This window comes from Protomyctophum bolini (genome assembly GCF_963924005.1).
Source record: "Protomyctophum bolini genome assembly, chromosome: 18".
NCBI lineage: Eukaryota > Metazoa > Chordata > Actinopteri > Myctophiformes > Myctophidae > Protomyctophum > Protomyctophum bolini.
The window spans coordinates 18,732,401-18,804,489 of NC_137879.1; the positions used below are offsets into that span (position 1 = coordinate 18,732,401).

The following is a 72,089-nucleotide window of genomic DNA, read 5'->3' on the forward strand; positions in this document are numbered from 1 at the left end:
CACTACAGGATTTGATGAGGTCAGATAAACATATGGAATGTCAGAACAGGTCGGCTCCATACTGTATATGAAGATCTAAGGGTTTTATGAGGTCAGATCAACATATGGAAAGAATTCTGTACTGGCCATATATGGAGCATGACTTGAGTGTACAGGGTTTGAGTGTGATGGACGTGTGACGGATGTATCTTGAGTGTGACAGACGCCTGGTGCAGGTTTTCATAGTAAACTGCGACCTACGCTCGCAAAAACTCCTTGAACCTTGATCACATGGGTATATAATCTGTCTCTGATTCTCTCCTGCACATTTCAACATGACTCTACAGTAGAAAGTGTAAGACGTGTAAAGAGTTTTGTGGGTCTTGACAGACACCAAAAACTACCGTAAATGCTTTCTACACGGTTTTAAATCCTTGGCTAACAAACACCCTTCACTATGTATTATCGCGGTGTGTCTTGCATGCACACTCTCATCGTTATGTAATGACGTGAATGTGTGACTCTGTGACAATGTGTGACATCGTGGCCCATAGTCTTTGCTCTCCTATCAGATTAGGGTCATAGTAACTGTGAGACGGGAGTTTCCTAATGCCCTGTAACTATCAGTTTCCAAACCCTCAGCATACCAATTAATGATAATCACTCAGCAGCACTAGCACAAAAGTACAGTAGCCTACAACAGCGGAGTGTCTCCATGTCTCTTTGTGTACCTCTCACTTTATCTCTAGCTCCCATTTATAAATAATATAATTGCGACTGCAGGTCTCATTTACAGTACTATGAAAACGTGCATTTCCCGTCAGTTGGTCCATCCGTCCGTGCTCGTGACATTACGTGACATCATCATGTATGGAGATCCCTGATGTCATCAATATGAAGCCCATATATGGGAATGCTCATATATGGAGATCCCTGATGTCATCAATATTGGCCACCTCAAACCCTTAGATCTCTATATATGGAGCTGACCTGTTCTGATATTCCATATGTTGAACCTTCCCCATCCGTCCTTCTTCAATGTCTCCCTTTTGACTGATACCAGACCATTCAAACTCTAGACGGGCCTGCCCCAAAGTTATTAATGCAGCCTGGCAGCCGGCGAAAACTAGAATTCTTAGCAGGCCCAAAAATGAAGGCCCGGCCTTACCTGGGCCCTCATCAAACCCTGTACACTCAAGACACTGCCCCCGCTGCCACCCTTAGATCTCCATATAATGAACTGACCTGTTCTGACATTCCATATGTTGATCTGACGGTTCTGACCTCATCAAACCCTGTACAGTCTTCAAGACACACTCCGGCCCGGACGGTTAGCTCAACCGTCATGGCACCTATAGGCTACTGAGCCAGCCTGACGGCGTGCCGCGGGTACGACTCCCGATCCCGACGACCTTTGCCATGTGTCTTCCCCCCATCTCTCTCCCCATTTTCCTCTACTTTCATCCTATCAATCGGCAGAAAAAGCCCCCCCCCCCCCCCCCCCCCAAAAAAAGAAAAAAACACACACACAGTACAGAATTAATTCCATATGTTGATCTGACCCACCCCCATGCCAAAGCGCCAACGCTCGCCCAGCAGTCTTCCGTCACCCAGGCGGATGCACGCTCTATGCTATAGGTGTCTGTTGTATTCCCCCCCTATATGGACTTGACATGTCCGATATCAGCAGGTCTGTGTACAGTATATGCCTATATGTCACACACACACACACACACACACACACACACACACACACACACACACACACACACACACACACACACACACACACACACACACACACACACACACACATCCCTTGAGTTAGTGGGCATCCTGAACAGATTTGGCTCTTTTTCAGGATATAAGTTAAACTTTAATAAAAGTGAGTGCTTCCCAGTGAATTGCCTGGCTCGTCAAATACCCAACGATTCCCTACCCTTTCGAGTAACAGAAATAGGTTTCCGCTATCTTGGAATTCACATCCGTAAGACTACAAACTCCCTGTTTACGGATAATTTACTACCTCTTGTTGACAAACTTAAACAGGACCTAGAGAGATGGAAGACCATGAATATATCCTTGGCGGGAAGAGTGAATAGTATAAAGATGAATGTTCTACCCCGTTTTGTGTACTTGTTTCAAGCATTGCCAATATTTATACCTGTGTATTTTTTCCGTAATCTGGACAAACTCATGTTATCATTTATATGGGGAGATAAATCTCAGAGAATTAAGAAAGAAACCCTACAAAGATCCAGACCTGACGGGGGACTCGCCCTTCCCAACTTTAAGTACTATTACTGGGCTGCTAATATATCCAAGTTGGTCAGTTGGGTTCACAATCCTGATTTGGACTGGTGCCAAAACGAAGCCAGTTCATGCTTGGGCACATCTTTATTGGCTCTTATCACATCCAACCTACCCATTTCCCAGAACCGCTATACCTCCAACCCTATTGTTAGGAACACCTTGAAAATATGGTCCCAATTCAGATCCTCTTTCAACCTCAGAGAACTTTCTCCCTATAGCCCGATACGTAATAACCACCTGTTCACCCCCGCACTGTCAGACCCAACTTACTCTCTATGGTCTAGATCAGGACTCGTTAGACTGGAGGATCTCTACGTCAACGACATTTTTGCTAACTTCAGGCAACTATCATCTAAATTCAATCTACCTAACTCTCATTTGTTTAGATATTTCCAGATCCGCCACTTCGCCCAGTCACATAATCCTTCTTTTCCTAACATCTCTCCCAAATCTGGAACTGAATCCATCTTAGATGCCCCGTTGCAAAAAAAAGGCCTTCTGTCTTATATTTATAACATTATCTCTAATTTAAGGACCACTTCTCTTAATACAACCAAATCAGGCTGGGAAGGGGAACTAGGTGAAACCATAACAGATGAGACGTGGAGTAACGCCCTCACTCAGGTAAATAGTAGTACCTCATGTGCCAGGCTAAACCTAATCCAACTTAAAGTTCTGCACCGCTCTCACTACTGCAAAGCTAAACTAGCTAGAATGTATACCAGTGTTGACGACAAGTGTGATAGATGCCACATATCCCCAGCTAACTTAACACACATGTTCTGGTCATGCTCCCAATTAACACAATATTGGACTGTTATATTTCGATCCTTATCAGAAATGTTTAGTATATCCTTACTCCCCTGTCCTGAAGTGGCAATCTTTGGTGTACTTCCAAAAAATATTAAGTGTAACAAAAAGGTTCATAACTGTATAGCCTTTCTATCACTACTCGCTCGAAGGAGAATCCTCCTAGAATGGAAATCCCCACTCCCCCCTAAACCAGACCATTGGCTGAAAGATACCATGCTATTCCTGAATCTCGAAAAAATTAAATTCGATCTACGTTGCTCTCCAGGAGGATTCACCTCCTCCTGGGGTCCGACAATAACCTATCTGGAGAATCTCTCAAGTCTGCTGATCGTCCCATAGACCAATGGTTATAAACCATGTTGTTCCCCTCCTACTCCGCACACCAACCCCACTCCTTATACTTCCGTCTATTTTTCTCTCTTTTCTACTTCTCATATATCCCTGCTGGCTATTACTACTAATTACCCTATTGAAATAAATGTATAGAAAAAGGCGTCAAAGTTCCAAGTGGGAGGGTGGGGGGTCGTTACTCGTCCTGTCTCTTGTTCCGTTTCGTTTAGTCTAATTTTTGTTTTGTCTCAGTGTCAGTTTTGTGACCAAACCAACTTAAAAACAACTCTGTCCATGTACTACCAGAACTGTCCTGTTCCCTGTCTGTTCTCTGTATTTGTATGTAAAAATAGAAAAAGAAGCATGACATATGTACTACATTACTTCCTGTCTATAACCCTATTCTATGCTCAATAAAAAACTCTAAAATTGAAAAAAATTGAGTTAGTGGGCATTTGCAGGAATGAATGAGGAAGCGAAAATGTAAGAGAGGTTGGGAAAGGTAACAGGGCTTGGGGGTGAGAGTTGGTACATCCTGCATAGACTTTGTGCTTTCACTCTGATGAAACAGTGATGCAGATCAAACACGTGCATTTACACAAACTTCAGTGCAAACTCACACACTTAAACACACATGTGCAAATGTGTGTGTGGATACATACCGTTAGAAAGAAAAGCAAACATGAATATAAAATGCCCTCTACCACCATCACACATGCATGCACACACTCAGACAGAAACAATCACAAACATACATCCAGTAAAAACACACAAACGCACGCACGCACGCATGCAAACACACACATTGGTAAAAGGTGAGAGGAGATGGCGTGTGACAGCCAAACCCTGGAGAGAATCAGTAAGGGTGTGAGACGGATGAAGAGACAGGGAGGAACAGTGGCAGAGAGAAAGAGAGAGTGGCGGAATGGAAAAGCAATCCCATTTGTGGTGTGTGGCAGTAATCCATATGTCCATGTTGGTATTGGGTATTTATCTGGCTGCACAATAGGCCACAACCACATAAGTAAGGTCAAGACCGATAAGTGGCCATGTCCCCATTACATGACTTTACAGCCAAAAGTCCTATCAACAAACAAACAGACTGATGCATATACACATGCTACAATGTGTGTCGTAGCCTACACATGCCGTGAGTAACACATTAATTTATGGTGCCGTGTTATTTGTCCAATGGCTCATTGTTCCAATGGTGCGTTGGTCCTTCGACTTGCACATTACTAACCCTATCCCTAACCCTAGACCTAACCTTAACCCTAGACCTACAGTAGCCACGGGTAAGTCTTAACCGGCCAGGGGTTAGTCTTAACCGGCCAGGGGTTAGTCTTAACCGGCCAGGGGTTAGTCTTAACGGGCCACGTATGTCGGACAAACAGGATGTGGGAGTTATGAGCGGTCCCCTTCATTTACTGCATGTGCATTGTGCACGTGCATGCACACATTTTTGATCATGTGACTGCTATTAATTTCTCCATGTTGGTTCTCTGCACATGACCCCTTTAATTGTCCGTGTGTTTTCTGCTAACCCTAGGCTGACCTTTCACTGTATGGCCAAGAGAGTTCTGAGCTCTACCATATACAGGCTGCCTACAGTGATATCTTAATGACATTGTGTGTAAATGGCAGATCAACAAGCTCACGTGTCTTGATGTGTATTGAGAACTTGAGGATTGCTTATTTTGGCATACAACAAAGTATAATAGTGGTTAATTGAGGTTAATTGAACTATACTGTCCTAGTACCTTTATACCTTTTATTTATAGCCGTTGGGAACACATTTACCACAAGAACGGTTATAGTGTGATATATATCACTGATGCCGATAACCCATTTGACTGGCCAATTGAAACACTTTTAAACCTTTTTTCAGTTACATTTTTACTGCACTTTGGCTTTGTATGGCAGACTAAATCACATGTTTTGTGTGTGTGCCTGTATGTGTCTGTCTGTAAACATGTTAGTGTACAGCATGTTCTACTGTGTAGTGAGTCAAGGTACATACGGCACCTTTGCATACATGTACAGTTCATTGTACTGTACGGTTTGTCTGTGTAAATGGGTGTGTGTATGTTTCTTAAGGGTCTTAAGTACATTCCACTTGGAGTGGCTGTTGGATATATTTGAGCTGCACACGCAGGACACACGGTCTTAGTCACACAGACATTTTCGGACGAAGGATTTGTGTCAGTGATCTCATTGAAGTTTGTTTAATCTTTGGAAGGGTAATCTGTGTGTTTATGCTTCTGGATGGTTTCTGTTTCAATGAGGTGCTGCCCTTCAGGAAATGTTTAATCCTGGTAATAGTTATCTGCCAATGGTGTGTGATATGATATTTTATTTATTACTTGCGCTAGCAGAACGCGCAAGTATACTAGTTTCGCCCAGGACGATATTCGATGCGTATGCACTGTCCCAGCACTTTTGATGCGTATGCACCGTCCCAGCAAATGACGTAATGACTACTTGTGCCTGATACTGCAGTGGTGCCAGATTACATACATGTATACATAGGAGCATTACCTTTAATCCTCCCGACACTAAAACATATATCGTCATTACGTCACCATCGAAAACCAATTACACTCTGGCATTGGGTCTTTTAATCCACATCTTTATTACGTCATCATTGAGAGCTAGTTATACCAGTTACCCTGACGTCATATGCTGGGACGGTGCATACGCATCAAAAGTGGCGCAAAGTAACCACAGTATACCGCTAATCAACTTACAAATTACACATATACACAGAGGCATTTAGTATTAATATCACTATAGTCCAATATTAAGTAAATTTAAAGCAATTGACAATTTAAAATAAATAATTTAATAATTATACTGTATACGTGATAACATATTTAATTTCAGTTTATATACCGGTATGATATCGGATATCGATGATTTATTTTTCTTTGAGAAACTAAAAAGGGATCCAGAATAATTCTAAATCGATAAAACTGTGTTTCTTTTATAGATAGAAACTTGTGCCATACTTCATAATACTACTTTTTTACATGCATAAAGTAGGTAGGTAGCAAATAGCTAAACCTAATAATTCAACATTTAAAACGTTCACAGAGAAGCTGAGATTTGACAGTTTGTAGCGGTCGACAGTACTTGCACGCTCTGCTTGCAAGTATTGCTTGCAAGCCATTTATGGAGGTATGGCCTACTAGTGTGCAACAAGCAAGTATGCACTCGACAGAGTGCAGTTCTAGTTTATTATATTTTTGATCATGAACATAGACCATTTTTCTGCTAGTGGATTTATTTTGATTTTGTTTGTCATTATTACCAAACTTACCTGAATAACTGAGTCATATTGGTTAAACAGCACTGAGTCATCAATCTTTTGTCAGGGACTATTTTGTGTGTCAAGTGTGTGTCAAAAGTCATAATACGGTAAATAAGCTACAACATGCAAGAACTCTGGAATAAACCTTTAAGAAGAGCCGGGTTGAGAGGAAGATGGGGGAAGGCAGAGAGAGCGACGGAGGGATAATGAACGATTAAAAGAGGTTTGACTACAGTTCATGCTGCATGTACATTTGTGGTAATGATTTCCTAAGGGAAGCAGATTTAACCCTGGACCTCATATTTAACCTGATAGCTATTTAACCTGCAGCACGATAATGTTGCAGCTTGCAGGGGCATGTGGATGCGTTTGTGTCAGTATGTGCATGTGAAGTGAATAGTGTGTTCATACTGTATGTACATGGGTGCGTGCACTGTGTGTGCGTGCATGCGTGCGTGCGTGCATGCGTGCGTGCGCCTGTGAGTGTGTGTGTGTGTGTGTAGAAGCTATATGCCTGCTTACAGTATGTGCGTGTGGACGTGCTTGCATGCATGCACACATACATGCATGCGTACGTATGCCTGTGTGATAGCAAGGCGAGAGGGACACGGGGATTGAATATTACATTTGTCAATGTATAAGTAATGACGGCTCATTACTTTTCTTTTCTGTAGAGGATTGTTTTCATTTCCAATGCCTGTCTATCTGCTTTTTGTAGCTACAGGAAGCAAGACGAAACTAATGCTGGCCCAGAACAAGTTTGTGTTTTCATTGAGGTACTTCGTATTGGCTTTTTACTTGTCTTCATCATATCACACACCCTTGACTTAGTTTTAATAAGTCAATATCTCAGGAGAGAATAATCTTTTAAAATGGAATTATTTCAGACTAGCACAGTCCTTCCCTTTCAAGTTAAAACAAATCCTAGTAGAGAGATGTTTGGTCGAGGTTTCATTCTTTTTGTTGTTTTATTTCAAATATAACTGATGCTTACAAACAAAGCAAATGGTACATGAGGGATTAAATAAAATACAAAATAACACAAATACATTGAAAAAAGAAAACATGGAGAAAAGAAAGACGAAAATTAGAAACATGAGTAAGTGATTTATGAACATGAATTGGGTTTGGGAGAGATGAATGCATGAATGCAGTCCATACACACGAACATGTAACAGGTAATAGCCATTCTTTTTCTTATTTCTGTCAACATACTTTAATTTCAGACAATAATTACAGCATGTCATTGTCCTGCTTTTACCCTCACTGAGCATTGTGAAGGTCAAGGTGCTGGTCATCATCCAATAGAAATATTATCAGAACTTATGCAGGATCATCTTTAGGATGATCTTTACTGTACCTCATACCCCCACACACATGGACACATACTTACATGCGCACACTGTGTGTCATGCAAGGGCACGTAATATGTTATGTACACATGCACATACAGCCATAAATGCATGCAGGTATACTGTACTCACATGCACCCACACAAACGCATGCGCACACACACGCACGACACGCACACACACTCAGCCGACCCCCACCCCCATGGCCCCTACTACTCACCTGGCATTGCTGAGGTCCGTCCCGACTCCGCCCCCAACTCCACCCCCTCCCCTGCTCTTTTCGAGGCCCAGCTTGGCGAAGATGCCAGCCAGCACCATGACGGCCACCACGCCGCAGATAATATAGACCACCAGGTGCGTGCGGTCTCGGTCCTGGTCAGCCTGGCCCTCAGTGATGGTGGCCACAGGCTTGCCGGTGTTGGCCCAGATGGGTGAGTCGTAGTTGGAGCAGATGTTCTGGTCCAGGCGCTGCGTGCGGAACTGGCAGCAGAAGCGGTAGAAGCACGTGCCACAGCAGTATAGGAAGAGTCCGGCGTTGCAGTTGAACGACGGGTCCCACTGGCCCATCACGTCGTAGTAGCCCATGCAACGTGTCCCGGTCGACGGGGGGCTGTCCTCATCGTCGCCGTCCCCCCCGCTGTTGGCCGTCGACAGACCCGTCTCCGCGAGCGTGGGAGTGTTCCGGGCAGCAGTCTCTGCCACGGCGTCGGGCTCCGACGTCGTGGCAGAGACTGCTGCGGTCTGGTTGGCCGGCTGGTCGAACTCGGCCGTCACAGAGTAGGGCGGCCATGAAGACTGAGTGTAGCTGTCTTGGACCGGCGTCTCGGTGGCTGAGAGGTCCTGGGCGAGGGCAGGCCGCATGGAGGGGACGATGGAGGAGAAGAGGACGAAGAGAAAGAGGTTGGAGGAGGAGAGGGGGCTGGTGACCACCGGGATGCTTCGAGACCCCATCAGCCCCAGGTTGTACCTGCAGGCTGAGAGTTGGGCGTTAGAGCGCAGGTTGAGGGCCATGGGAGATGGAAGGCTAAACACAGAACAGAAAATACAATAAAAATATATACACTATATTTGTATGACAATACTGTATACTGTATTCATTTTACATTTATGATGATTATATCGTTTTGTCAATATTTGGGCAAGTGGCAGCAGACATTGTACTGTAACCCATGTGCATCATCATAAAAGATAATTTATAAAATGTTCAAAAAACCTGGGCTAAAGCTCAACTACTACTAAGCTCAACGGCCACGGTTGAGGTGAGTTGTATTGTGTGGCGAATTATGGTAATATAATGCATGGTGAGCTTTAATTGGTCCCTTCCTGAAGAAATGTGGTAATATAGCTATCGTATTTTACTCTTTATTTTACTTTTTTTGTTCCTGCATAGTGAGAAATGACAACAGAACAGAACAGAACAGAACAGACACACACGAATAGAAATGCACCTTTTGATCTCTCTGAGATGTGCAATGAGTTCAAAACCTTCTCAGTTGTTGTTCCCCAGAATGTTCATGGGTTCAGCTCCCCTCTAGAAATATCCACAAACTTTACTCAGCAGCATTCTTCCTCCTGATTCCCCCATCCGTTTCATTCTGATCCTCATGTGTTTTCCATCCTCCGACCGGACACAAGCAATCGCAAAAACAGTTTGTAGCCCGTCCGTTATCCCTGTTACTTCTTCTCTGTGTTTGTATGCCTGTAAGGTGCGCGTTTTGTTACCTCGTGTCGGTCTGTCAAGTTTTGGCAGGTATGAGCGCAGAGGGGTCCAGGTTAGCTATAATCCCACAGGGGTGCTCGCTCGCATTGCCAAGTCGCCTCAGAGTGTATGAGTCTATGCTTGTATGTGTGTGTGTGTGTGTGTGTGTGTGTGTGTGTGTGTGTGTGTGTGTGTGAGAGAGAGAGAGAGAGAGAGAGAGAGAGAGAGAATGAGGTAGAATGGGTATGTGTGTGAGTGCTGTGGAGCTCCATAGAACAAATGAGATATACAGTACCCCCCCCCCCTCTCTTGTACTCCTCCTATCTGCTACTCTCCACCCCTGCCCTAGTATGTGTTGAGAGAGAGAGAGAGAGAGAGAGAGTGCGCTCTGTGTGTGTGTGTGTGTGTGTGTGTGTGTGTGTGTGTGTGTGTGTGTGTGTGTGTGTGTGTGTGTGTGTGTGTGTGTGTGTGTGTGTGTGTGTGTGTGTGTGTGTGTGTGTGTGTGTGTGTGTGTGTGTGTGTGTGTGTGTGTGTGTGTGTGTGTGTGTGTGTGTGTGTGTGTGTGTGTGTGTGTGTGTGTGTGTGTGTGTGTGTGTGTGTGTGTGTGTGTGTGTGTGTGTGTGTGTGTGTGTGTGTGTGTGTGTGTGTGTGTGTGTGTGTGTGCGTGCGTGCGTGCGTCCGCCTGTCTGAGGGGAGGGGGTTGTTCATATCCAGCTGCATCTCACATCATCCCCACAGGGAATGGAAGACTGGGATGGATGGAGGAAGGGGGAAATCAACAGAAACAGTGTCTTGCTTCTGTCAAATAGTTTTATTTTGTTTTTATTTTCTTCTCTTTTTTTACTACATTAGTCTCTGCAATACAGTATGTCACTCCATCTTCTTCCCCACATAATTCTCTCTTGCTCTGTCTGTTTCAACTCTGGAAGTGTAAAAACTCATAATTCTCTCTTACTGTTTCAACTGTGGAAGGACAGCTCTCTCTCTCTCTCTCTCTCTCTCTCTCTCTCAATTCAATTCAATTCAAATGAGCTTTATTAGCATGATCAAACATACGTTTACATTGCCAAAGTGGAGCAAAACAATCAAGATAAACAAATAAATGTACAAATAAATATTGAATATAAATAGGAATAAAATAAAGGTGTAGACTACTACTGTATCTATCTTGGGAAGCTATATAAAGATTTTTTCTGTCAGATAGTTATACATCCATATGCGAGACGTTATACTTTTGAAAGTTGACAGCAGTATATTTCAATGTTTTTGCATTCACTTAATAGTATAAAAACACTTGCGACAAGTAGCAGAGATGTATTCAAATGTAATTGAATTAAAGTTAGTTGCTCTGTTTATATAACAGTATTTCTATGTACCGAGGTCATTTGTTGTAAAACAGTGTAGGTATAAACGGTGTACACACAATGATTTGTAAATCGTTGATTTGTGGTTGTGTTCCATTTGACATCCTTCTCCTGTCACAGCAGCTAGCTCACACATCTTGCTGCTGTGTTTGCACATTGTTGTACTTCACCCAACAGAGTTTTTGTCATATACCGGTAGTCATGTTTTCAAACTCTCCTTGGGTGATTGTAATCCGTGGGAAGTACCTGTATATCTGATGTCTTGGTACAGTGGACAGTATATGTCTCTGATGTCTTGGTACAGTGGGCAGACGGTTAGGAAGTGTAGCTCAGTCTCTACGTCGTTTTGTGTACCGTGGGTGCATAGCCTGTCTTCTCTTGGGATCCAGGTCTGCCTATGTTGGCCTTTCTCAATCGCAAGACTGTGTTCACTGAGTCTATATCGAATTAACGTTTTCCTTAGTTTTGGATCAGTTACAGTGCTCACATATTCTGCTACTGTCTCTCTCTCTCTCTCTCTCTCTCTCTCTCTCTCTCTCTCTCTCTCATGTTTGCTCTACTGTCTCTCTCTCCTCAGTCTGTTGCTCATGCCACAGGCGTGGATAAACAAATCTGTGGTGCAAAACGCTGCATGTCTGTGTAAGGATGTCATGTGTGTGACGTGTGTGTGTGTGTGTGTGTGTGTGTGTGTGTGTGTGTGTGTGTGTGTGTGTGTGTGTGTGTGTGTGTGTGTGTGTGTGTGTGTGTGTGTGTGTGTGTGTACATTAATCAGAAAGACTTAGGTGTAGGGGTCCAACTGCAGTCCTCACTTTCTCCATTTGCTTTGTCCAAATCCCAGCCTGTTTGGAGACCCTCCGATACACTCAGCCAACAGCAGGACGAGAGCTGGCAAACATATACACATGCATTTGCGCACACACACACACACACACACACACACACACACACACATGCACACGCACACACATGACCACGCGTACATACACGCACAGACACAAACACAAACGGATTGCCATGGGCAATTATAACTGCTTTTCTCCAAGTATACTACAATAAGAAGATGTGAGATTTTTAATGGAATCATAAGCAAGATTGACAAGGGCTTTTATTTTCTATTTAGTTAATCGTCTCTCACTAAATCCCCCCTTTATGTTGCACTCAGTCTATAGCAACGCAGTCAGTGTTTCTTCATATTCAGTTGATTCTTGTGGCATCACACATATTGGACAGTAAGATACGTGTACGATGGCTTCGCTTTCCGATAATAACACCAGTAAGACGCGCAAACGCGGGAAGCGAACGCAGCTCGTACATATTTGGGTTTTGGACGTATAGCTGCTTTGGGGACTCCTTATATGGTTATGGCTGAGTCATGGTGACGTAATCACTCAGCTCCATATATGGGCACAAAAGCGGGACAGACAGACAGACAGACAGACAGACAGACAGACAGACAGACAGACAGACAGACAGACACACACACAGACATGATCTGCTAGGTCTCATAGTAAGTGCTCACTGCATTCGCAACAACTTTCAAACTCTGTTATTTCCAACTATTTTCACCAGGCGGAATGAACTGTGATTGGTCTACTTTTGAGGGGACATACAGACATAAGCCGGGGCCCCTTCCTCATTAAAACACTGGAAAATGTCCATGGAATCAGGTCGAGACATTGTCCAATATTGGCCTTTCACACATTGCATGCAAGAGGATAATGTCCGTTCCAGAGGGGAGCTCCACCCGTCGACAATAAGAGCGTCATCAACACTTCCACGTGCTGGATGTAAATTTACTGGACAAGCACCACGTCCATTCACACGTATAGCGGTTAGAGCCAAATCGGACAGTACCCTGACTTAACTCAAGGGTCCTGCCAGTCTGTGCCATGTCCGATCCTACTGAGCCGGAATGTTGCGTTCATACAGTGCGTACAGCCCCTCCGTTTAAAGTCTGGAAAGCATCCATAATACAGTTCATGTCTGCAAAACGTGTTCTAGACAGGTTGGCTTATGTGTGAGAGGGGGCAACTGGATAAAAGCACTATAAGCACAGTAGGGGAATGAGAAGAAAGGGGCAGATATAGGGCAGTGAGATGGGGACAAAAGGGAGAAGGGGGCTAAGAAAGGACAAGCAACAGCTGACTACTGACGTCAGATAGAAAGGGAGAGAGGGTCAGAGAAAGGATGTGAAGAAGGAGACATGCTGAACTGGGAAAGACCGATTATATTTATTAATTTATTCATTAATAAAACCAATCAGAACCAATCAGAATGCCGGCTGATATCACCTTTTAAGAAACGGCATGCGCCCGGCCGTAGGCGCATTCCTTCGTGGCGGAGATCAGAAGACTCACAGAACGCTTTTCTAGTGACACATACTCCTGCATTAAGTGTGTGAGCTTAAAATCTAGCAGCCTTATGTGATATAATTAACAAAAGTTCTCTGCTTACCAAAACATCACATGATGGAAACGAGAGGTGTCCATATGTTCACGTACTGCTGCCATCATAATCATCTTGGCAAAATGTCTCCTCATGCCCTGTGACATATCTTGACTGTTGATCATTTTAATGATGGTCATTAGGTTATTTGTTTAAAACTGCATATGAAAGCATGAGCCAATGGGAACATGCTTTCATATGCTGTTTTCTCTCTCTCTCTCCACTTTTGAAACAATTTATTTATAAAATATTTGGGGCAAATGTCCCCACGTCACTTGTGCCAACAATGCAGGAATACACAATTAGACACCATTGCCCTGTCACAACATCTCACAAATCCTGCAGCTGTGTTTGCACATTGTTGTACTTTACCCAGCAGATATGAAAGGTGTTTGTCATTTGTTTTGTCATGTGATTGTAATCTGTGGGAAGTACTCTATGTGTCTTTGATGTCTTTGTACAGTGGGCAAGTGGTTAGGAAGTGTAGCTCAGTTTCTACCTCAAATAATATTTAATTTACCAAATTTACAACTGCACTTTACAGTGGCACTTGGCACTGGCGCTAGGCGACAAAATCAGTTTGGGAGAGGCATACCGTATGACAGGGTAGGGATGGAGATGGATGGTGTGTTCAGATTAGAACGATAGATTAAAATCTGGAGCAGAGGGAAAGAAAGAAGCCCAACTAACTGAGAGACAGGGATCTCAATGTTAGTATTACAGTGTGTGGCTTTGACACATATGGGTATATTGTCCTTAGGCTATACATGCATGCGTTGCGCATGTGATCTGATTGAAGCAAAGAGTGCTCTACGTCTACGGCTCTACGTCCTCCCTGCGGGGAACAGCAGTGACAACACACAGAAATATGTGTGGTGAGGAATAATCCCACGGACCACGGTATTAATGTTGTGCCTGAACTAGATTCACTAAAACGCCTGCTGGTATTCCCCCCCAAATAATATTCAACACGTTGAATATTTAATCTTTTACTTTGTATCAGATGACGTTAGATTTTAGTCTTAGAATATTCATAATTTGGCTCCAAGTGTGACTATATACTGCTGCACTGTTGTTCTTCTGTGTTATTTTTTGCATTTTGCCATCTCTCCGCTTTCCTCTCCACTTCTCAGTCCTGTTCTTTCACTTTCACGTAGGAATGATTGATTCTTGAATGGCGGTTTGGTGCGTGTCTTGATGTGGATCAGTCTTATTTGAGGGTGTTAATTATTTATGATTGAATCATGTATGATTATATATTACTCACGTGACTGTCGTCATTTTACGACCACAGGGCTCTTGGAGGATGTTGGTGAGAGGTAATGAGAGGAGTGAAGGGGGTGTTGGAGGAGAGAATAGAAATAAGTGGAGGATAAGATGTGAGAACAAGGGATAATTAGAGAAGAACTCCCATCGGTAATATACAGAATGTGGCTCCTTTAACTACTATACTGCGAATTGACTACTAGTATAATTTGAATGCTACTTTTATGTGTGATTGTCTGTACATGCTCTACAGTATGCATACTTGAATGTATGCAAGCGTGGGCGTACAGCATGCATATGTGTATGGAATAGTGAGCTAGTTCTCCACTAAAAGCATTGGTGCACCAGCAGGGCATGATCAGAGACTATGCCCTAATGAGGGGATCCAGGCAAGGCTTTGATGCTGCTCCCCTCTGGGGGTCCTGGGAAATCAGTGTAGGGGAGGAGGGGGAGTGACCTTTGACCTCAATGTTGAGGAGAAAAACTCCTATGCTAAGATTTCTCATGACTAGCAACATTACAAATAAATAAAGGCATTACCTGTTCACCTTTAAAAGGGGGTCACTGAAGCACTGTACTTGTTGATGGCATACTTTACCACATAATTTGGATATTTCTCTTCTCTTCTCCTCTTTACTTTACACATTACTAGAGTCTACTCGACTCTTCTATTTCATTTCGCATTATTGTTTACTGGTATGCTAACCAGAAAATGAAAGTAAAATGGGGGAGCACATTATCCACCCCTTTTCGGGTGGGTAATGGTGTCAGGCAGGGGGGGATTTTATCCCCAGCCCTATTCAATTTATATATGGACGGCCTGTCAATGCAGCTGGAGGGTGCAGAACAGGATGTATGATTTGGTGATACCCTAATTAATCATTTTATGTACGCGGATGACCTTGCGAGTCATGGAAGAGCATGGTACTTATAGAACTAAAGAAGATCTGGAACTTAAGTTTTCTGCCTTTCATCTGTCTGGTCAAATTATGGGTGTGTCCAAGATTACAAAATATCTTTCTCTGTCATTGCCCACGTGTGCATTAAAGTCCCCCAGTAAGACTATGGAATCCCCCACATGTGCCCCATTCAGGACCCCATGTAGGGTATCCATGAAGGGAGGCCGGATACTCTGTACTCTTGTTCGGTGCGTACGCACAAACAACAGTCAGAGTATTCCCCCTCCAACCCTAAGGGAAGCGACCCTCTTGTCCACCAACTCCAGAAAAGAACAAGGTTTACCCCTTGTCCAAGAGTTTGGTTCCAGAATCCTTACTGTGTGTGGAGGTGAGCCCCACCAAGTCAGCCTCCCGCACCAGGTCCGGTTCCTTCCCCACCAGTGTAGTGACGTTACACGTCCCCAAAGCCAGCCTCTGCTGCCCGGGCCTGGTCCGTCCAAACACTCCAGTGTCACTGCCACCAGTCTGGCAGCGCACCCGACCCCACTGCTTCCTGGTGCATAGCAGGATAGTGTAATTAGTCCTGTCCATCTGTCTGTCTGTTGGCAAAATAACTCTGGAACAAATGGCTGGATTCTCATGAAACTTGATGGGATCGATCAGTATCCTGCCCCGAAGGGATGATTAACATTTGGCTTTCAAAAGGTCAAGGTCAGACACACGGTTAAGGTCACGGTTACGTCACCATATATCAGGAACTGAAAAACATTGAACAAGAGATGATGGTGTGGGCAGTGTTTGCACCTGCAGGTGCATTTCTGTTCTGACTGAAATTAAGATACCTCTGTGAGTAGTAAGTAGAGTTGTGTGTATGTGTGTGTGTGTGTGTGTGTGTGTGTGTGTGTGTGTGTGTGTGTGTGTGCGCGCGCGCGTGTGCGTGCGTGCACGGTGCGTGCGTGTGTGTGCGTGCGTGCGTGCCTGCCTGCCTGCCTGCCTTGCTTCCTGCCTGCCTGCCTTGCTTCCTGCCTGCCTGCCTGCCTGCCTGCGTGCGTGTGAGAGAGAGAGAGAGAGAGTGGGAACGTGTGCGTGTGAAGGGAAGTGGGGGGGGGTCACAGTATTAGGAGGAGGTCATATCCTGGGGGACAGCAGTCCTCTGTCTAGTCTGACCCACTCTACAAACAGGACGTTGATTGATTCCCATCGCCAGTCCATCAAACACTGGTTATAGGCTGTTTTGTCACCCAGACATAATGATGGGACGTCTATTTGTGTTTGTATAGGTCTGTGTTTTCATGTGCAGTATAGTTCCTATGATAATGTATAGGTCTGTGTTTTCATGTGCAGTATAGTTCCTATCATAATGTATAGGTCTGTGTTTTCATGTAGTATAGTTCCTATCATAATGTATAGGTCTGTGTTTTCATGTGTAGTATAGTTCCTATCATAATGTATAGGTCTGTGTTTTCATGTAGTATAGTTCCTATCATAATGTATAGGTCTGTGTTTTCATGTAGTATAGTTCCTATCATAATGTATAGGTCTGTGTTTTCATGTAGTATAGTTCCTATCATAATGTATAGGTCTGTGTTTTCATGTAGTATAGTTCCTATCATAATGTATAGGTCTGTGTTTTCATGTAGTATAGTTCCTATCATAATGTATAGGTCTGTGTTTTCATGTAGTATAGTTCCTATCATAATGTATAGGTCTGTGTTTTCATGTGCAGTATAGTTCCTATCATAATGTATAGGTCTGTGTTTTCATGTAGTATAGTTCCTATCATAATGTATAGGTCTGTGTTTTCATGTGCAGTATAGTTCCTATCATAATGTATAGGTCTGTGTTTTCATGTAGTATAGTTCCTATCATAATGTATAGGTCTGTGTTTTCATGTAGTATAGTTCCTATCATAATGTATAGGTCTGTGTTTTCATGTAGTATAGTTCCTATCATAATGTATAGGTCTGTGTTTTCATGCAGTATAGTTCCTATCATAATGTATAGGTCTGTGTTTTCATGTAGTATAGTTCCTATCATAATGTATAGGTCTGTGTTTTCATGTGCAGTATAGTTCCTATCATAATGTATAGGTCTGTGTTTTCATGTGCAGTATAGTTCCTATCATAATGTATAGGTCTGTGTTTTCATGTGTAGTATAGTTCCTATCATAATGTATAGGTCTGTGTTTTCATGTAGTATAGTTCCTATCATAATGTATAGGTCTGTGTTTTCATGTAGTATAGTTCCTATCATAATGTATAGGTCTGTGTTTTCATGTGCAGTATAGTTCCTATCATAATGTATAGGTCTGTGTTTTCATGTAGTATAGTTCCTATCATAATGTATAGGTCTGTGTTTTCATGTGCAGTATAGTTCCTATCATAATGTATAGGTCTGTGTTTTCATGTAGTATAGTTCCTATCGTAATGTATAGGTCTGTGTTTTCATGTGCAGTATAGTTCCTATCATAATGTATAGGTCTGTGTTTTCATGTAGTATAGTTCCTATCATAATGTATAGGTCTGTGTTTTCATGTGCAGTATAGTTCCTATCATAATGTATACTAGGTCTGTGTTTTCATGTAGTATAGTTCCTATCATAATGTATAGGTCTGTGTTTTCATGTAGTATAGTTCCTATCATAATGTATAGGTCTGTGTTTTCATGTAGTATAGTTCCTATCATAATGTATAGGTCTGTGTTTTCATGTGCAGTATAGTTCCTATCATAATGTATAGGTCTGTGTTTTCATGTAGTATAGTTCCTATCATAATGTATAGGTCTGTGTTTTCATGTGCAGTAGGTTCCTATCATAATTCATATCTTATTTCAAAACCAGCGTAGGAAGTAGGAAGTGTCATACATTACCGTGCAAAGGTTCAAGTCCTCTCAATAGGTGACAGGATTGTCTGGATTGATATTTACACAATACATATATTATTCCAGTATACCATATGCTATGATTTTGAAATCCAAAATGATGTTGTCAGCAGCTTTTAAAGAAAAATGTATATTCAATCCCTACACATTAGTTATTTGTACACTATAGGGAGTCATTTCTCTCCCCCGTTCTTGGCAGATTTGCAATCCAGGTTGTTCAGGTTGGTTGGACTTTTTCTGTCCAACAATTTCCAAACAGTTCGAGTTCAGATTATAATAACCTTTATGTTATTTAACCACTCCTTTGGCCTTATGCATGGGATTATTGTCCTGCTGAAGGTGAAGCTTCGGTTTTAGCAGACTGAGGCAGCATGCAGTATGATGTATCTCCCTGCATTTCTAACAAGATGCCCAGTCACTGGTGAGGGCACAGCATAATAATGCAATTGTGGCATTGGTTTATGGTTTGCAAAACAAAAAGGAATGCTCGCTCGCACACTGAGGTGCAATAAAAAAGTATAAATATTTTGCAACTGGAGCCCACATGGACAGAGTGGTATTCAATGGCGCTGCGTCACAATAGCGGACAGAATGCCAGGGTCTAACGGGAGCCCATAGTGTGCTAGTGTTCCTTTTATGTTTTTCCGCTCAGCACTGTCCAACTTTGCATTGAGCATGTCTTTCCTTCTTTGCAGTGTTTGGTAGGTGCCACACACAATGCTTTGAATTGTGGCCTAAACGCTCTGTATTGGTCTCATCTCACTACAAAACCTTGCCACTCTTATAATTTCTGGCTAACTCCAGATGTACTTTGATATGCTTTTTCATGAGTAATGACTTTTTTCAGGCACTGTCCCCTACACGCTAGTAACTGTTGATATGGTGCACCTTCACTCGACCCTCAGAAACTAGCTCATTCAAAGTGACTGTTGGCATCTCTGGGGCTTTTCTCACAAGTCCCCTCCTTGCCATAGGGACTTTAAGCAACGACGGTTTTCAGGACGGCTCCGCTAGGCGGAAGTACGGCGGCTATGACGCAATCGCCGTAGCTGTCAAAATCGTTAAGCAAACAGCCGTTAGCGACGGCGACATTGGTTCCCATGGTGACACGTCTATGCAGCATGTGTCAAACATAATTTTTTTTTTTTTTAAAGTCAGCTAACTTGCCGATATTGCTTAATTCTTACTTGCGCTGGACATGACCAGCAGTGGAAAGAGGAAGGTGCTGGAGCAATCTATGTTATTCTAAAACCGTTTTAATAAACATGGTTAATATGATATATGGTATTATTGTTATTACTTCATTCAGATCATGTCAACACATTACACAGCATAAGATAGGTGCTGGAGCAATCGGTGTAAATGTATGACAGCTAATTTCAATAAACATGGTTATGACATGGCGTTCAGGCGTTGTAGACACTACATGTAAGTTTAGCTTCTGCCGTAGTAGAAAGGGCAAGCCTGTTTATGTATGGAGCACTGATCCATTTCTGGTTGCCAGAGCGGACTGCTGTAGCCGTCGTTGCTTAAAGTCCCTAATGAGTTTGAAGGACAGGCATGTCCAGGCAGGACTTGGGTGGTCTGATACAGCTTTCATTTCCTCACTATAAATCCAACAGTGATCACATTTTGTAGCCTTTTAGCCTTTGTCTATTACTTCATCTGTAATGGCTTCATTATCACAGTCTGATCAAACATGCAGTGATACCTAACTTAGGTGGTGCATTATCCATAAAATGTGACCAGCTTTAATGACTTAAAGGGGAATTTGGTTTATCTTTTATGCTGGGACCTCTTCTCATTTAATTTAATTTGGACCTTTCTCTGCCCCACCCTTCTCCTATTGTTTATATTGTGTTTAGTTTCCATGATGGCCGCAGCACCAGGAGGGGGTGGGGCAGAGGTGAGCGGGTGGGGTCGACATATGCCCTACCCTATTACTAGGAATATCAATTACATTATGTTAATTAACTGAATCCTTCATCTACTGTGTGTGTGTGTGTGTGTGTGTGTGTGTGTGTGTGTGTGTGTGTGCGTGTGCGTGTGCGTGTGCGTGTGTGGTTGTTTGTAGTCATGGACCTGCACTTTTGAATGGAATATACTCCTGGGAGCTGGCAAGGTAATTACCGGTATACATTTCCTACCTTGATGTGAATCACCTTTTTATGTGAGTGGTGGTGGGGTGTATTAACCACATAACCCAAACAATTATATCATATGCACACACAGAGCAAATGACATTGGGGGAGAGTAAAATGCATTAAATGCTCCTGCTGTTGTGGTATACAGTATGTCTTTATGTTGTATAACTGTTTATGGTTTCATGTCACAGCTTTTCAGTGCTTTATAATTTTCTGCTTTGGAAAAGCCTTAAATACCTGTTCTGATGTGTCGGTCGGTATATCTGTCTGTCAAGCTTTTGTGTTCTATATATATGTGACTGTGGGCCCTGTCATGCCTTATCCTTCTCTTAAAGTGAACGTGTAAGGTGGCACTGAGAACTTCATGAATGCTAACAGCTAGCTGGCAGAGAATGAAATAAGGGTGTTTTATTATTTTTAAAACATTTTAAAATAGTGGAGCCGATCTACAAGCTCACAATGTGTAAAAAAAATCTTCAAAATAATAAGATAAGGCGTTGTACATGATAAGGTGCTGCGCACGGTAGGGCCCTGTATGTATGTGTGTGTCTACGTGTGTGTCTGCGCACACACACATGACACATGTGTGTGGTCTTGTGATTGCGGCTGTACAGTACAGTATGTATTCTCATACAGTATGTATTCAGCTGAAATACAGCTGGAGAAAATGAAAACAAGATGATATTTTTTTTAATCTCTTTTTCATCATTTTCTCTCATACAGTATGGTTACAATAATATACAGCATCAGTAGTTCATATACTGTAGCACACTTATCCAACTCAATGTGCCATGAGTGGAATTAAATCAAATAACACACAATGGCATGGCTGGTTTGTGTGTATCACATGGACAGTAAATGCATTGGTTCATACCAAGTTCAGCCAGTGAAAAATGACCTCACCCTGACACCAACTCTAGTATTGATTTTTTTCCCACTAATTGTGTTGACGAGCTCACTGCTGTTATGAAATAGTTCAGTTATCCCGTTTAAGTGGATGACATGGCAACAGAAAGTAACAGGCTCATGTCTGTGATGTAATAAACCAGATGTACTAGACAGTTGGAATTGTGCAGTGAAACAAGGGCTGAAATATTTGTATTAAACACTTTAATAGGAAGCATTCCTTAGATACCGTACCAAGTATCTGCTGTTTGGTCAACATAAGAGACGACTGATTAGAATGACTAGTGGACTGTACTGTACTCAGCTGGCCAATTAGACAAAAGGACAGACAGAGAGGGCAGACGAGTCCAGAGGGCCTGAATCAAGTACCACAACACACACACACACACACACACACACACACACACACACACACACACACACACACACACACACACACACACACACACACACACACTTTCGTATAGCTGGCCATTGATTTTTGATGCTGACGTTGCTCCACTTGAAATTGTGGGATGTTGTGTTTGTGCCGTTGAGTGCATGGTTACCACATAAGTAGCCTTGCCGAGCCATGAGGCCCATAGGGCAGGAGCCTATCTCCTGTTTCTGTAGCATGAGGCAGCTTGATGTACAAGTACACCCCCTGGACTTACCCCCAATCCAACCCTTGATGCTGAGTGTCAAGCAGGGAGGCACTGGGTCCCATTTTTAGAGTCTTTGGTATGACCCGGCCAGGGATTGAACCCCAACCTCCCAGTCTCAGGGCGGACACTCTAACCACAAGGCCATTGAGCTGGTTGCCACATGAGGGGCAGAAAATCTACCGATAATCACCAGTAGGTTACTGATCAAGACAATCATTTTTTTTAAATCATTTTTATCCTACGATTTTGTAACCCATTTTTCACCCCAGTGACAATTATCTAATGTGATCCTGGGCTCTACACACCCTCCGCACAACCTGGGGAGAGCAACGGACTTGAACTCATGCTTCCTTCATGCATGAGTGTCCAAGTCGCTCCTTTACACCTGACAGTGGGGAGTTTCCTTGGTTGGACGTAGTGCGTGGAAGGAACACGTTATTCCAACCAGTTCCTTTCCCCTCCATCAGGCCAGACCAGGAATACTGCATGTTTTCTGTGAGGGTACCTACCCTATATGACACGGGGAGAACATGCAAACTCCACACAGAAAGGCCCTTCCGCCAACCATACTCGGGTATGGGCACTGATACCATACCCGAGACACGCCGCCAGTGCCCACAGCGTCCTGAGCGGAAATCGAACCCAGGACCTTCTAGTTGTGGAGAAGACAATCTTATCGGCCTTCTGAACATGCTGGGAGGGAGCCTACTGAGAATGACAACCCACCTCATACCCTAACCTTAACCTAACCGCAGCGCAGTCACTTCCTTGTTTTCTAATCGCAGCCAGTAGTCTCCCAGACTACATGCAGTAGGTCGATAAGATCGTCTTGATAAGTAACCTACTGGTGATTATTGGTTGATCACACTTGAAGCGGGTGGATGTAGACTGCACTGCACATGAACATGCTGTTTTCTCTTCTCTATAGCCCGCTCCTGGAGGTGAGCAATGCCTCATGACTGACTGACTGACTGACTGACTGACTGACTGACTGACTGACTGACTGACAGATCAAGGAAGGCTATAGGTGGAAGATGGAGTGTAAAGCCTATAATTTATACCACTATAATTATACATTTCCTTGAAAGGAGTGGCAGAAAAGGGGGAATTGGATAAAATGCCTAAAAAAAAGAAGATTTAGAAAACAAGAGGATCCTTCTAAAGAGGGACAATACAGCTTGGATAATAAGGTGTCATTGACTCTGCCCGATACATACGCATGTATTCTTCTGTGCGTGTGTGCGTGCGCTTTATGCCTGCACATTGCATTTTGTGCCTTTGTGTGTCTTCCTGCACGTCTTCTGCAGACTGCCCTATCAGCTGTGACCTTTATCAAATGAAAGGAGATGCAAATACTCTGCTTCCTTTGGAGCCATTACACTCAACACACAGTGACGAGGGAACAGGGTCTGGTCTACCCTATTGAGAATAGCTGTCAGTCTTCTCTTTATTTTGATTGGCAATCAGAAGGCCGGTCTCACTCCCTATGGACTGATAAACATCAGTCTCAAGTCGGCCTCTTTTATTACAGTGCTTTTATTCTGTAAGAGAATACTAATGAATCATAATGAATCTCATCTCTCTAGTCTTCTTATAGTTACAAACCTCTTTCTTTCATCACATACAGTAGCTAGTGTCAAAATCAATGGGCTGTCCACTCTCCTTCACATTTATATTGTCTTTATTGAGATGGACGGCAGTCACAGCATAGGAAAGATGAAAGGAGGACAGTGTGGGGATGTGCAGAAAGAAAGATGTCTCCAGACCAATTCACCTTTATGTGATTCTGGAGCGTCTCAATCGCTGCACAATCAACCACATCTTGTTCACATACTGTAGGCTGCCTCTCACCCATTTCTGTTTCCAGGAATCTATAAATAAAGTGATTTATCACAATGACAACTAAGGCTGTATTTGTAGCTTGATTGCTGCAGCAGTCAGCAGGTGTCATGTAGCCATTGGTGTGCAAACATCTCCACTGTGCTTGACTCCAAAGGCACCAGAGTATAGTTGCACCGCTCAGTTCGCACGGCGAACTGAGCGTTAGCTAACAATAGTTTTGATCAGTGAACATGATATTGTGTCCCTCAACCTCTCACTGCCACTGCAGAACTTCCACGTCATGAGATCATTGTATGTTGTTCCATTAGATCCTAATTGACAGCATTGATCCGTGACACATACATTTCAGATTATTGTACTTCACTAACCGCCGAATATGGACTGATAGATGGACGAGTGCATGAATGGTTGAAAGGATTGATGGATGGAGATACAGTAGATAGGTGGATGCAAGAGGGAATGATGAGACCGACACAGACTGATGGATGGATGGATGAAGGGATTGACAGATGATAGATAGTGTGTGTGTGTGTGTGTGTGTGTGTGTGTGTGTGTGTGTGTGTGTGTGTGTGTGTGTGTGTGTGTGTGTGTGTGTGTGTGTGTGTGTGTGTGTGTGTGTGTGTGTGTGCGTGTGTGCGCGTGCGCGCGCGCGCATGGATGGATGGATGGGACGCAGTGGACATATTGACAGATTGAATCAAGGGATAGACAGACAGATGTGATGGTCTAATGGACAGATCTACAGTATTATGAATGGACAAGTAGATCAATGGACAGACAAACAAAAAACAGCACAACAAACATAACAGTAGTGCTGGACATGGCAGGTTTATATACATGCAAATGTTTTCACTTATAGTCAAGGCCTTGGCAAGAATTGCCGGCCACCTTGACAGAGACATCTCAGGCCATAAAGCGTAACTGCAATAGTAGTGGTCAGTGTTATTGAACACAGCAGCAATGCCCTCTAGGTCTAGGACTGTCAATTATATCAGAAATCATTTAAATTCCAATCTAATAAAAAGATAAATATTTGAATACATTTGAATCTTAATAAGTATTTGTTATCTGCTCCACAGATATTACACCACTCTACTACTACTACTACTACTACTCTATGACCTGTATCAGCTGAGGGAATAATTCATCCTTAAAAATTCAGACATAAAATCCATTGAGCCTCGCCATTGATTTCGGCTCAACTCAGGAGTTTGTCCAATCTGTTGCTTTTTGTTTGCTGTAAAGGGCAAGATGTCACATTTCCCCTTTTAAAGTGAGCGTGTCAAAGGCAGATACATCCTGTGCATGCACAGGATGTAGAGAAACGGTATAGATAAAAGAGACAGTTTGATGGAGAGAGATGCAGTGAAGTGGAGCGAGAAAGGGATCGGGAGATGAGAGGAATATCATACAGAAGGGAAACAAAACTTTCAAACATACCTATATGTATTGCCGACTGAAGGTGGATATTGGATCACATCGCACATCACATCACATTTTCTCTCATATTCTTCCAGAAATATTCATGAACACAATCTCAAAATGCTGCTTGGGTGTTTTGTAGTTGTGTAAGCGGGACTAAACCTCCACTTGGAGATACAATACAGTGGTGATATGTGGTTTCTCAGCCAGCAGGTGGGGAACCAAAAGTAAGTCACAAAATGTTCTCATGGGGTCATGGATGTTTTTAGCTTTTGTTTATTTTAGGCTTAGCACAATGAGTTTTCATAATGTATATGAAAAACAACAACTGGGTTTCAATGTAACTATGAAGCTCGGACCAACCCCCTGGGAAATGGGACCTAAACAGCCAGCGGGTTGCTCTGGGTAATGGAATTTTTTTCATTTGAAAATACAGTAGCTCTTTGCAAGCTGTTTTTTTGCAGGTGAGAAGCGGCACAATGATATTCAATTTACTTTTAAAATATTCTAGAATCGAGACATTTTGGACACAAAGAACTGGCCAAATGTGAAAAGTTTGCACTAAAATGAGTTGTCAATTAACACTAAAGTGGCACCAAATGGCTGCTCCGCTGCTGAATGTTGGACATTTGCAGGTCCTAATAATATCACCTGTATAACAAGAGAGTCTAAAAGCCCAGTTAAGGTCTGCTCCAGTCCAAACCCAAGTGGAAACTGGCCAAAGGATGGCACTACAGGAAAATGTACTTTAACGGCAATCTAAATAATAATAAGGTGTGTATATGCAGTGTGAATACAGAGTCATGATTTAAGGCAGGAGGCAGCACAGGGCTAACTGTGCAAACTATTGACCAGAAATTACATAAGCATGTCGTTGATTCTAACCTTGGGATGGATAAACTCTGCGTTTGTGTGTGTGTGTGTGTGTGTGTGGGGGGGGGGGGGGGGGGGGGGGGGGGGCTGTTATGCAATACACTAATGATGCTTTAGAGGATTTTATCCATTCTCCAGCGAATGATGAGAAAATATATCCATGTGTGTTATGGCAGAAAATGAGCATTATACCGTGAAAGAGCATTGGGATAACCGGCTTGGTTTACGCTTAGTTATACGGCGGTGTCATGCACCAGAAATTGCAGATCTACAAGCTCACAGTGCATTACAGCTTACAGATTTTCAAGTATAAAGGGGCCCTTGAACCTAACGTGTGTGTAGTAATGAGGGATCTAACACAGGTAAAGCCTGTCTTATTGGTCTATTGGATGCCATGTAGATAGCATCCAACAGACCAATAATCCAATGGACAGATTCAGTTAATTATGTTCAGGGCTACAGTACTGTACGTATTGGAGCTCACCGGCCATCAACAGGGTAAATTGTAATTGCACTTTGCTTTGCACTTGAGAAATCATCGGGTAGACACATTTTCACTCGCTCACTCACTCACTCACTCACTCACACTCTCTCCCTCACACGCACGCATGCACGTACGAACACCACACAGACACTGTACAATCCAATTTTGACACTCATTTCACTTGGTGATGTTATGGAATCAATGCATGTAATAGAACAGATATAATGATACCATAAAGTGAACGATGGTGTGTCATAACTTGCATGTGATCAGTTAACTGACTTGTGCTGGTATGGCACAAACTGCCCTTTGGGCAGCTTGTTTAATTGGAGCAAAGCAACGGTACAGAGGTTTGAGAATGGGATGTAATCAACCCAATTGTACTGGAAGTCAGTTATGTTGAATAACTGTGTTTTTCATAAGCCATAATTGAGTGAGACAGCAGAAAACGAGCTAGCAGTTCCAAGGCCAGCAGAAGTATGGCCCTGGGGGATGAGTATCTTAACCACTGATATCAAAAACTACCATGAACCATTTATAATTGGTTCAGATCATTGTTGAAGTACCAGTTGAGATACAGCTGTACTCATAACTTCTCTAATACGTGTTATTTTTCTTTACATTCACGGTGTCGGTATACTGTATGATTTAGTACAAAACATAAACATAAACATGGTCCTTAGCCTATCTCTCAACTATTGTTTTAGAACAAGAATAGCATTCAAATGTAACAAAATATTTGGAGTAATTTCTAACCAGACCCCTATTCCAGGACTATTACATGTGACACACAAGATTAAACAAATCCCCCCGACAGAAGGCATCTCAGTGACAATGGGAGAAGTAGACTGTTGTTGCGGTTACATTATTACAACACAGTTCAGATTATATATATACTGTATATATATATTACAACTTACTATATCCGCCCCTCTTTAAAATATAAAAAATGCTCGTCTACATACAGTATGACGTAAATTCTCCGGACGGAGAATACAAGGCATTTCGCCTGTGTTCTTAAGTTACCCCCATAGAATAGTTTTATTTGTTGGAGACCCGTGCTTTTCCCAGCACACATGAATAAAAATGCTATGTGACTGCTGCATGGGGACTTGGTGGCCAGACCCTGTCAGATGTATACAGACAAGGACTTTAGCCCTGCTGATGCTAAGACCCTTTGGAACATGCAGCAGTTAATTAGTGACATGGCCTCAGGGACATTTGTGCTCTTTCTGCTCTGAGAGAGATGGGAGCCAATGCTGTTAGAGAGAGGGAGAGAGAGAGAGAGAGAGAGAGAGAGAGAGAGAGAGAGAGAGAGAGAGAGAGAGAGAGAGAGAGAGAGCGAGAGAGAATAGAATTGTCCGTGTGTGGGATGGCTGTGTACAGTATTTTAACTTCCGACGGTCATTAGACAGACAGCCTACCTCAATCCCTAACGTAACCCTAACCGCAAACACAGGAGCAACGCATCTTCGACCGCATGTCCGACCATTGTTTCTGCATGTCGGTCCGTTGCTGTGTCTAATCCCTTTTAACCTATGTGATTTGTGAGTGCCATTACTGTAATGTTCATGGTGTAAGAGAGACTGCAGAACGTGTTCTTATGCAAAACTGATTATTTTGTGACACCATTGTGTGACGCATAAAAAAGTCTTAAGTGGTTATGGTCTCCACCAGGCCATAGGTTATCGTGGCCTCCTGCCCTGGTGGCAATTCGACATTCAAAGTCATGATTTGAGGCATTTTGTTCCAAAAATGCGTTTTGCAAAAGTCCACCTGCTGATGGGGCTATAACAGCCTCAGGCCAATATGAAAACGGTGGATTTATTCTTCGGCCTAGAAGGAATGTGCGTCAGTGCGTGCAAAATGTCCACTCTTTTTATTATTATTATTTTGTTTGTCAGTGTGTATTATCGGACTTCAAAGCATGAACAGCATACAGCACAGCCAAGTAGAAAAATACACAAAAGCAGCATGATTAAACAATTTTACTTTGTCTTGAAATTACTGTAAGGTATAACTGGGAGGCAGCATATGCTATACAATGATGTAATCACAATTCTCAGCGCTGCTAGTGCAGTGAGTGCACACACTGGGAAGTGGGAACAATTACAAACAAACAACACAGGTCAACGTGATGTGACAGTAATTATTAGCTGATACCAACTAGTGGTAAGTGGACATACAGGATGAGGCCGAATCCATTTTTGGGTTTTTTGGAGGCCCCTGGAGGCTAGAGGCCCATTTCAATTGAAACGATTGAAACATAAGGCCGCCACTTTACTCAAGTACTGTAGTTTTTGATGTATATATTTTTTACTTTCTTCAGTATTTACAATTTTTACTCCACTACATCTCAGAAAGTATTTCAATATTGCAGTTTTGATACTTTTACTTAAGTAAAGAATGTGACTATACTTTTTCCACCACTGACAATATGTGCTTTGTTGGTGAGTGGCTAGATGACCTGGCACATGGGTCATCGTTCAAAGCTCTGATAGCCTGAGGCCTGAGCATAAAAGCTTTGTGGAAGCACACTGCACAGGCATATCTGTCTGAACAGGGAGACGATGGACGAAGAGAGGGTTGGATGGAAGGATGCAGGGGAAAGTGTGTTGTGAGGATGTTGTGGTATTAGAGACATAATGTCTATAATTGTATAATGCATTATACAAAATATTTAAAAAATATATATATTGTAAATCTAACACCTGATTGGGTTTACTCTTTATTGAACTAATTTGACCTGGAACCACTTACCTCATTAAAGAATCAATGGGAGGGGCAATTTTAATGCAGTCACGCAATTGGTGCATGGGTTCCCAGCGTTACAGTAATTATAATGAATGAACTATGATCCTGGTCAAAAAGAAAAGTCTGTGAGTGACCAGTAATTATGAAGTATTATGATAGGGGATCTTATAAGTCATTATAATAGGCTGTATGTTGTGTTTTCATTATGAGTTAAGAGTGCTTAAAATTGTAATTATACAGTGTTATAAGCCAATTAAATTGCTTTTATGTATTATTATTTCTATTGTTATAAAATATATTTGAGTATTTATGAGATTCAATAGCTACAATAATAATATACAATATTATACATAGTTAGACATTGCATTTGACTTTATAAAGCATTAAAGACATGGGACGTACCAATATAGTCGTGTTAGTATAGTATGTGTTTGTCCCTAATGTGCATGCAGGACAATGCATAACAATTTTGAGAATCTGCATGTGTGTCTGATAACATATGTTTATATGCAAGCGTTGTGAAATGTGCTATATAAATAAAGTGGATTGTTTGAGTAAAAATATTATTTATTCATTGGTTTTACAGGTTCGATATGTATACAGACAATATTACATAGACGACAAAAAGGAGAAGCAAATATATCTCAGCAGACAAACAAATAATGTAGGCCTACTCTACTGGCCACTTTAGATGGTGCAGCTTAACGTGCTTGGTAAGGCTTGGACATGCATACATAACGGGGACAGACATACGGACACACATACAGTAGCTCCGTAATGGAGCGGAGGCACCTCTCAAAAACATTTCTAGAAACCTCTACATACTATGTTCCGTGATTATTGCATTCGTGACACTCACCGTTTCAGAACCATGGACAGCGTCAGCACCATGGATAGCTGTTGTCATAATGTAAACATACAGTGGGAGGTCATTTAGATCTGGCCGTTCTTATCTATAGTCTGGCTATGCGATGGGCTCAAACATAAAATACAGATCACTTTCATCTTTTAAAACAGGCACCTTTCAGAAGGCCCAAGGGATTCGGAGAGAGGAAATGATCACTTCTCCCTTAAACAGGTGATCACCCCCACCCCCCTACTTTCCCCCACACAGGACCTACATGTGTTGATGTTTTTTTGTGATTGTTGTTATTGTTATTGTTGTCATGTCTAATAAAGTATTCAATCAATCAAAAACATATCGTCCTTTTCTCTCATTTTTATGTTCTCCTCCAACCCTTTTTATGTTATGGAAGTGCGACCTCCAGTGGTCTTCATGACCTCTTGCACATGCCAGGCAGCTATACCTACCTACCAATCAAAGTTCCACAAACAGTAAACACACCACGTCATATATACGCGACAACAGTGGAATGGTGGTGTAGTCTCCTTCAAATAATTTGTCGGAAAGAAGAATCATTTAAACGCTAACATGTCTACTGCTATGAATTTCGGAACAAAGTCTTTTAAGCCTCGGGCACCCGATAAAGGTGCTTTCCCCCTGGATCATTTTGGTAAGCGCATTCTCTATGTTGTATTATAACATTACATTAGGGCCACGAGACTCGTCGTCGAGTCAACTTGTCTCACGGAGGTTCTACACCAGTGAAAGCACTGAGCAACAATCTAGATATCTATGAATACAGAAGATTATTATGTATTCTACATATTGTATGTCATATTTGTGTCATTGCATCGATGCACCTGGGACGTATCCTCACTGTGATGTATCCCAAGGTCCTCTGGGTTTTGGGTCTCACAACATCATACCCCTCACTCGGGTGACCCAGACGGGTTGATCAAGTCCCGACTTACGTCCCAGTAGCTACCCTCGATCAGTCCCATTAGGGAAACACCAGGGACACACAATCCGCTGCTCCAGAACTACTCTGCGCGTACTGGGGGGGCCATCCATTCGGTGAGTGGAGGGACTAGGCACTGTGGGTTGACTCCTGGCCAGGCACCTCCTACGCCTCACCAGGTCCACTCCTGCTCTCACCAGGTGCAGCCAGGACCTGTGCGTTGCACCAGATTCCCAGCACTAGACACTCGGGAGCGGTCGATTCTGCAGGCTCCACCGGCAGGGAAACGGTGGCTCCACTTGCGGCTTGAATGGCCCTCCTAAAGGCCTCACGTGGCCGTCACATTGTCATCTAACGATACTAATATTATCTCCCTGACTTGGCTTTGTGCCCTTTTTGTGGCCCAGTTTAGTTCTATCGTTATTAATGCATAATGTTTAATTGTTACAGGAGAATGTAAAGCCTTCAAAGAGAAGTTCATGAGATGCCTACAAGACAACAGATTTGACAACTCCGAGTGTCGACTACAATCAAAAGATTACTTAGAATGTCGTATGGAAAAGTGAGTGATGATGTCTTAAGACATATTATTTTTCTGAAGATTCTCATCTTCTTCACTCTGGGACCGGACAGGGATTTTACATTAAGTCAGGAGTCCCAGTGTGTCACTGTTTGAGCACAGCTGACCTACAGTCAGCACACCATGTAGCATGGATGATAGATGCTTGTCAACACTTGCACTGCTCTGGAATCTGGATAGCATTTATAATTCAGCCATTTACTTGTACAATGCACTACAGGGCTAGTCAAAGCGTAGTCAAACTTAAACCAACAATAACCATGCACAATTCATAAGGAGGTTGTCTCACTGGATGTTTTTGGATAAGCATGCTGTGTTCATAAAACTCACTGTTTTAGACATCCATATTATCGTTTATTTGTAGTTGTTATTGTGGTTTTATACCGTTGACCTCTGACTTTCTTAGTTCTGTTTTTATTCCTTAATAAAACACTGTAAGGGTTTGGAAAGTGCTATGCAGGCCTCTTCGACTTGTAAGACAAGCTTAGTTTTTTTTATGTTAATTTATTTCTATTGTTTTTTTTATTTTGTTTCTGATCTTACAGCCAACTGATGGCCCGGGAGCCCCTTGAGAAACTGGGCTTCAAAGACTTGATGGACCCACCTGCCAGCCAAGAAGGCAAGGATGCCAAATCATGAACAATTTTACTGTACTCTTACTCTCGTACATTACTCTCGTTGGAGTAATGCACTGGTGCATTACTCTTATATCATTAAGCCTATATCTTTCAAGATAGGGCCTCTCTGGGGGTTTGGCCAGTTGACTGTTCAGTAGAATGGAAGGATATTTTATAATGCTCAATTCAGTTGTAAACAAATGAATTTTTTGGGCTCTCTGGGAAATACTTAGGGCTGAAAATAAGCATTTTAAACTGTCCTTGGTGTTGAGTCTGGTACTGTTCTTTTGAATAGACTTTGACAGAAAAAAGAAACAACTGAAAGAAGTCCAGGGACCTGCCATACCTGCAGACACATTTTTGCTTGTACGCCACTAGAACCCTTTTCCACCGGTTGGGAACGGTTCAGTTCAGAACCAATTCTTAGTCCATGAGCTAGAGCTCCAAAATTGGAACGTTAATTATCACTATGAAACTTCCCCAGTTGATTACTTGCACGAAGACAAAATATGAAAGAAATATGAAAAAGCTACTAATGGGGATCATATCATATATTTATCATATATTCATTTACTTATAATTATCCTATAAACAATTTAATATAGGTATGGTTTTGCACACTTTTTTTTTGACGTTTCGATCCCTTATAGGATCTTCTTCAGGAATGAAGAAGGTCCTATAAGGGATCGAAACGTCTAATCTAATAAACCAGTGGAGCTGAGTTTCCTACCAGTGTTGCAGACTCTATTTTTCATCTTCTATTGCTGCCTTTGAGCCTTCATTTCACCTTGGTTGTGCAGCATGAAAGAGAACTCACATTCCTTCTTGAAAATAAGCCAGTAATTTTATTACACATTATACGTTTATACTGTATATCTTATGGAATATTAATAATGAGTTATCATATTAAATAAGTTTGTGTCTTTTGATACATATTGGATAAAAACTCAAGACAATACAGGAGACCAGTTAGCCCAGTGGTTCTCAAACGTGTTTTGTGTCAAGGACCCCTAAATTGATGTATTTGGCCGTGGTCTCCCATCTGAAAATGTGTTGTGTACTGCCAGTTGTTAACAGGTCCAGTTACAAACTTGCAATACATTCATACAGATTGTCAATAAAACCATGCATGATGAACATATAAAAAAAAGAATGCAGTAAAAACTGTAAAAAACAACTAAAACGGTTATAAGAAGTTTATATGATGTAATCTAATGTATTGTATACAGTATGTTTGAATCTGTATGAATATATTGGAACTGTTGAACAGAACAAATGTCCTTCCCGATTAATAGTCTGTCTATAGTTTATATAGCATCACAATCATTTCAACTACTTTATACATGTTGGCTATTCAAAAATAGAAGCTTGCAGCTTGCACTGCTGTGAGCTTGTACATCTGCTATTTTTTTACATTTCTGCCAAATCTTGAACCTGTAATTATTTTTTCTTTTTTTACATAAATCTAGTTTGGGAACCCCTCAGTCACCGGACCCCACTTTGAGAACCAATGGGTTAGCCAACTGTTAAATGAATCTTAATGGTAGTTAAAAGGCCACTGTTTCATCTCTGTATTGAAGTAGGTCAGTGACATGAGTGACCGAAGCTCCTCTCGAGAAGACTGAAGCATCATCTTTATTGTGGCTTTTCAATTCCCAAACCGTCTGCAACATATTCCGTTCTGTATGGTGGTAAGGACAGGGAATCAGTGTCATGTTTTTATAAACACATGATTAGGCATTGAATAGTTGCCTAAACTTACTGTGCGTAGCCTCTCGAGTTTTCCAGGGAGCCACTTTGCTCTTGGGTTTACACATAAGTTCTTGTTACTGCCACCTGGCTGTATTGTCCTCATACTAGTTGTAGAATATGGGGTCGGACAGAGAGGACAGAGTGAAGGAAAATCAGCTCATTTATTTAATTTAAAACTCACTGATGTATTATAGAGTAAACTTTTGCATAATGGAAGAGTGCTGTTGCTCAGTATAGCTGCTGACCATATCACTGCTTATTCTATCATCTCACATAAGTACATAAAAGAGAGTGGGAGACCCGTGTTGCATGCCTCTCCTATCTCTAGATAAGGGGGAGTACAGCTTGTACAGCTCATAACTCACATATTGCATATTAACAGTTGTCTCCCATTTTGCATACCAACCAAACTTGGACACAATGGGTAATAATCTGTGTCTTACATGTAGGCATGAATAGTACACGGACCCGTCTGGTTTCTCTGTTCGTAGCACGCTATGACTTGTTCATGAATCCTTGCTCTGCTGGTTCTTTCACAGCAGCTTGGAGCCCTGAGTGGAGGGCTTCTGGGTCCTGCTATCTCACACTGAGCATGCACTGGAATGAAACATGCATGGTATGCACACAATGAAACAAGAGTCTAAGGTGGAAGATCAGAGTACATTTCAGACACATTTGGCTGGAATGGATAGTAACCTAAGAAAGAAATGTAGGAAAAGTATAGATGAAAAATATACTAGTCAATGTAGTCTACTCACCTTGTATAACACAGAAGGCTAGATTGATTAAAGACACCACACAAAGCCCGCTGCTAACAGAGACAGACATGTTAAGCGCTGGAATGAGTCTGCAGGGTGGATGCTCTATTGCACAATGCAATGCCCACCCCTTAATAGCAAGTATCTAAAAATAATTTATTGCACAATGCCCACCCCTTCAGACAAAATGGGAACCGTTTCACCCATGAAGAAACATTAGTTTTATTTCCGAAAATTGTGTTTGTAATCACAATGGGGAACAAATTGTGATTGTAATCATCGCAATAGGAAACAAAGACAAGATTTCTCTTTTTAAAAGTTGACAAATATCTAGAGCAGGGATACTCAAATAGATTTACCTGTGGGCCACATTACAAAAATGGCAAGGGGCCAGGGGCCAGTAGATAAAATTACGACATTAATGATACTTGATAACTTCTCTCTTTCAATTGCTTTATTTTCGCAAAATGTATCAAAGTACAATGTGCATGCACACAATATGTAAATAAATAAATGTGTTACATTTTCTTGCATAAACACAAAGAGCTGTTTCCATAACTGCACAAATTATTGCACATAACATGAGTAGCTGTTATAATAACATAACATAACATGAGTAGCTCTTTGCCTGCCTGCCTGTCTGTCTGTCTGTCCATGAGTAGTTATTTGTCTGTCTGTCAATGAGTAGCTGTCTTACTGTCTGCCTGTCTATGAGTAGCTGTCTGCCTGCCTGTCTATGAGTAGCTGTCTGTCTGCCTGCCTGCCTGTCCAATTGTCCATGAGTAGCTGTCTGTCTGCCTGTCTGAGTAGCTGTCTGCCTGCCTGCCTAATTGTCCATGAGTAGCTGTCTGTCTGCCTGTCTATGAGTAGCTGTCTGCCTGCCTGCCTAATTGTCCATGAGTAGCTGTCTGTCTGCCTGTCTATGAGTAGCTGTCTGCCTTCCTGCCTGTCCAATTGTCCATGAGTAGCTGTCTGTCTGTCTATGAGTAGCTGTCTGCCTGCCTGCCCAATTGTCTATGAGTAGCTGTCTGTCTGTCTATGAGTAGCTGTCTGCCTTCCTGCCTGTCCAATTGTCCATGAGTAGCTGTCTGTCTGTCTATGAGTAGCTGTCTGCCTTCCTGCCTGTCTGTCCAATTGTCCATGAGTAGCTGTCTGCCTGCCTGTCCAATTCTCCATGAGTAGCTGTCTGTCTGCCTGTCTATGAGTAGCTGTCTGACTGCCTGCCTGTCCAATTCTCCATGAGTAGCTGTCTGTCTGTCTGCCTGTCTATGAGTAGCTGTCTGCCTGCCTGCCAGCCAGCAAGTTGGTTAACAGAAAATAAATTGTTATGGCTGAGTAAAATAAAATACAATAAACACAATTTGCCTGAAAATAGATTACCCAGCTATGACCTTTTTCATGAAAAAAAATGAGTAGTGATATGGCTGACTGAGTAAAATAAAACAATCTACCTGAAAATAGATAGCTATAAGTGAAGAGCAATTTCCGCAATTACCATTTCCGCAATTTCATCAAATTCCATTTCCACCATTTCCGCAATTTCCATTTCCACCATTCCCGCAATTACAATTTCCGCAATTTCCATTTCCAACTATTAATGGCAGCTGGGTTTCATCATTAAAATAAAATAGAATTCTGTCCGTTTAGCTATAAAATGTCAGGGAATAGGGATACACAGTATATGTCTTTCATTTGCATTGCATCTCCCCCCCCCCCCCCCCCCCCCAAGCTTTTATTTTCGTTCGAGTAATAGTACAACTCTAATAGTATTACTTATAATAATGTAATTAAAGATAACTTCATTCAGATTTATTTATTTTTATTTCATTTTCCAGATTTTTTTTTCTTTTTTTTAGATTTTCATTGGTGGGCCAGTCATAATGGTCCCGCGGGCCTGATGTGGCCCGCGGGCCTGAGGTTGAGTATCACTGATCTAGAGATCTCATCGTGGATATTAATGTTAGGCTACATGTTACAAATTGCAAAGGAAGAACAAGTGATCAATTTCCAAAAACAAGAACTTTATTGTCCAGACACGATCCACATATTCTGAGTTACTGAAACTCATGCACATTTAGAACATATGAAACCAGATTTTACAGTTCACAGAGAAAGATACATTTAAGAAATAACATTTCAAAATGCACAGAACCCAGGTCAAAAGATTGGTAAATTATTTTACAGTCACTTTGAGGACGGGGATGGGTTTTTTCCCCACATGAACGTAACACAGGGCTTAAAGCCAAAAACAATCCCAAGACTGAAAATGTGTTTTTGCAAATCTGCACTGAATTCATTAAATGACCCCTATGAGATCCTCAGGACTGAGAACTTTAAGCCCTGACGTAACACATTAAAGAGAAAAAAATGTTTCAACTATTCAGGGTTGGTTCACTGAGCATGAATGCTCTTTTTCAGCAATGCCCCGTTTCAAAGCATACTGTAATTAAAACAAGTTCACACCTGTCAGCTGCCCAGTACAACAACAGCCTTATATGGTTGACCACTAAGCAGCTTCACTGGAGCAGATGGGGGTTCAGTGCCTTGCTCAAGGGCTATTCAACAGTGGGTGTTTAGTTAGGGCTGCATGTTCACTCACCATTCACTTTTCCACCGGATTTATGCTTGAGGATTGACCCGGGAACCTTTCGGACACAAACGCGGTCGTCTAACCAACAGGCCACTGCTGCCCCCACAACAATATTTTATACCAATATGTCAAATAGCGTTTAGGTCCTCTCGGCTACAGATTTAAGTCGGATATAGTGGAACTGTTTTTTGCTGTACACAAACTAATGTATTAGAAAAAGTTGGGGGGGGGGGGGGGTTCTAGCGGGAGGAGTTGGAGCTGGAGCGCGACCGGTGACGCCGGCGTCCGGGGGAACGAGACCTACGACGTACTGGTGAGCGTCTTCGTGGAGACCGTGACCTGAGAGAGAGAGAGAGAGAGAACATTTTGGATATTGCTGATGCAAGGCTGTAAGTCCTCAATCAACGAATACAAAATAACTAAACAATTAGTCTCCATGATGTAGCTCAAATGTAGTTAGTAGAGGTCTTCGGGTAAGCCCGAGATTCGAAAATACCGGGGGTTTACCTTCTCCTCATGCGAGGGGGCGTGCGCCTCCACATGGGGGGTGGAGGAGGCATCCTGCGGGGAGGCGTGAGTCTGCGGGGAGGAGGGCGAACCCTTTGAGGTAGCACAGCAGTGGCCGAGATCTCCTGTCCATCGATCTGACCTGTGAAAGCAATAAGAAAGACCGAAAAGGTTAAAAGTGTTTTTTATAATGTAAATAGATTAAATCCATATCTATTCAGCCTAGGAATCTTTGGGTGTCAATATTCTTCTGCACCCACTACTGGTCACTCGGTGTATAGCAATTAGGACCGTAGCCACAGGAACCATATGGTGTAAAACTGGCTACACTGTGTCATTCTGACATCAGACTTTCTTCCTGTTCAAGTTGGGTTTTTAATGTGATAGCAATCTCCAATTTCAGCCATGACCAGCTGAGCACCAGCTGCACTTAATCCTGCATCACTACACTCTATAATTGTCTCCTAAATCACTCATTCTGAAAGAAAAACATAGGACCAGCTTTTGTTGACACTTGACTGTCAATTCACACGCATCCAAAAATTGCCTTTTAGATTGGACCACTATATCTAATTTTAAAAACATCTAAATGTTGTGCTACCCCAAAAGTAGCCGTGTTTTTATCTGACAATCCAATTGCACAAATTCTGGGGTCTCACCTCCATCCATGTGTTTAAGAGCCTTCTCTGCTTCCTCTGGGGTCTCAAACTCCACATAGGCATAGCCCTTGGACAGGTTGGGGTGCATACGGTTCATGGGCATGTCAATCACCTTGATTTTTCCATAGGTGGAGAAGATCTCCTGAATGTGTTCCTGGGAGAGAAATGATTGTAAAAAGCATCAGAATGTGTCACTATACAAAAAGTTAATAATTTTTATTTTTGGGTGGGTACTGGCCAAGCGGCAGAAACGTCAAAGCTACATCGTACATGTCAAGTTATACAACAGCCAATAATAAATCCATGACCATACCTCCAGAGACCTATACAATATATACAACAATACTCCAAAATGGTACACTAACAATAACCAGGTACAAGAAATGTGCAAGTACACCAAGTACATTACAGACGGGAACAAAAATAAAACAATAAATATATAGGCCAATTTTAGTCTGGCTTGCAGGTCATTCCACGACCGGGGTCAAAGAAAGCGAGACACTTTAGATAAAGTCCAGAGATACACTGTTGCGCTTTCACAACTCACTCTGATGACATTTCTGGTAAGGCGGCCCAGGTAAACTTTAGTGGGTTTTGGAGAGGGGCTTCTCCGACGCCTTTCCCTTTCCCTGTCATCCTTTTTTTGAGACTTGGACCTGGAATAGAGAAGACAGTGAATAGATAGATAGCACACTTCACTGTGCACAGGAAAACCCTTTGCTTTATGTTATTCATTCTGTATCTTGTGTATTCATTCTGCATCTTGTGTAGAGTTTCATTAGGAAGAGCACCACAGGAAGAGGAGGGCTGAAGGAGAGTAAACGGGCCAGCATCCGTTCTTTACACAGGGAATTGGGCAGTACCCCCAAAGGCACATTCACCCAGATTGGTAAAATAATAACAATTGTTAATCCCATACTTGGACCTGGAGCGTCGCCTGTTATCATGACGCCGGCGGCTGGGGCTGGGCGATGAGGAAGATGAGGAAGATGATCGTGAGCTGGAGGAACCAGAGCGACTGGAACCAGATGAGCTGGAGCCACTTGAAGATCCTGAGCTGGATCCTGAACTGCTGCTACTGCTGGAGCTGGACCTGCGGACATGAATGGGAACCTAAATTAGAAATACTATCATCTCCCTTCCATTGGATAGGCGCTGTATGTGTTCATGTAAAAGCCTGTATGTGTTACAATATCCCCTGGATAAAATAGAAGGCTGGAGAAAGCGCCTGACCTGCTGCTCCCAGTGGAAGCACTACGTCGTTTGCGGTTCTTGTCTCTGCCTTTCTCAGCTCCTTCCGTTGAGGCACCAGTTTTCTCTTTTCCTCGTTCTTTTGTCTTCTCGTCGTCCTTCCTCTTAGTCGGTGATGGTGCCCTATTGGAGGAGGAAATAAGGTAGGGAAAGTGTCGTGAGATGCAGACCTCAGCTCTAAACAAAACAAACCACAGTTAAGTGAACTGCACCTACATACATACCGACCTACAATACAATCACATAGGACTTTTCTGTTTGGATATATGGGCAAGTCAAGGGATCGTATTGCAACTTTAGTTAGATGCCATTATTGCCATATAATTACATCTGATTGATTAAGAGAATTAACTGAACTCAAGAAAGCCTATTGGCTTTCCATTGGGGGTCCTTCATACTCAATAATTAATCGAAACATTTAATGACATAAATATACAGTAGGCTACTATGCAAAAACATGTAAACTGTTAAAAAACAAAAATACAGTACAGTACAGTTTAGAGATAAGAGTTGCTTGTTTTTATTGTATTTAAATGTCCTTTTATGTTTTTGCTCTGTGTCCTGATTAGATGACATACTACTAGGCTAACAGACAGTTTCATCCAAGTAAGGACTATATAATTTATATGCAAACGTGCAAGTTAAATCGAGGGTTACACCATTTTCTTCTGGGCAGAGCCTCCATCTCCAATGTTCAATTACAGCCAACCAGTTAAATTATGACAGCTTCACAATGCAACTTGAAACAAATAAAAATACGTTAAAGCCGTCAGTTTTTTTGATGAGATCAAAGTCACACGCGCTAAATGTCCGTTGTGTATTGTTAGCTGCAGCTAACATTAGCTCCTGACGGTTTCGATTCAATGCAGTTATTTAAGTCAAGAGTAAATCCTTCGGAAATGGAGAATGAGGTAGAACAAAAGCACAACATCTATTTCGTTCATAACGGTATGTGAAAAAGAGAAGTACGTGAAATTATAATTGATTTATATACTATTACCGGTAGTTTAACTTACATGTTCCCTCCTTAGATTAAGGTTCCCTCTCTTCTACAACAACCGGTCTCGCACTACAGTCGCTAAAAGATGACGTAGTGCGTGCGCCGATGCGCATCGAGATGAGTTCAAATTATTTTATGTCCCACATATGTGAAGGTTACAGACTACAGACATGAACCGCCAATAAACCCCAATAAGAAGAAGAAGACTACAGACATGACGGTCGCATGGGCGTAATGCAGCAGTCGAAAGAAAGCTCTTTAAGACACCTCAACTCAACAATTCCCGTGAGGGTAAGCCTGGCCTGGTGACGGTTACTGTGAGGGGCATCATATATTTTTTATCTTCACTTCAACAATAAGTAGACTGTAGTACTAGTGTGTAGACTTTCTTGTTTTTTTTGCCAAAATGTCTGTTGAAGATGACACTGAGACTCAGATGGAAGATGCCGGTAAATGCTCAGGCTGTTCCAGAACACTTATTTTAACGGTGTGTTTCACAGCTATTGGTGGGACCTTCCAATATGGCTACAACATCTCAATCATCAACTCTCCCACAAGCCATATCCAGGGCTTCATTAACGACACATACACGGAACGATGGGGCACTGGACTGGACACCCTGCAGGTAACATTAGTATGGACTTTAATTGTAGCTGCTTTCTCACTGGGGGGGTTGATTGGGGCCCTGGTGGCTGGGCCAATGTCTGTGCGCTTAGGGAGGAAGCACTCCCTACTCATCAACAACTCCTTCTTGTTTCTTGGTGCCATAATAGTGTTGGCAAGCAGGCCATTGAGGTCATTTGAGATGATCGCCGTAGCACGTTTTCTGGTAGGAATCAACGCAGGGGTCAGTATGAATGTCCAGCCTATGTACTTTGGCGAGAGCTCCCCAAAAAACCTCAGAGGTGCTGTGGCCTTATCCTCAGCCGTTTTCACCGCATTCGGGATATTTGCTGGACAGGTGGTTGGCCTCACTGAGCTGCTCGGCACGGAATATCTCTGGCCTTACCTTCTAGCTAGCAATGCTCTCCCCGGTATGATCCAGCTTGTGACTTTACCATGGTTCCCTGAAAGCCCCCGGTACCTGCTCATCAACCGGGGAGACAGAGAGGCTTGTACCATGGCTCTGGGTCGGCTTCGTGGCGGGGTGGTCCCCATCTGGGAAATGGAAGAGATGCTTGAGGAAGAACGGCAACAAAAGGCTGTGTCCAGAACCGGATCTGCTGCTGCTTCCAAGACAATGTGGGCTCTGTTGATGGATCGTGATGTACGTCCCCAACTCAGGGTAGCCATGCTTGCTAGCAGCGCCATGATGCTCTGTGGAAATGACTCCATCTACTTTTATGCCTCGTCCATATTCCAGAAAGCTGGAATCCCCCCAGAAAAGATACAGTATGTGTGCATCGGCACAGGGGCCTCAGAGTTCACTGCTGCCATCATGTGCAACCTCTTGATTGAGCGTGTGGGCCGCCGGCGGCTCCTGGCTGGGGGTTACGCACTCATGGCCTGCTGGGCAGTAGTCTTCACTATCGCACTGTCACTCCAATCCCAGGGCGTACCGGGGATGCCCTATCTCAGTCTGGTCTGTGTCTTCGCATACATCCTCAGCTTTGGCATGGGACCTGCTGGTGTCACAGGGATCCTACCAGCAGAGATCTTCGACCAGGCAGCACGGCCTGCGGCGTACATGATCGCAGGGTCGCTTATGTGGATCAACCTCTTAGTAGTTGGCATGGCTTTCCCCTTCCTTGTGAAAGGTCTGGGGGCATTTTGTTTCTTGCCATTCTGTGCAGTCTGCATCATAGCCGCCCTTCTCTTGGGGGCTTATTTGCCCGAGACCAAGGGCAAGACCCTGGCACAGATCACTGCAGAGTTTGATAGGAAGAATAGAAGGAATAAGCAGCCAGATGACCACTATGAGCTGGGTAATGTATGCGCCCTGGATACAAATCCTGACCCTAAGCACGAGGATGAGGGGGGTCTGGAAAACCACCAGGGGTAGAGGATGGAGGGTTCTCACACACAGTAGTGTCTTTAATAGTCAGTACAATTGTCACTTTTCTTGGTAACGATGGTATAAATTATTTCATAAATGCTAAATTAAGTGTCTTACCTATGATAAAACAATTCGATTAGGAAACTATGAAAAATGGCAATTCCTTCAGGTTCCATAAGTTGGCATTGATTTTGGCATTGATAAGTTGGCATTGATTTTAATGTATGTGAAATTCCTTATGTGCCTGTCCTGTGAAGTCTACACACATTCTTAAATGCTCCCAAAATAATGTATTACCAAATAGCAGTCTGTTATATAACGTGGACTGAAGTTGTTTTTATTCGACAATCAAGATGGGTTTATCTTTAAGACATGTATATTTGCAAATGGCAATACTACCAATTTCTATTGTATTTCACACAGAATTCTTGACTACTGCCCATAAAAACATGTATAACATGTATATTCCCATGGGGAAATTAAGGTGCCATTACAGAAGCAGAAACACAGAACACAATTTAAAAAGCCAAACTGAGATAGATAAGAATAAAAGAACACTGTCACTAAACATCAGTGCTGGGTCTGAAAGAGTTGCATAGATAAAAAGATCACCAGTGAATATATGCATGGATATACATCTATCGACAATGAATAGGAATGGCTAGATGTGCAGAATATCACTAATGAATATGCTACTGATTACTGAATATATCAACAGGCCTTCAACAATGGATATTATAAATGTATTGTATAAATGTACTGGACTATCATCAATATATGAAAGAATATATGTCTCAACAGTTATCCTTAATGGGCATCTTTCATGGTTCTGTTAACTTCTGTAGTGTACATCCCAGTAGTCGTGTGCAATTGCACCAGAGTCTCGCAGGAGTCAGTAATCCCAAAGAACAGAACAGTCAGTGACCCGGTCACTGGCAGAGTCTGTGGCTGAATGTGCTCCTCATCCCTTCTAGCAACAGTATGAGAGTGGTTCATCAGGATTCTATAGTCTAGCTTCTGATTAGCTCTCGTCCATAGCCTTAGGGACTTAACATGAAGTCCTTAAGGCTATGGACCAGAGCTAGCTTCTGATTACTGTTGTTATGTACTGCTGTTGTGGTGTCATATTTTATGTTATTTTAGTGTTTTTTGTTGAAATACGCCCTTTTCATCCTCAGTGATGCATTGACTGTATGTCGGAAAGTGCAGCTGTGCTCTTTTTATATCACCAAATTAAATCAATGAATGAATGAATCAACCTCCCACAACTACCTCCAGATTATCCAGTTTAGTGTCAAACTACGGATCTATGATCTAGCCTTTCTCACCAGCTTGTTGCATGTCCCCTGGATAAAGCAAGAATCACATGGTACAATCCAGACTGTTAATTTAATCAACCATTCTAAATGGTTTGCACTGTTTTTCCTTTATCTTATTCTGCATGTTGACGTGTGTTAAATGAACAATTCTACTTGATATTTTCAAAGTGGTGCTTACTGCTTAGTACTGCACTACATTCCATCACATGGTAAGCTGCCTGAAACAATTTTGACCTATTTAACTTATCTAGAGAGTTATATTCCAATATTTCTCTCATTTTGAACATTTAAAATAAGTATATTTCAGTCCATAAATGCATGTAGAGCTAGTGAATGCAGTTTCATATATGGCCAGTAGATGTCACTGTTGATATACATTTATTTTCCTTATAGAATAACTTGCTTCCTGTCAGAACAAGTGCCGGTCATTCTATTCTATTCTGCCATGAACTGAAAATATATCTGTAGTATCTGGTGTAGTTAGGAAAATAAGCTTATTCAATATTGCATTCATCATAACTTCCTTTGGATAGATACCTCATAAGGGAATAGTGAGCTAACACAGTATCTGTCTTAAATTTGTACTAAATTTCAATAAGGAAAACAATTAAAAGAGAACTGAACTATTCTCCCAAAATAACTGATTTAGCATGTCAACTTTTGAATTTATCTATGCACTGATCAAAATATCGTACTCTTTCCAAAGCATTTCATAATTATCCTGATTATGCTGTTTTATGATTGTCTACAGTACACAGTTCTCAGGGTATGTTTAATATTGTCGTCATTAATGAAAATATCTATCCCATTGTATTAGATTATATATTTATGCCTCTGTAAAATCATCTATTTCTATTTAAAAAAAAACAATTTTATTCAATTGCGTCAAATGTTTATTCTTGGTTGGTTTAATTTGAATATATACCCCGGGTTTGACAGATCTGAAACGTCAACCTATACCTCAAACCCTAACCTAACCATAACCGCGAGCACGGGAGCAACGCATGTCCGACTAATGCTCCGTCGGAATTACGTGCGGATCCCCTGGAAGAATGACCAAAATGTCTAAAATTAGACACATTATATCCAGTAATGCATTTATGGGCATCCGGATGTGTAGTGATGGAGGCATGTGATTTATTTCTCCCTGAGAAGCCATGTGTTTTTTTCTGTTTTATTGTTTATATATTGTTTTATATGGTTATATATAATATATATATATTTATTAATATTTATTTATTTATTTTTCAGTTGCTACAATGGCCAGGTCTCGCTTGTAAAAATGAATGTCAAATAAAATGACTGCCAGAACATTTATGAATAAATAGTTGTTTATTGATTTATGTTTAAAGTTGTGAGAAATTATGCAGGTACAATATAGAAACGGTCAGTTTTCATCTGTGACTGTCAGTGTTTCACTCTGGAGTGAAGGAGAGAACGGTGGGAGATATTTAGACATCTAGTGGAGTAGGGCTCCCATAGGGCGGACAATTAAAGCCTGGACACAGTTCTGCCTAATTTGCGCAAAGAAATTTGCCCAGAAAAGGGATGCTATGGGGGTCCTTTTTTATTATCTGAATACACTGTTCTGTGTAAGTGTACACTGAAAATAAATGACAATTTGAATCGACCATAAAGGCTACAAATAGTATATAGTAGTTTTATAGTATAGTATTGTATCGTATGTTTTGGTCTGATAATCCACTCTAAATCCACTGCTCCATTGGGATCAAGATAATCCAGATTTTTTTTAATCGAACCCAATCCTATGTTTTTGTTTGTTGAACTACCCATTTTGAGGACTTGATTTCCTGATCTGATGGGAGTGATCCAAATCCAGATTTTTGGTTTTTGACTACCCAAAATCCAAATCTGACCCAATCAGATGGGGAGTTACAGTTTTGAACTCGTGGGCCCTGTGGTTCTGACCATTGCCTGTTGATTGTAGTGTGTTGTGGGTTCTTGCCTGAGTCAGTGAGCTAACCTCTTTTTCTTAATGTTTGAATTAAATAGATTGCTCCGCCTTTCTACTCCTACTCGCCCGAACGTTAACGCTTTCTTAATTACGTTTAATCACATTATGTTGGCTCCCTTCTCTCCCAGACACTAATCCTGACAAACCACCCACGTACACAAACTGATAGCATTGTCTATGTCGAAGGTACTGCTTAGATCTTTGAGCAGTATATAAAAGGTTATTGCATGGTTCATAAGGTTTCTTCTTGGGTAACAAATCACATGCTTAAGTCAGTGTCCTCATTGAAAGAGAAAGAGACGGCAAGATGGAAATAAGTGCATTTTGTTCTGTCCTTGTGTTATGTTAGGATCAAAGAATTTACCGGTAACTCACTCGCTCGTCTTTTTTTGCCAAGAACGTCTTTTGAGGTATTTTTGGTGTTTCCACTAGATGGCACGATTGGCTAGCATATTTATATTTATTGTTTTCTTTTATATGGACCCACGGGTCTGAAATGAAGTTTATATATATATGGTCCACTGTGCAATTAAGTCTCAATGGGGCTTTGACGTGGGACATTTCCCACCAAGCTCCCACTCTGATACTTTTTTCCACATCCTCATATTTCACTTCCTTGTTTCGTTCCAATTTGGCATGACAACTTTAATGGGCTCTAACTACTCAACACGTTTTTTCATTTTTTTTCATGAAAACACAACAACAACCAACGATTCGGTGTGCAATCTAAAACACATGGAAGGCAATTGTGACAACATGAGAACGGGGCAAATTTGATTTCTTAGTCAATGAGTTTAATAGAACTCAGTATAGAAGTATGATAATGAGAAATGCTCTGGCAGCAAAGCATGCAATAAAGAGGAGAACGTCAAACATCATTTGAAGATTAACATGAAAGAAGAATCTAATCTTTGGATCTGCCAGCACAGTGCATTCTTCTGTGGATTAGTCCAGTCCTGACTGGATCCGTTTAAAAGTAAAAACAAAACAAAAATAGCTAATGTTTTTTATCATCTGTGAGTTAGCTGAGCTGAGCAAATGAAATCTCTCTACGGCAATGCATAAGTTAAGGCCCAAACCGCAGTTTTAAGGACATGTCACACCAATGCAACCCCTTGTAACTGCCATTGGGGATAATGGTTTCATGCAACTACATGCAACTCGCAAACGTTTGGTTGCAAGGAGTTGCATGATTGCATCATTGGTGCGGTTTGGGCCTACCACAAATTCAGACACACACAAAACACTCAAACTATTAATATTGCATCAAATCTTTTAGTTTTTTAGTTTGTTTGTTTTTGGTTTCCATTTGTTTTTGATTGACTGGAACATTGGGAGAAGGGGTACTATGAGAACTGGTAATATGAGATTTTTGTAGTTGTGTTGCAAAAGGTAGGCTATTTTATATTTGAGGTATCTGTAGAACTGGTTTGAAGTGTGTTTGCAGAAGTGGCAGGAATAGGGAGTGATGATGAGAGAAGGGATAGACTACAGGAATAGAGCATCATGAACTGGCGGATATCTTCGCCACACTCACTGTAATCAGTTGAAGGGGGTTCCTCTGGCAACCAGAAGTGGAGAACGTAACTGGTGGTGCAATAGGTGGCTGAAGCGCTTGCATTTTAATTGACTGTCAATTCCCTTTGATAAACAGAAAGAGGTTGCTTGGCATCTGAGATAGAGAAACACAATAAGGGCCAAGGGGAGCTTGCTGGATGACATTCTATAGACAAAGAAAATGGAAATTGCCAGGTGTGTGCAAGGGAGTAATTACAGTATGGGATACGTTTCCTCGTATAAAAATATATATAATATAATAATCCCAATAATATCGGACAACAACATCACCACGGGAACATCAAAACCTGTGGTGTTAGTGTTCTGGCTGATGTAGCATGTAAAAATAACATGAAATTGTGTGTGTGTGTGTGTGTCTGTCTGTCTGTCTGTCTGTCTGTCTGTCTGTCTGTCTGTCTCACTTCTCTGTCTCTCTTTCTCCATTGTGTCACTTATAGTTTATCTTTTTTCTTTTAAAAAAGTTAGAAAATCCCCTCGCAACAGGAAAGGTCAAGCAATCAAAAAGACCCTTTGCCATTTGGTCATCTCATAGGAACTGGCTGGTCTGTGCTGATGGCTGTGAGGATTTTGATGAGTCCACCTGTTGTCTGGGTCATAATGTCCTGCTGTCCAGTCCATCACATTCACAAGTGAACAGAAGTGACAAATGTTTTTGTCTCTTAGTCCAAATTCCTAAATATTTCAAGCCCAAACCAACAGCTGGTTGCTGCATATTATGATTTACAGTACTGTACATGCTTGTTTTGCCGCACGACAACAAGTAAGCGTGCGTGTGAAAACATCTTGGCAGATGCTCCCTGTCACTTTGGCCTTGACATCTCTGGCTGACACAGGAGCTATCAGCAACCATCACTCAAGAAGCCTTTTCAAATCGACAAGAGGGGAAATGCAATGAGACATTATATTGATTTCCTCATAACATCATTTAGCCTCTTAGTGACAGTCAGCGGAAAAAAGACAAGAGATATAGATATTAATATAGTATTTAGATTGTTGGATGCGATGGCTTGCTTGTTAGCTACGTTGATTTTCATCCATTCCACACAACCATACCAGAAGAGAAGCCTGGGTATAATGTATATACACAATACAATCCAGAATATTACACACTGTGTATTGATAATACACACTGTGCTGTGCAGGTGGGCTTATCCTTCTGGCATTATTTATTTCTATTTTTTTGTAATTGTGTGACAGAAATATAATGATCGAGAAAAATTGCCTCATCTCTTTCTTCCCACCTTGCAGAGAGAACATGTTTAGAAGTGAACAAGAGCCATTGCTAAGGTAATTGGCACCTGGTGACTGCAGCTTTTCATTCAGTCTGGCTGCAGCTGCCAACGACCGGGAATATTGGACAATTTGTCATGTCAAGTCGATCTTTATTTGTAAAGAACATATAATAAGGCAGAGATACGAAAAAAGGTGTGTGTGTGTGTGTGTGTGTGTGTGTGTGTGTGTGTGTGTGTGTGTGTGTGTGTGTGTGTGTGTGTGTGTGTGTGTGTGTGTGTGTGTGTGTGTGTGTGTGTGTGTGTGTGTGTGTGTGTGTGTGTGTGTGTGTGTGTGTGTGTGTGTGTGTGACAACGTGAATGTAGATCAGCTATTCTCATTATTCGTTGTACAACATATAGTGATTCATTTAATGATTAGGGCAAATTAAGCATATCGCCATATCACATAAGCGCACGCAGAGAGGCCTGTCTAGGGAACGTTCCTTTTTGTCCTGATGGCAAAGAGGGGATGAAAGGGCTGTAAATAACGCAGCCATAATACACCCAGATTCAGTGCTGCTTCTAACTGATTTATTTTTGAGTGGTGATAGGAACAGCAATGTCCCTATGTTCTAACCTATGTCCCGATGTTTAGAGTACCAACCAGTCGCTTCAGGCTGGTTTTTAGAAAAAAAGCCTTTTATCAGTGCAAACGACACACTTTCAAACCATAATGTGGTGCAGACTTGCAGTCAGTTTTCAGCAGTATTTATCTGTGCTTCCTCTAGTCTACAATCTTGGCATCAGAAGGGAGACGGAGGTTGACGAATGAATGCATAAAGCTTGATTTGTAGTTCTACTCAATATGAGCTGAGGATTAGGCTTGGAGAGGCTTCTAATCAATCATCATTGAGAGTGAGCGCATCCCCCCCCCCCCTGGAGTATATAGGTTGTATAGCTTGGCGAGAGAAGGAACTCATTCGATATCATTAGTTCTATAGCCGAGTCCAACTGAGCTCTCATACATCTCTTTTTTCTGGAGTGATTTATTATTATTTCCCAGATTGGCATTCTGATTAACAGCCTCATTAGGCCCTGATCGTGTACTCTTAACATTTTGTAGTTTGTACTGTTAACAATCTAGAAATGTCAGCTCATTGTATTATTGCAATTACCGCTCTGGATAACACCACCACCAGAGTGCCTATTATTTGTTATATCACTGCATCCACTGGTATATTACGGTCTTCAGCCCTAACCATACTATTCACTTCTTACTCTTTCCAGCCTGTTGAACCCCTCTCTGCCCTCACTGACCACATAGAGCAGGGCTGTCCACTGATTTATGTAATGTCTGCCCTCATGACATCTTCACCATCTGCCCACAGGTAGTGTATGCATACCAAAGTGCTCCAGACAAGGCATTTGACTTCCTCCACCGTCTTTCACGTCCTCAAAGCTGGGCAAAGACAGATCGGGGCATGGGTCACTAGTGGAGCAGCAAGGAGACCGAGAAAAGAGGGTGGAGGAGCTAGAGAGAGGCAACTCTGCTATGGCAGCATCAGAATCTGTTCAGTGTTTATTGGAGGAGTTTCAAAACCCATGTAGACCCTAAGCCATAAGACCTCTGAACTCCAAAAGTACAGCAGACATTATTTCTTTGAGTGTTATGTGAGGTCACAGCACTATCGGTGAGATGTCAGAGCTCTGAAAAAGGCACTGACCCCTTATCTGTGTGTGATTGTGTTTTTAAATGTGTTTAAAATGTGCATTGATGAGTGCTATCAGTCAGAAATGTAAACAGCATGACGGTACAGTAAGACAAAGATAAAAGGATAACACAAAAGTCCTGGGGACTTATCAACATAGCATCCAAAAATGTATACATGTCATCAACAAATACACTATTATTTACTACAAAAGGGATGGGAAAGTTACATTTACATTTACCTCCCCCCTTTTTTTCTTTTTTTTTGGGGAATTATGGGCATCACCTGTCAGTCATTTGTTTCATTTGAGTGATCCCTGTCAGTCAATAATGTGTGAACACATCCTGAAGGGTCATTAGTCTGCCTACCGGTATAATTCACATTTCACACAAGGCCTCACGGGACACTGGAAACTCATGGATGGATACCTAACACAGAGCGCTGAAGCGGAATGATGAGAAAACATTCCAGGCTTGAACAGGCCTGGAATAGCCCCTTAAAAGGGGCTATTGATTGTTTGATCTGGCTGACTGTGATCCATATACGTCCATGAGCTTGACTCACGTCTGATTTGTCGTAGTATAGTGAACATTTTGGAGTAATTGCGAACGCAGTGAGCACTTACTATGAGACCTAGCAGATCATGTCTGTCTGTCTGTCCGTGTGTCCCCCCTTTGTGCCCATATATGGAGCTGATGCAACACACTCCATATTTGGACGTATAGCTGCTTTAAAAAAATATATATATATGTACGAGCTGCGTTCGCTTCCCGCGTTTGCGCGTCTTACTGGTGATTAGACAGACAGCATTGTAATATATTGTTAATTCCTCACCACAGTCTAGCAATACTGTATTGAATTCATACATAAAGTAAAGCATATTCTATTACATATTCTCCATGGGTGACAGACATTTCTCAAGCATTGTAATGTCTGGAACAGACGAACACAAGTTCATAGCAAGGAACCAGTGATTGACTGTGAGTGAGATGAATAACCAGTGAATCATTGAATTTATAGAAGCTGAGACCTGTTGTATTGTGTAGAACGTGGGGGATCATGGAGAAAGCAGAGGACGTTTAATGAGATTCCTGGCAGCTAAACACATCCATCATAGTGACAGGAGGTGTGATTAACCCAGCCACCTGCTCTGAGTGCTGCCTTCGGGATTAATGTCGCTCCCTGTGTCCCGCTGCCATCTTGTCTCTTCCAGTATACCCCACGATGCTCTCTTTCTGTTTGTTGTCTCCACCAGCCGAAGGCGGAAGGCATGGGGAGAGTATGTTTTGCACTCTGTCCATCTGTCCGTCTGCGTACAGCTAATCTCCGGCACCGTTGGCCCGGTCACGGCCAAACTGTGCACACACACTCCCTGGATGCCGACGACGAACCTTTGTGTTTTGCACACAAATAAATGTGTGCAAAACTCATTTATTTATATTACTTTATCCATACATCATGCAAATCAGTATAGTCATGTGATTTGCAGGATTGATACATTTCGAACTAAATGCCTCAAATCATGAACACAGCGTGCGTTTTCTGTGAAATTATGCACACACATTCTCACTAGGCAGAGGAAGAAAAATTCTAATCAGCCTCATACTGGCGCTATAACAGGCCAATTCACGTTCTTACCTAAAACTGCTGGTGAGCCAGAGGGGCACTTTTTCTAGTTTCCTTCTTTTTCGTGTCATTGTCTATTTTTCTTTCCCGATTCAAGCCTTCCTTTTCTTTCTCTCCTTCCTACCGACAGATGGGTCATACCTTGCTCAAATTACTAGCTCACCAGCAGTAGCCTAAATCTTCAATAAGAAGAAGCACGAGGCCTTTGTTATAGTAACGTTACTCCATGTGATGTCAAAAAGATATGTCTATATGGTTTGATGGGAATTACAGAAACTGTAATATACTAAACTAAATATTTGGAAATTGGCATTAAGTAATGTAAAGTATGCACTATTAGAACATGCTTGCACATTTGACAATTAGTATAATATTTCCAGAGTTTATTAGGCCCAACCACACCAATGATTCGCCATGCAACCCCTTGCAACCAAACGGTTGTGAGTAGGTTCATAGATGCATGCAACCATTATCCACAATAGCAGTTGCAAGGAGATGCATTGGTGTGATGCAAGGAGTTGTGACTAGTTGCATTGGTGTGGTTTGGGCCCAACATTGCCCTTTCTTGGATGCTGTTATGGTTGATAAAGCCTGAGACAGCAGATGAAACAAAGACACCCCAACTTTCTGACACTGTGACAGCCCATTGAAAGGACCCATGTGAGAGCCCATTTCAGTTGTGCGTGCGTCCACCATAATTGCAGACGCTCCTTATTGGCCATTCACCATCAGCATTACTGCAATCATTAACAGTAGCTTGAAAAATCATTAACAATATCCCTAATACCTTAATTTCTACATGCCTTCCCATGCCTTTCATACTTGGGTGACTGTCTTATTATAGGAATAGTCCTAATGTTAGCTGGCCTAAGGTTCTGCATTAAAATCTCCACAGTGGAGCAATTTGAAATATGGCTGTCCATGGCATAAACTTACTAGAAAAATGTCTCTGTCTCTATGGCAACTAATATTGTTTTGTGAGAAACACAATGCTTGACTTGAAGAGAACCAAGGACGCACCATTTTGCAAATCGGACTTATCCTCTCTGCCTCACCAGTCGCTCCAAAAGATAAATGGGGAGAACAGAAAGATTGTAGGACTGAATATTCTTGTTGCATGCAATTTTCAAGCTAGACAGGGAAGATGACTGAGAATTATACTCGATTGATGATCTCTCATTCTAGAGAGAGGTCATTCCAATGAGATACAGCAGTTGATGTACATTGTGTTGGTGTACATCTGTAGCAGATATGTCTCCTACACTCAGTGTGAACATTCTGTAACCTCTGGTTTGGCACTGTGTAGTTACTGTATGTATATGTCTGTATGTATGTAATTTCTGAGTTGATTAGTGGTATAATGTGGTTACTCAGGTGGTTTGACGCGTATGTCCCTTTAATCCACCCGACACTGAAACATATCATTACGTCACCATCGTAAACCAATTATACCCTGGCATTGGTACATATCTTCATCACGTCATGGGACATACGCTTCGTAGCATGACGGAAAACATACCTGCACAGTCTGCTTCCGTATGTCCCGTGCCAGCATATGACGTCATATCATATGCTGCTAAGGGACATACGCATCGTAGCACCTGACTGATAACATTACTTGCACGCTCTGCTTGAGCAAGTAATTATAATGAATCATCTGTGGCAGTAGCTATATAGAAAAAACCTCCACAGCAATGTCAGTCGCTCTCTGCACACAAAGTTTGAACCATTGACCAATCGGGCAGGATTGGAAGCAGCAAAGATTCTAGATTTGGCATAGTTCTCTAGGTCGTCCTCAGACGAGCCCTCCATCGTCGCTTCCAGTCATCCCAGTTCTCCATACATACATACTTTGCGCTCCTACGTATTTCTTGAGTACAAGTACATCCACACATGTTAATGTCGGACGTCCTCATGACCGGTGCCAGCGTGTTGGTTCCCACAGCACTAGTTTGCTGAATGGCGTGGTGTCTATGGCAGTGTCCTGCTAGTCTCATTCTCCTGGCTGCTATTTTCTGGCTCACCCTTGGCATTCCATCATACAGATTCTTTAGGCAATTTAGGCATTTAGCAGACGCTCTTAATCCAGAGTGACTTACATTAAGCAAGAACAAAAAGCATGGCAATAGCACATAACATGAAATATGCGTAAGCTAAGAACGTAACAGTGGAATATCTATATAATGACACTATAAACTATACATATATACTATACTATGCTATACATATGTAGTATGTACTATGAAGTGCTATGACTACACACAATGCAATTCTAGTGCTATAACATGCTATAAGTCAGCACATGCCGGTAGGCCAGTAAGGAGGGAGTTACAATAGTCAAGTTTTGACAAGACTGTTTTAGGAGCTGGGCTGACTCCTGGGTGAGGAACGGTCTAATTCGTTGTATGTTATAGACTAGAGTGTGAACCTACAGGATCAAGTGACAGCTGTGATGTGTGTTTTGAGAGCTGAGTGTCCAAGTACGGCATGCAGCATTCTGGTGTAGCACCCAGAGACGTCTGCAGGGCTGGCTCTAGGGTACAGCATTCACTGCTGTATAGGAGAACAGACTCTACCGTTGCATAGAAGAAGCTGAGTTTGGTTTGACGGGGGTTGGAGTTCCATATTGGCCATACCGTTCAGGGCCCTTCATGCACAAGTGCCTTCCTCACTTTAAGATCTTCCTCCGTTGAGTTGACCCATGAGACCAGGTACTTGAAGTCCTTGACTTCCTTCATAGCAGTGTCTCCTGTTGTCAGAGGTGTATGCTCCGATGGGATGTTATAGGTGATAACTTCAGTTGTCTTGGCATTCAACCGGAGGCCAACCTTGGCACACTCTGACGCCACGCCACAGCTTGTTCCACGTGGTCGGAGAGCAGTGTGTAAATATATAAAGTTGTCCCTTATCAGATCCCCACACACAATAACTTACATACATGTCCAAAGTAAACGTACACACAGAGATTACAGAGACTGCAGAGTCCTACAGACCACTCACACTAACATCAGATGAGTATCATAGGCCTGACTTAAATATTTAAAACTCAATTGAATGTTATACTTTGTCACATACAGTGTTGTGTGGAAAAATCTGCTTGGATTGTCTATTTTCGCTATTTACTGTTTTATCTTTTGAAAAATTCTTCGTCTATAATGACATGCTCAAAATAGGGATGCCGGGTTTCATGACATTCATTTTAATTTCTTTTTCTTTTTTCTTTGAGGTTTTATGACCTCAATTACACCCCCACAACCTGAACTTTGAACACTCAATGTATTTTCGGTGGACTGGGCTTTTCTCTGAAAGAAAACCATTACAAAAACCTTTTTTTATGTCACGCCCTTTAACATTTCCACTCTAGATCAATTATTCAAGTCTATTGATCTAAGGTTTCACTAGATTAGGGGACCAGGGGACCCACGCATGGTCCCCTGGTCACAATCATGTTGGCAGCGTAGCACGCCAGCAATAAAAAAGGTAACTATTTGTGTGGGCCTGACAGTCTCCAGGGGGCTGGAGCACACAAGGGAGGTTACTTGAGATGTGCGTACACATACTTTGCAGCAAAACACAGACGTTTCTCTCCCTCTCTCTCGCACGCACGCACGCAAGCAAGCACGCAGGCACTCCACACCACACACACACACACGCACACACACACACACACACACACACACACACACACACACAGTGCACACACCCACACATAAGTGTCTCCCCCTCTCCAGTGAATGAGTCATGCTGCATATAGCATTGAAGAGAATATAGATTATAGTAGGATCAATGTCAGCCCTCTTTCTGTTTCCTCTTCCTCTCCATCTCTCTTTCTATGCCTACCATGTTGCATTTAATCAGACTCACCCTGACTACACATATAAGAGTGCATTCTGTTTCCACACTTATTCTCAGCTGAGAGGGTGGAGACTCTGGCAAAGGACTTGCAGAGATGCTGAACTGACAATCTACACAGTGCCACACTGCCATGGCCTATTAATGTGTGATGCAAAACATTTGCCACCTGCTCTAATTTGTTACCTTGGAATGTTAGAACAGCTGGAGCCTAGGCACACTTTTATTTATTTTTAGATCTTTATAGGCTCACAGGCTTCAACATAATTCCCATCCAACCTTCTGAGAGACGTAAACAAAACTTCCTCAACATCTTTTTCACAGGAAAGGTGTAAAATGTGAGGGCTATACATATACCTTCCCAATAGATTTTTCTGTTCATAACACATCTTTACATAATTGTATGCATACTGTAGTTCAGTATTGTTTGTAACTGTCAGTACATTACTTGAATCAATATTCAATTGTTAGTGAATAGTTCAGTCATATTTGTTCACCGTCCTATAATAATCAAAAGTACCCAGCAAAGTGCTTCTGCCTGCAACACACAAAGCATTGAAGTTGAGAAGTTCAATTTTGCCCCTGCCACAGTACGGTGGGACAGAGCAGCAGCCAACCAGAAGCGTGCTGTGCTCTGAAGAAGGCATTGGAATACGCATGCAGGCAGACATAAAGCACAGAAACTGACTATTGTGTGGAACTTATGACACTGATGAAGGCTGGATATCCAACACATTTGTCTCCTGTCCAACATGCAAGAATAAATAACTGAAATGCAGTCTTGGTATGTGCGACCCATTACCGTTATACTTATGGAAGTAGTGAATATTGATTACAAGTTCCATACACCAGCAACTACATGACTGCATGGCTCTGTCTGTCGATTTGCCCAAATATGGAGATATCTGACATCTTAGTACTGACATCATCGACTGGCCTCCAAGTACTCTGTTTGGTCTTTGGTAGCAGAGAGGAGGCTGCAGTTTGACTACTAGTCATGTCCACATTCCCGGAATACATTGCTCAGTGTGAGAAGCATGATGGTGTGCGGTTTAGTTGGAACGTTTGGCCATCCAGCCGCCTGGATGCTTCCGGGATGGTCGTACCCATCGCCGCCCTCTTCACTCCTCTGAAGGAACGGCCTGACCTCCCTCCCATCCAGTATGAACCAATTCTCTGCAGCAGAGCCACCTGCAGAGCTGTCCTCAACCCCCTGTGTCGGGTTCACTACAAAGACAAGTTGTGGACCTGTAACTTCTGTTACCAAAACAACCACTTTCCTCCAACCTATGCTGGTATTTCCGAGGTGAACCAACCTGCTGAGCTACTTCCTCAATTCTCCACTATAGAGTATGTTATAAAGTGTGGTCCTCAGGTGCCCTTGGTCTTCCTGTATGTTGTGGACACTTGCACGGAGCATGAGGACCTGCAGGCTCTGAAGGAGTCTCTCCAGATGTCTTTGTCTCTTCTACCCCCGGCTACTCTGGTGGGACTCATCACCTTTGGTCAAATAGTTCATGTCCATGACTTGGGCTGTGAGGGAATTTCTAAGAGCTATGTGTTCAGGGGAACTAAAGACCTCAGCAGCAAACAGATCCAGGAGATGTTGGGTCTTACCAAACCACCAGTCCAGGCAAGAGGACCACAGTCCCTCCAGCAGCCCACCTCTAACAGGTTCTTGCAGCCGCTCCAGAAAGTAGACATGAACCTTATTGACCTTTTGGGGGAGCTACAGCAAGATCCCTGGCCTGTCACTCAGGGCAAAAGACCACTCCGCTCTTCGGGTGTCGCCCTATCCATTGCTGTTGGCCTACTGGAGTGTTTGTTCCCTAACACCGGAGCTCGTGTCATGATGTTTATTGGGGGTCCGGCCACTCAAGGCCCTGGCATGGTGGTGGGGGATGAACTGAAGATGCCCATCCGCTCCTGGCATGACATTGAGGAAGGCAGTGCCAAGTTTATGAAAAAAGCTACCAAACACTATGAGGCGCTGGCTAATAGAGCATCGACCAACGGCCACATCATTGACATCTATGCCTGTGCCCTCGACCAGACTGGCCTGCTGGAGATGAAATGCTGCTCTAATCATACTGGAGGGTTTATAGTCATGGCAAACTCCTTTAACACATCTATTTTTAAACAAACGTTCCAGAGAGTTTTCACCAAAGATGACCAGGGAACGTTTAAGATGGCCTTTGCTGGAACTCTGGAAGTAAAGACATCCAGAGAGCTCAAGATTTCAGGAGCCATCGGGTCATGCGTGTCCCTCAGTGCTAAAGGCCCATGTGTCTCAACTAATGAGATTGGAATAGGAGGGACCAGTCAGTGGAAGATCTGTGGTTTGGACCAAGGTACCACGCTGGCACTATACTTTGAAGTTGTCAACCAACACAATGCTCCTAGCCCTCTGGACGGTCGGGGTGTGGTCCAGTTTGTAACCAAGTACCAACACTCGTCTGGACAGAGACGCATTAGAGTTACCACTATTGCCAGGAATTGGGCAGATGCCCAGACTCGGATTCAGAACATTGCATCATCGTTTGACCAGGAGGCGGCGGCCATCTTGATGGCACGCCTGGCGGTTCACCAAGCGGAAAGTAAAGAAGCACCAGACGTACTCAGATGGCTGGACAAACAACTGATTAGACTGTGTCAGAAGTTTGGAGATTATCATAACGACGACCCAAACTCCTTCAGATTATCTGAAACCTTCTCTCTCTACCCACAGTTTATGTTCCATCTGCGTAGGTCTCACTTCCTCAAGGTTTTCAACAACAGTCCAGATGAAACTTCATATTATAGACATCAACTTATGAGACAAGATCTGACTCAGTCTCTCATTATGGTCCAACCTATTCTATATGCCTACTCTTTCAACGGACCACCTGAGCCTGTCCTGTTAGACAGCAGTAGTATTCTACCCGACAGAATCCTCCTGATGGACTCTTTCTTCCAGATACTCATCTACCATGGCGAGACTGTTTCTAAGTGGCGTCAGGCGGGCTATCAAGATATGCCAGAATATGAAAATTTCAAAAATCTTCTTCAAGCTCCAGTTGACGACGTCCAGGAACTCCTGCAAACGCGCTTCCCCATGCCAACATATATAGACACACAGCATGGAGGAAGTGAGGCCCGGTTCCTGTTGTCCAAGGTGAATCCGTCTCAAACCCACAACAACATATACGCCTGGGCCCAAGAGTCAGGTGCTTCCATCCTAACAGATGACTGCAGTCTGCAGTTGTTCATGGATCATCTGAAGAAAATTGCCGTCTCCAGCTCTGTCTGAAGTTTTCTCCACCAGACCGATCAGCACCAAATCTCTCATGCACGCCCCCATAGGGCTGTATATTTTAAATATTTAACTTAATTTGATTTGATAATGGAATTGAATGGCAATTGGCTCAAGTGAGCCAATGAGGTCCGAGCTCCACTTGGGAGAAATGCTTTCTTTATTTCCTTTTGAGAAAATATTTTCGTGCGACAGCGTTATTGTACATTATTTGTCTATGGGACCCGGCGACTAATGGTGATAGCAGGCGAACAGGCGATAAGCGGAGGAACGTCGCGCCGAAAGGATAAAATAATTCATCTTTTCGGGCGATATCGTTCGCCGATAGTGGGCGATTAGGTGATAGCCAATGAAATTCATGATCGTTTGCCGTTGTTCTCCCGCTGTTGAAACGCACTGAAAGAACTTCTAGATTTTGAGGCAGCTTTCAGCGTTCGCGTTGGGGCCCAGCGCAGACAACGCAATTGCGTTGTCTGCGTCACGATAGTTACACGCCTGTATGGGAGGCTTTAGAGTTTAGAGCAACAGCGTGCCTGTTGCCCTGGGGTCCTGACGTGAGTCCATGGGGGCCAGACGTTCACCCCGGTGTGCCTATTGTCATGGCAGACCCTGAACAGTGTTTGTGCCAAGTTTGGTGTGGATTGGAGATCAGTGTGACTGTAGCCCCAGGGGGCCCTAACCCTGTGGGGGCATTTAGATGTCATCAATATGAAGTTATTTTGATAAACATGTAACATGTAGTTTTGTTATACACTTGCTATATATTTATTTATACAGTATGTCATTTAGAAGTTAAATTATACACGGCCTAGCATCAATAATTCATGCAAATGATGCGTGTAAATACAAATGTTTAATAGTGTTACTGTTTAGAGAAGTTGTTGCGTGGAAATGAATGTAAAATGAAAAGAAAAAGAACAACTTTTTTTTTAATTGAAGAAGTTATACAGTATGACCTACTTTTGTCAGTTATGTTAACTGAATAATGGTTCTATCCACCTTTTTAGCTTAAGACCTTAAACATTCCTCTAATCTAGTGTTAATACATCTGTAATCTTTGTATAAACTTGTCTGGTGTTCTACTTTATGTAAACTATGAACCATGCTCCAAACTATGTACGCACGCGCGCACACACACACACACACACACACACGTCTCACACACACACACACACACACACACACACACACACACACACTTACCGTATGCATGCATGCATGCATGTTGTAAGTGGTGTATTACACACACTTATGCATTCATGTAAGTGGTGTATTTTCAAGGGTAGGCTACTATGAAGGACAGTAGACATTTTGGCGGCCTCGTGTGTGTGCGTGTGTGTGTAACTGTGTATATGCATGTGCGCGCGCGCGTGTGCGTGTGTGTGTGTGTGTGTGTGTGTGTGTAGTATGGGAGTCAACCACCATACTCCAGTTACAGCATCACAAGCTGTCATCTGTGGAGCAGAAGTTGGAACTTGTGCCAGACCAAGGTCATGCCTTGAATTCATTTATTTTATTAATACTTAATTCAACAAATAGCCTCTATCATAAGTCATGTGATTGTGATCCAAGATGGCAGTAAGCTTCCTTGGCATTTTTGCAGTTCACCTACTGCTACTAATAAATATTTGTAATTGTTTTATTCCCTGTGTCATGCCAAGCCTTCCCCTTGTATTGCTCATAATTGCTCATTATGGGTCTTTCTTTGTTAACTTAACAGCTGCAGCATAGCAACCTTTCTCTTGCCCACTGACATGGAATAACTTTATTGTCCACAAGGGAAATTTGTCTTGGGCTTTCACCCCAGCTGCAGCCACACATAAAACATCAATGACAACAAAAATACATTACAGAGGAAGACACAACATTACACAATTGCACACATGATGTGGATAATCAGGCCTCACGTAGTTACCGCTGTTTCAGAGCCTCGTTCAGCATCTTAGTTGATGCTGATACAAATTATTTTTTAAATCTGATGTACTTCCACTTTGGTTCTTTGTATCTTCTCCCAGAGGGCAGAAGTACAAACTCGCCATGTAAAACATGGGTAACATCACATCACTGACAATTTTTTGAGCCTGTTTTAATGTAGCCTGCTCATAAATAGACTGAAGAGAGGGGAGTTGTCTTACCCCTATGATCTTCCCTGCAGTCTGCACCAATCTGAACAATTTGGACCTCAGTGCAAACAAAGCAGAGGTGGATAATTGTTACATTTCTAATCTTAAGATACAGTATGTGAAATTGAACCCAGGCATTAATGCTGTTGCTAGTTTTAACACCCCTGCTGATTTTATATCAAGGTCTGGTTTAGGTTTTATCCATTTAAATGTCTGTAATTTAAATTAATATTATGCTATAGACTAGTTGTTGAAATGTTATAGTGGGGTGGGGCTTTAATTGGTCCGTATTTGGTAACATTAATCTAATTCACATTATTTATAGTAATTATAATTTTTTATTCTACTTATATTCAACCTTATAGTCTAAAATAAATGAATTCTCTCACACCAATGTCCTAATTTAGATTTGACTGCAGCTGTCAATCTAACAGATGACTTCCCTCACGGCTGCGACTTCTATACTCTCTGTGTCACTGTCGGCATATACCTTTTGTCTTTAGTACATAATACATGGATGTCCTGAAAAAGGTCTGAAAAAAATCCTTAACCTGTTAATGATTTTGGTGTCTGTGACGCTTGTGTCTGTGGATGTCGCTCTGTGGACAATGGCTGCGGATGTGCTTGGCTGATTGAATGAGTGTTTATGTTGTGTTTGTGAGGCTGTTCCAGGTAGTTGATTGTTCCAGCCTTCCAGCAGGGGGTTTTCACCCCCTGCCAGACTCCAGATAACCTTTTTGTGAAAGGTTTTGATTGAAGTGCTTGTTGATTTAAAAAGCCCAGGTTTGGTAAGGTTGGGTAGCTTTTATGTTGAATCTGTTTGATTTGATAAGGTAATGTTAGGTGTGTGTGTGTGTGTGTGTGTGTGTGTGTGTGTGTGTGTGTGTGTGTACTGCATGTGTGTTTGATTTTGTACTCCACTTCATATTCAAGTGTCTAGTAGTCATCTCTGCACTCTTTTAGTGTGTATAGCCTAATATCGGAATCGGTCGATATGACTGGTAGATGACCGGTATCGGCAGATATGACCCTGCAAATAATGAGATCGGATATCGTTCATAATTTTATAATCGTGCACCCCTGTTGACCTCTCCCTTTTATATATTTTCTTTGATGTTAACTTAATGTAACCTTCATGTTTACCTTTCTGTTTTCAAATGGTAAATGGAAGCATTGAGGCGACAGGTGTTTTATTTTATTTCTTTTTTTAAGTCTCTGTCGTACTTCTTGAGGTGGTAATAATCCTGCAATCGATGAATAAAGTTCCATAGCTGTCGAACGAAAGAGGACAAAGTGACACACAGAGAACACCGTACTGCACTGTACGTAAACATTGAAGTGAAGAAAAGGCGGCTGTCGCCATAATTAAGCCAGATTTAGCAGATTCGCTTAATTTCCATCTGTGCCATGAGCCGACATCTGTTAAAAATGGCAATTAGTGTTGTGTAGGAGTTGCTGCTCATGCAAATTTCCTATTTTATGCTTTTAAGATTAAATTAAATACATGAAGACACAATGGGTGGCAGGCTGGTAGTGTGCCATTGACACTGAAACTGCCAAATCAGGCTGGCAACATGAAGCATGGAGTTCTGAGGAGAATAACGTCATGATGAAATTTGAATGCATAATAATGCATCAAGGGGCGCCCACTGGCCTAGTGGTCCAGGCGCATGCCACATATATGCTGTCGCGTGTTCGAGTCACGTTCAGGACAACCTTTGCTGCATGTCTCTCCCCTTCTTTCCCTCCCTCTGTTTTCATGAATAACTAGCCAAAAAAATGCATCAAGGGAGAAGGGTGTTATTAAAATGACATTTGCATGTAATTTTTGCTCGCCAAACATTACCGATTACTGTGTTTTTATTTTGCTAGTAAATCATTAATTTTCAGTGAGCATCACTATTGTGGCACGATGACATTGTTATCTCTTCACTCACTTACTTCCATTACACACCATAATGTGGAGTTCCCCAGGGCTCTATCCTCGGATTTCCCCTTTCTTGTTAGGCTAAATTATTCAAAATAACATCGGACACATAGAATACTTTCCTCTGTTACAGTGTAATACCATGAATATACTGTATTTGCCAGAAATGGCCAAAACCCCAAGCTGCACTAAGGCATTAATTACACAGAAATTAATTGAGCTGTGATTTTAATGGGTTACGTGTTTTAGCTCTCTTTCATACTCTCTACTCTGTAACCAGATGCGGGGGTGGGGGGCTCATCTGCTGTACGCGTACAGATAGAGCGAGCCCCGCCCCCCCCGCATCTTGCTGTGTTCTACTTCATTCCTTCCCTAGCTGATGTTATTTTTAGAAAAAGTCCAGAGAGCAAGCGAGCGAGAGAAAAAGAGAGAGAGACTACTATGAGACGTTCCTTTATGGATCTGGATTGGAGGGTGGTTTGGTTGGAGATGAGAGGAGGTTGAGTAGAGGGTTGGAATACATCAATTAGAGGTATTCATGAATATGAATATGAATAGGGCTATTCACAGCTGCCCATGAACACGCGATGATGAGATTATGATTGAATTTGTGATGCCTGTCATAGCCTACCTGTCAGTGGAGAGTGGCAGTGGTTACTGGGGACACGATGGATGACACTCTATTTGAGTGTGTGTTGGTATTTCATTGAGTAATCTCAATGTAAACACTTCGCACAGTCTCAATATAAAAACATCCATTCTTCTGGACTCTAACTTTAATGTTGAAATGCCCCAGTTTGGGAAGACTTAATTTTGACATATGCTTTTCCCTGTCCTGACCTGAAAAATTGCACACTGGGCAGCTATGACAAATAACTTCAATATACAAAGATATTACTGACAATGACCAGTATCAATAATCAAAAAAATGTATTTACTATGGCATTTAATAACTTTATACTTTATGCAAAGGTAATGGCAATTATTTAAAATAATTGCAATCAGGTGATTATGTACTTATTTTGTCAGACCTACTGTAGATGAGACATCATATCAGAAAAGTGACACAAAGTCCTGACACTCTGTTTAGCACATCAATCATAATGAGCACAATGCTTTAATTGAAAGTAGAATTTGCATTTAATTTGGTGATTGCAAATAGGCTTCTGTAATTTACAGTAAACAACAAAGATGTACAATCTTACCGACATTTAAAGAGAGAGAAAATAAATAAATAACTGAACAATTAAATATTTGTTACTTTTCAAAGGAAATCGTATCAAAGTGACCCATTCAAATTTGCATGACTTCATGCACACCAAAACATCCATAGTGACTTGAATACAACTGAAACGTATAACTGTTTCTCGAGGGCTACTTGATTACTAGGGCTGGTACTGTTGATATACTACAGCAAAGTATTGACAAAAGGCACTGAAAAGCTGGGCCATGCCAACAAACAAGTTGGTCATTGCTCACAGCCGCTTCTTCACAGACTATTTGTACTTACAGGCAGCACTAGACTGGAAATCGATTCAAAGAATGCTGTGCCTAGATTTGGAGAACCATAAATAGTTCTGTTATGTACACATGATGTAGCCTGTTGTAAAGACTAACTTCACTTCATAGTGAACTGGATCATTGTTTGGAATAATCTAGTTTTTTTAAAGGATTAGACCACTTTGGTAGAGGTTTGGGTTGTGTAGTTACCTTGCCACGATGTAACAATGTAAAGGTGGGCAAGAAATCTAAAATAATTGATCCATTGATTAGAAATTGATATTTCAAAATATGCTCCCATTGGCTTACATTGTACAGTGATGAGGCTCAGGAGAAGCTCTATAGCCCATAAACGAATGCAAACAAAGTTGATGCTGACAAAACAGATAATTTGATTTCTTAATTTTTTTATTTAGCTATTTTTTATCAGGAATAAAAATAACCAGCTGCATTATGGATCCGATGATATCCTCAAACAATAAAATCAACAGGAAGTTCGCATTTTTATAGTGATGTATAGGCTTATTGTGAGAATCAACTTTGTTTGCGTTAATTTACGGCTAAAAGAGATCATCCTTCACTGATCACTGTACAATGTAAGTCACAGAGGAGCTTGTATTGGATTACCAATGTCTAATCAATGGAGCAATTATTTCAGGTTTCTTGCCCACCTTTGGATTTACCCTTTAAGGTTTAGTTCTATTGACCTACTCTATATGAAAACCTCTGGCAGCAGCAGTAATGCAGGACCAATGCAGCTTCTACACTGGCTAGTGGCTACGACTGTATACTTCCTCAACCCAAAAGGGATGTCCAGAGAGAGCAATTCCACATCAATAACCTTTACAATTTATACAAGGACGTTCACAAGACATTCATTTTGTGAGATACATTCCCCAAAATGTGGCTACTATCTTGGTCAGTAACAGTACAAAGTGATATGTTTTATATTTGATAATTCAGTATTTTGAAAGTGTAGCAGCATACACTGTAGCCTACAATAGTACTACTGTATAACAATGATGCAATAGCTATGCATCAGGATAACTCTAATGTAGATTTAAAAAATCTTAAAGTTTTTTTTTTCTTATTACAAAGTAGTTCACAGAAAGAAATAAGCATCATTTGGTGAAAACAAGAGAGAGAACTAATCATCTCTGTGTCAGCTAAGGATCAATTAAGCACACTGAGGGTTGCTGTGCTTCATGGAATGCAGCTTGACTGAATCCAGCAGTTCCATTGTAAGAGCAGTGTAATCAGTGGATTTATTGGACCTCATTGTGTGTGGCTCTCACAAATGTACACACACACACACACACACACACACACACACACACACACACACACACACACACACACACACACACACATTCAACATTCTATATACATGCCTACAGTGTGCAAGGACATGTGCACACCACATGTGTACAAAGCTACTGTATACACGCTGGTAATGACTGAAATGTCAAAAAAACTAACATTTTCAAAAAATGATAATCCACATTTAATCTACTGTATTTATACGTTCTCAAAAATATATCTATCAAAAGATCATCATTTGAAACACAACTTTGCTACACTTTCTCTAGACTTTAGACCAAAGCTTCTGTCACAAATATGCATGGTAACCCCATAGTAAATCCAGCCCAAAAGATGTAAACACACAAATGTTAATTTCTTTTGAATGAAAAGCTTAAACCAAACTGAGACTGAAAAACTGAGAGTTAGAATAGCTGTGTACAAACATATTCCAAAGGATACAATTCTAAGTAATTTCTCACGTCCAGTGGCCAGGCAGCCGTGCATCCTCAGCTGAGAAGGATTCATCCAAAGTGAGAAACACAGGTTGCCTCCTTTTGTATCAAGCAACGACTACAGTATAGTATGTACTGTAGTACTCAGTCCATTCATACATACTGAATGGGAGAGCGAGGAAACTGTTTCCCCTGGGCACTGACTCTGTGGACAATTATGTGGATCAGCTCAGCTATGGCTTTCCCAGCCTTGTTTTATTGACCGATCGATCTCCACATGTCAGGCATGATTAACTTGAACATGCTGAATACAATTGGGGGGAGAACGTTGAGTATATAGAGAGTATGAGCAATTTGCACATAAGCATAAAGTGAGTGTCAAATCGTTAAAAAGTGAGTTTAACGTTGTTTAATACAATCAGATAGGACTTTTCGGATTGGATGTACTGTATATGCGTTAGAAAGTCGTTTTTTGCCACTCAGTAGGCGTTCCAGAATAACTTCCGGGTATGATGATGACGTCACACGCATACCCTCTATTGACCTGTATACTGTAGGAGGTGATGGCTGTGTTAATTGTACTAAGTGAGACTACTTAAGTAGAGGTATATCTATTTCTTTTACCCATTGGGTTGGTTCCTTTTCACCATTTTCCTGCTTAATGTTTGTACAATTATGAATATTCTCACCTGCAGCATGCCCAACCACACAGTCTTTGGCTGTCGACCACTAAGCAGTAAGCACCTCTGCTGGCTCAGTTGGGGCCGGGGTTGAGTTATACTGCTCAGACAAGGGCACTTTAGCTGAGGGAGACAAGAACATGTCTAACTAAATTACCTCTCCTACAGCTTACATCACACACACACACACACACACACACACACACACACACACACACACACACACACACACACACACACACACACACACACACACACACAGTCACACACACACACACACACACACACACACACACACACACACACACACAGTGGGGATCGTCCAGTTTCCTTTCGACAGTTGTGCACATGTGCAGGAGTCTGCTGAGAGAAGGCAATCCAGCCATGAATCTCACCCATACAGACACCTTCAGTAAACACAGCTGGTGTGAACATGGGGGCAATCTGTTCTGAGCTCCGTGACTCTGTAATGGGAGTCATCTGAAAACTCAGCCATATTGTCTATTGCAGGGCTTGACCTGGGAAACATACATGTTTTTTCAGACGGTATGCCGTAATTGTTCCTGTGGAACATGCACACGTATTAGGCTATACAATCACGTGTGTGGTCAGTGGATGAATGATTAGCAGACAGTATACGCTTTTTTCTCGAAACTTTGGCATGGCATATTGCGTATAGCATATGGCGGTAGACTGTCTACACCAATGCCATACATCTTACCCATACTGTGTCACCCGCCTTGGGTATGTGATCTATTCTAGACTGTCTCTCGTCCCCAACCCCCCACCCTCCACCAGCTACTGAACAGCCCCCGTATGGAGATAATGAAAAGCGCTCCCGAATTTGCACACATCCATCCAATTACCCTCACCGCTTCCTGTAACAGGTCTCCCTCGAGTCGTGCTTTTAGGCCTATACTCATCAGCTGTCCTCAATCATACCGTACCGTACCCTGTACTGAACCGAGGACATCCTCCATGTCCGTCCGACCCCCCCCCCCCATCTCTGTCCCACTCCATCACAAGGTGCCCTGCTCTGAGCAGAAGAAAGCCCCCTCATTCTTCTTCCTTTTCGTTGCCCGGTGGGCTCGCCAGCACACAGCAGCCATCAGCAGCAGCACCAGGCCAAGGCATAGCAGTGCCACAGAGACCACCTTGGTTTGGGGCAGCGTGTTGAAGGTGAAGGACACACCAGTGCCCGCCATGCCAATCACCAGCGAGATGACGCCAAATGGGAACACGCATCGGTACCAAGACTTCTCCGTGCCACCCGTGGCCTGGGCCAGACGCTCCAGTGTGGGGTGAGCATCCGTCGGCTTAGCAGGGTCTCTTTCGTTGCCGCCTCCTTCCTCACCTCCCTCTCCTTCAGTGGCTCCTCCCTCTTCTTCGTATCCATTCAAACCCTGGTTCTCAGAGTCTTGTGGTAAAATGCTGCTGTCGCCACCACTGCTGTCCAGTTCCGGGTGGAGCATGGAAGGGCCCGAGGGTTGGCGGGGTGAGGAGCAGCCCATCTCAGAGTTGCCACCCTGGGGTGAAGAGGGGACGAAGACCGGCTGTGGAAGGCGGTCCCACTCTCGGGCGCCAGGTGCTGTCTGGTACTGATGCCGACAGCAGCGGCGAGGTTTGTGTTGTTGCTGTTGTTGCTGTCAGTGGTAACCAGCATTTGCCTGTGGGGTTGAAGAATCAAGAAAGAAAGATAGAGAGATTGCAGTTGAACGCCCAGAGAGGGAGGTAAGCTGAAAAGATGGCAAGGCTATGAAAGGTTGAGTTAAGATGGTAGAGGTAATACGAGTGAGAGAGAGACAGAGACAAGACACACAGACAGAGAAAACAACAATAAATTAGGGCATGCTTGTATGGAGAAGATAGCAACCAAAACAAAAAATATGAATGTTCAAGCAATAGAGGACACACTCACCCTGTCTTATTTGAGTCGTACTATGCGTGTTGTTCGTGTCCGTCTGTCACTGTGTGTGAGTGTGTGTGTGTTTTAGTGAGTGAGTGAGTGAGTGAGTGTGTTTTCAGAACTCTGTGTTTTCCGGCTTCTTGCAGAAACAGGGGTGCGTGTGCGCGCCGTGCTTCTCATGTCAGCGGAGTATAAAGACACCGAGAGAGAGAGAGAGAGAGAGAAGGGGGGGGGGGGGAGAGAGAGAGAGAGAGAGAGAAGGAGAGACCAGGGAGAGGCTAGTGGTGGGGGTGCGTGAATGGGATTGGTCGCCTGGGCACAATGACGTCTTGCATGGAACGCTGGGGTGAAGTTAACCATTCCATCGCCTCATTCTGAAATATTGATTAATTATCCAGTATGAGTATGGAGCAATAAATGAGGACTGATGCTCTCTTGGCTGTGCCCAAATGGTGTACACAGTAACATTTGCTGTGTTGTCTGCTGAAGCTGCACTAAAGACATATCCACGTACAGGTACAGAGACAGAATTCGCTGGTTCAAACACGAGACACGTGCGTGCACTGACACATGGCGACCTCACACACACACAGCCACCCCAGAATCAGAATCAGCTGAGCTATATTGTCACAGAGCGAGGGGGGGGGGGGGTAAGGAGATCAAGGCAAGAAGAAAGCTTGAGTGCTTTTACCACAAAAAAAGTGCAAGCTAAGGGTTTCAGATATTTAGAAGCTTGTATCACAAACAGCACACTCGTTGGGTCTCTCTTAGCTTATTCACAAACAGCACAACTGTGAGTTCTGAAAACATGCACACAGTCTCGCATGCACGCACACACACACACACACACACATTGATCCGTACAATCGAAAAAACTGCCTACGCAGCACACACAGTATGTCTCTGATGCTGATCTTCCTCTTTCTTCTAATTAATTCATAATTTAGAATCTGTACATTTACACAATTATGCATTACCCATATCTATTAGGAGCACTGTGCACTATTAATACAGCGCTGGGAAGCAGTTAGGGGTTATTAGGTGTCGGGGGCACTCAGGGACACTTTGACACAGACTGAGCGACGTTCACAGACACTCCAATATACACCATATACCTTAATGGTAAGTAACCTTTGCGTCACAAGACTTTCCACCTCGGAGGAAAGCCTGGTCTGTGTTCCTAAATCGCCGGTGTGATCTGGTCTATAGGCGTGGTTTTGACCGGATTATAAAAACTAAAACTCTGCGTTGCTTTGTTTTGGTCCCCCCATCGACAAAACCTCGCACTTTCTCGCTAGCGCGACAAAAACTTGCGCTTTCTCGATAGCGCGACAAAAACTTGCGCTTTCTCGATAGCGCGACAAAATTTCTCGATAGTGCGACAAAATTTCTCGATAGCGCGACAAAAACTTGCGCTTTCTCGATAGCGCAACAAAAACTTGCGCTTTCTCGATAGCACGACAAAAACTTGCGCTTTCTCGATAGCGCGACAAAAACTTGCGCTTTCTCGATAGCGTGACAAAAACTCACGCTTTCTCGATAGCCTGACAAAAACTTGCGCTTTCTCGATAGCGCGACAAAAACTCGTTCATTGGGTAGGTAGGCCCTAAAAATCATGACGCAGGGAGATATTTGGGGTAATTCTGATTCCGGTTTGAGGTTCCAGCTACAACATGACGTAACTTATCATCCCCTCCCAACCGGATCATGAACCCGAAATAGTATGCCTCCAAGGCTATTACCTCAATGGCATACACAGACACATGCAGGCAGCCTTGTAAACACTCCTCCTCTTTATCTCACTGTCGCTCATTGTCCTGCGTTACATGAGTACTCTGAAAGCCTTCATGCTGTTGTCAGTCTTGTTTGGTCTCTGCCCATGGACAGCTTCGTATCGCATGTGTTCTCCTGTCACCAGTGCCACACAGACAATAGACTGGAGTGACATTTGAGCCGTATATTGTGACGAACTGCTCTCCAGGGTGGCTCATTAGTGTGAGTGTGTGTGTGTGTGTGTGTGTGTGTGTGTGTGTGTGTGTGCGCGAGTGTGTGCATGCAGGATTTTGTCCTTAAGTGAAGCAACTTACTACTGTAGTACAAAGACTCTGAAATATCTCTCCCATATAATATTGAACGTTTTTAATCACTATCCATTATGTCTGATCAGTGCGATTTCCAATTTCCTAACATTTTATCACATTCTTTTATCTGCAATGAAAATGTGTATTCATGCTCATCTTCGATGTGTGTATCTGGATGCATGTGTGCAGACTGTGCCCTGGGGATGGGGGGATCATGTGTGATATCGACACATGAGCACTGAGGAGATGTTATTGTCAGTTTCAGTGTAGGTCAGCTTTTTTGTTTCTGAGGGTTATAGCCCCTCCTATGCCCAGCTTTGTGTGTC

The 72,089-nt window shown here is 42.4% G+C and overlaps 5 protein-coding genes across 6 annotated transcripts in view; 3 read left to right on the forward strand and 2 right to left on the reverse strand.

Annotated features, from left to right (window-relative positions):
- shisa8b (shisa family member 8b) overlaps positions 1–16,361 on the reverse strand; it is a gene marked incomplete at its 5' end in the record, with an annotated part of 30,666 nt that extends 14,305 nt beyond the window's left edge. Inside the window, 2 exons of the mRNA XM_080790024.1 lie at positions 8,318–9,121; positions 16,114–16,361. Coding sequence (XP_080646150.1) covers positions 8,318–9,121; positions 16,114–16,361 — 1,052 coding nt within the window. The remainder of the gene's footprint in view (positions 1–8,317; positions 9,122–16,113) is intronic.
- A 14,721-nt stretch (positions 16,362–31,082) lies between these two features.
- On the forward strand, positions 31,083–33,121 carry LOC308332608 (cytochrome c oxidase assembly protein COX19-like). The gene is made up of 3 exons (XM_080788584.1): positions 31,083–31,232; positions 31,971–32,082; positions 32,646–33,121. Exons 1-3 carry the CDS (start codon positions 31,151–31,153, stop codon positions 32,737–32,739), a joined length of 288 nt encoding a protein of 95 aa, XP_080644710.1. The 5' UTR covers positions 31,083–31,150; the 3' UTR covers positions 32,740–33,121.
- Positions 33,122–37,227: 4,106 nt separating this feature from the next.
- Positions 37,228–41,303, reverse strand: LOC308332950 (RNA-binding protein with serine-rich domain 1-like). Of its 2 annotated transcripts, XR_013965769.1 has the most exons (8): positions 41,251–41,303; positions 40,217–40,357; positions 39,903–40,076; positions 39,531–39,639; positions 38,984–39,137; positions 38,325–38,466; positions 37,578–38,156; positions 37,228–37,462 (listed from the first exon to the last, which is right to left on the reverse strand). XR_013965769.1 is itself a non-coding variant. In XM_080789095.1 (7 exons), coding segments are annotated over exons 1-7 (822 nt in total). In that variant the 5' UTR covers positions 41,253–41,303; the 3' UTR covers positions 37,228–38,056. The 2 variants fall into 2 exon arrangements, 1 of the variants encoding a protein (XP_080645221.1); XM_080789095.1 differs by having other exon boundaries at positions 37,228–38,156.
- Positions 41,304–41,670: 367 nt separating this feature from the next.
- Positions 41,671–43,236, forward strand: LOC308333566 (solute carrier family 2, facilitated glucose transporter member 11-like; the record flags this gene model as incomplete). Its single annotated transcript, XM_080790025.1, has 1 exon — positions 41,671–43,236. One exon carries the CDS (start codon positions 41,671–41,673, stop codon positions 43,234–43,236), a length of 1,566 nt encoding a protein of 521 aa, XP_080646151.1.
- A 14,261-nt stretch (positions 43,237–57,497) lies between these two features.
- Positions 57,498–59,789, forward strand: LOC308333567 (protein transport protein Sec23A-like; the record flags this gene model as incomplete). The annotated part of the gene is made up of 1 exon (XM_080790026.1): positions 57,498–59,789. The coding sequence occupies one exon, from the start codon at positions 57,498–57,500 to the stop codon at positions 59,787–59,789; it is 2,292 nt and encodes a 763-aa protein (XP_080646152.1).
- Positions 59,790–72,089: the final 12,300 nt, after the last annotated feature.

Coding starts and splice junctions, on each gene's coding strand:
- LOC308332608 (XM_080788584.1), top strand. CDS start 31,151: ATGTCTACTGCTATGAATTTCGGAACAAAGTCTTTTAAGCCTCGGGCA. Junction 31,233..31,970: donor TTTCCCCCTGGATCATTTTG/GTAAGCGCATTC, acceptor TAATTGTTACAG/GAGAATGTAAAGCCTTCAAA. Junction 32,083..32,645: donor TTAGAATGTCGTATGGAAAA/GTGAGTGATGAT, acceptor CTGATCTTACAG/CCAACTGATGGCCCGGGAGC.
- LOC308332950 (XM_080789095.1), bottom strand. Junction 39,640..39,902: donor AGGCGACGCTCCAGGTCCAA/GTATGGGATTAA, acceptor TCTCTATTCCAG/GTCCAAGTCTCAAAAAAAGG. Junction 38,467..38,983: donor TCTTAAACACATGGATGGAG/GTGAGACCCCAG, acceptor TTGCTTTCACAG/GTCAGATCGATGGACAGGAG.